Source organism: Pollicipes pollicipes, unplaced genomic scaffold, assembly GCF_011947565.3.
Source record: "Pollicipes pollicipes isolate AB1234 unplaced genomic scaffold, Ppol_2.1 Scaffold_1600;HRSCAF=1878_pilon_pilon_pilon, whole genome shotgun sequence".
Taxonomy (NCBI): Eukaryota; Metazoa; Arthropoda; class Thecostraca; order Pollicipedomorpha; family Pollicipedidae; genus Pollicipes; species Pollicipes pollicipes.
In genome coordinates, this window is record NW_023595962.1 from 10,982,549 (window position 1) to 11,053,479 (window position 70,931).

Below are 70,931 nucleotides of genomic sequence, written 5' to 3' on the forward strand. Positions count from 1 at the left end.
GGACGTCTTTCGGCTTTCAGGCAACCAAGAACAGCGGCAAGAACAGTCGCAGAACAATCGAAAGTGAAGGGCCCACGAGTACAGAGGGTGATGCTTGGGGAATTTTAAGACTCATAACGGTGCTCAGAGGCCTTGCGCTGCTTCCGGGGGCCCTATATGTCCGCTCGCAGGGCCGATCCGACAGGTAATGTGAGGTTTGGTTCGCTTTTCGTTTTTGGGGCCTTGTACTTCGTCCTTGATTTCTTTGCATATGGTCAGAGGGCCCCGTGGTGTTGCTGGGGCCCTTCCTGCTAGCTTGTCGGGCACTCGGTAATCAGGGGCCTTCCATGATTTGTTTTCTTTTGCCCGAGAACTTCATACGCTATAGCCGGAGGCCCCATATGCTAACCTGCCAGGGTATTCTCGGCTGTTCAAGGGCCCCTCATGTTGGTCTCGGTTAACCCGCTGACACTCTCGGTAGGCTCATGGGCCATCTTCGTTGGTCCTGGGCCCTTTCAATTCGCTACCACTTGCTTAGGGCGCTATGTTTTTGTCGGGGTCTCTTCTAATAGCCTGCTTGGATACGCTCGATCGTGTGCGGCTCTGCACACTTCGTCCTGGGTACTTCTTAATTCTTGGGTAATTTCGATTTCGAACCTCGTCCTGGTAGGTCGAGAAAGTCGGGAGCCCCGGGAGGCTGTGGGTTAAGCTTCTGGTGTTTCGGAATTGTCAATGCTAGTGGCACGACAGACCGAATCACAATAAGTGGGCCTCAATATGCCGAAAGAAGCCACCAGGTACATAACAAACAGCAAAATCATTGTATTTAAAAGACGTTTCGATTCCGTGCTGCTATCAAGTGTGAGCAAAAAACAGATGCAACACTCGAATCACAAGCCAAGATAGGTAGCGGAGATAATTCCCCATCCCGCAGACAACGCGACTACCGACAAGGGAACAGGTGGCTTGACCTTTACGCGCTTCGAGCAATGTAAGCGCTGTATTATCATCCCTTCCTGGGGAGCCAGATAGTCAGTTATCGAATTGCTGCCCCAGACCATAAAGGTGAGTACAAAAGGCATCGATGACTCGTACCACACCGAGTTGATGTAGTTGGCTGTGTTGGACTTGGCAGACCTGCTCTCTGCCAGCTTGATTAGCGTGGTGGATGCGCCTTTTTACAAAGAGCGTCTGTTATAATTTGTGGCAGGTGGCTGGTATTGCAGCAGACCCGCGGGTGTGCCCCTCACCGTCACCACGTCACCAGCTGAAAGGAGTAATGCTCGCTGCCATCCGCTCGCACCACCGCCGCCTCCGAGCTCCGCCGTGTTGGCCGTCTGTCTCCTCCGCCCGTCCACGTCCAGCAACAACCAAGCCGCACGCAGAGCGCCACTCATAAAAACGCAGTCAAAATGAGAAGAAAAACCGTCAAAAGACGCATAGCGTAAGCAAATACTGTTTGATAGCTTAATCAGCCCCTCTCCGTGGCGGAAGATTGATCATTGTCGGGGTAGGAACCTCCGACTCAGTGTTCTCCACCGTTTTTAGGGCCCTCCACACGCGAGGCGTCACCATCGCAGCCTTTCAGGGTGTTTATCTAAATTACTGCCTTATCGCCGTGGCCTGTGCGTCACCGTGAAGCCCACTGTCGTTTGAAGCCTTCGACAGTCGTGCCAGCTCGGCAATGGGCGCATGGTTAACCTGAAATGCCACTAATCTCGACGCATTGCCTGCTTGCCGATCGCTTTCCGTGATTCCGTTTCCAATCACGCTTTCCGTGATTGAGATCCGTGAACACATATTGAGAACCATGAACACGCATTGAGATCCGTGAATGCTTATTAAAATCCGTGATCTCAGATAAGATCCATAACGTAGTTATCCATCCAAGTCGTACTCTTTGCTGACATGCTATACACGCAACTAAAAAACATCAAGGCTTCCGCCGGATTTCAACTGGAGCCAGAGGCGCAGCCAGAGCCTTGGCAAGGGTGGGGGGGGGGGCACAGGGTTGACAAAGTGCCCCCCCCCCTGGTAAAATAGCTCCACCAAAACAAGTCGCCAGATGTGCCCATTTGTCATTGAGGACAAGTCGTTTTAAATATGATATATATGTATATATATATATATACATATATATATATATATATATATATATATATATATATACATATGTATACGATGCACTTTTACATCTTATAACTGGAGTATAGGCCAGACCCTAGAGCGAGATCAATTCTATTTTACTTTTATAGTAGATAAACTGAAAAAACATTCATTAAATGATTACTTGAAACACATCCCCGGCGCTGCCCATTTTCAAATGTTTCATGGGCTGTTTTTAAACTAATAGAACTCCTAAACTTTGTCAGAATGTGTATCTGGGCTGTACAGAGACAGCAAGGATTCTGCGAATGTGGATTGGGGGTCAAAACGGGTCAACTATTTGTATTAACATGGCTTGGGTATGTTTCTCTTGATATCGTCAGCATTCAGTTCGAATTAAGTAGTAGAAGAAATAATGTAGCGTAGCTTTGCGCATGCGCACTCGTAAATCTTAGCAACAAAAAAATCGACGCCAGGCGCTGCAGTCTCCGTGGGCCGCGCAGCGTCGGCTCCGCGGTTATTAGTAGGCAACGGCCAACACGTGGACGAAAATGTTTACAAATTTGATAAAAGTACCTTTGAACGCTTTAGGACACCAAATCGTACATTTAGAGACATTCCGGGTGTATATTTCGCCTGTGCGGTTTTTAGATTGATGCCAGTGACGCATTGGTCTTTACAGTATCGCGAAGTGGTGCTGGAATCTAGTGGTGGAACTGTGAGAGTAAAGGCAAAATATGTATTTTCCACGCCGCTATAAGTGTAAATCTGTCCAGAGGACATCCTCAAAGATGTAAAACAGCAAATCGTCCAGTGGAGTCTTTGAGCTGTACGAACTGCTTTTGAAACACATTCAGAAACATTTTACGATAGTCATCGTTGCGCGCTCGGCGCCCGCCCTCCGGCGTTACTTGCACTGGCCAACACCGTTCCGTCTTACGAAATTTGCAACCCAAGCCATCGCTATCCTCGCTCAGCGAGATCACGGTCGTATCATTGAGGCTTTATGACGCACTCAGCTGCTGGGTCTTTATGGTCCACCAGCCTCTCACCCTGACGGGAGGACGCGTACCGCAGGGAATAGAACCCCGTACCTGTGGCTTCCCAGACACGCAGTGGTTAACGCAGGCGCGTGGACCACTAAACTTTCGGCACTCGGCACGCAGGCTCAAACATTTTGATGGCATTTGTTTCACCAGTCGATTCCGCAAAAGTCTGAACGTTCTCATGGAAACACGGGATGGCCTTGTGGGTTTTGAATTCGTTTCGACTCACCCCGTTCAACACTAGTGGTACCACTCATTTTTTCCGGTAAAGGGGCCCCCCTGAGTATAACATTACGGGGCACATCGTTGTTCTCGGTCAAGGGCTGAAGGGCTATTTTGTCCCATCGTGTGTGTTTTCCGTCCGTCATTCTGGCGACACGGAGTGGCACCCCCTGGCCGATCCGGAGGCCGTTAGAGGGATGGTACATCATATCACATTGGTCCGCTCTCTGACACAGGAGGCTTTCTGACCCGCGCAGTTGAACCCGGATCGATGCATGAACTGGCATCAGCGCAACGACATCCCTGCCCGCCGCAGATGGTCCAATAATTGGCACATGAGTCCAGTTGGGCTGACGGGCCATGCTGGAATAGGGATGGAGGGCCAACTGTTCGGTACTGGGGCTCCTGACTGGCACAGGACTCTTATTACCTCAATGTGAGCAGCCATCATTGGCTCTTGTCTTTCCTTTCATTGTCAGAGAGCCACAACCAATGCAAGAGCCCCTATGTCATTCGTGGTCCCGTCCTCATCCCTGTTGAGCAAATCTTCCCCTGACCGAGCCGAGGCCCCTTGTTGACACAGAATGCCCTGTTAGGCACTGTGGGCCTCTGAACGATATAGGAGCCCGACCCATGTAAATCGCAGGCCAGCCTTGCCCCTGTTTGGGAAATGGGTCCCCAAGAGCTCCAACCACCACGGAGCCGACTGTTCGCTGTTCGTGATCTCTGGCTGAACTAGAGGAACGCTCTGGCTTAGCGGTCCCTATCGGCGCAATAGATCATCTCACTGAAATTTGAGATCACAGCGCTATGGGTGGGGACCCTTAAGGTGTCCTGCGGCCAGACCTTTTAACCCTCCAGCCATTCCATTGGGCCCTTAATCTTTGGCCTTGAGAGGCCCTTCGGCCCCTGTTCGGACCCTTTTAAACACGGCTCGGACTCGGAACCCCTTGCCGCCGCAGGAGCCGGCACATTGGCCCCTAACCGACACAGGAGCCCCTCATTGTGTCAGGAACCCCGAACATTACAAATCGCCGGCCCCGGCCTCGTTTCTGCTTGGAAAATGGGTTTCAAGGGCTCAGACGGACGTGGAGCCGACTGTTTGGCGTTCGTGGTCTCTAGCCGACTTAGACGCCCGCATTGTCTCAGGGGTTCTTCAAACGGCTCAAGAGGACCTCTGACTAATATGTCAGGTCACGGCCCTTCAGACCGCGATTCTGTATGTGGCCTACAGCCAGTCCTTCGGGCCATCATGCCCTCCAAACGGGCCATTGATCGTCGGTTCCGCTGGGCCGCCCGGGCCCCTCTTCGGGCCTCATCGAGCGCTTCCCTTGGTTAGCTCACGGCCGTTGCGAGTACAGGGCCCTCTGTTAGGCGCTGTGGACCCCTGACAGATACGAGGTCCCCGACCGGTGTAAATCACTGGCCCCAGCTTTAAAGCTGATTCGAAGCAAGGTCCCCACAGCCATTCCGACACGGACCCGCTATGTGAGACGATGGCACCTGACCAACATATAAGCCCATATCGACTCAGGGGACCTCCGATCGCCGCAAAAGGCTCTCTGACCGGTATTCGCGTGTCCGTCTTCGCAGGTCGGGGGCCTCTGAATAAAATCCGACCGGCCCTTTATGCCCTTAGACCCTCCATTTGGGCCCTTGATCTTAGGACTCGATGGGCCCGCTAAGCTGTTCAGGCCTCCTCAAACACTTCCTCTGGTTGACTTCGGGTCCCTTGACAATATAGGGCCCCTATTAGGTACTGTGGGACCTCCAGCAATGCGAATCGCTGGCTCCGGCTTTGTCCACGCTTCGGAAATGGGCCCTTAGGCTCATGCCGCCACGGAGCCGACTGTGCGTTGCTGGTGGTGTCCTACCGAAATATAGGCCCTTTTCAACTCAGTGGGCCTCTGATTAGCGCGCAGGGCCGCCTGACTGGCATTAGAGTGTCCGGCCCTGCGAGCCGGGGCCCCTGAATGGGTCTCGAGCTGGCCTTTCGGACCCTTCGGTTCCCCAAATCGGGCCCTTCATTGTAGTTTCCGAGGAATCCTTCGGCTCCGAAGGGCCCCGCGGAACCCAAGGAGGGAGGAGCACGTGCCCCTGTGCCCCCCCCCCCCCCCCTCCTGCCTTCGCTACTGATCGGAGTCCACCGAAGCGATCACATTTGCCCTCCGTCACGGCGACAGACGCTGGTAACGCCCCGCAGCTGGGCCGAGTCTGTCCCTCCCTCCCCCCCCCCCCCCTTCTGCCTTCGCTACTGATCGGAGTCCACCGAAACGATCACATTCGCCCTCCGTCATGGCGACAGACGCTAGTAATGTCCTGCAGCTGGGCCGAGTCTGTCCCTCCCCCCCCCCCCCCCCACAGATCGCGTGCCCGCCCTCGGCGCGCCCTGTGGGCTCCTGACACCCGCAGGCGAAAAGTAGATGCCAGCTTTATTCCAGCGGCCATGATGGCGGCTCGTCAGTCGTGTGCGTGGAATTCAAAATGGCTGCCGATGCACCGCAGTGCCCGCTTGTGGCCTGGGCGGAGACTCAGGTTAGCTGTAAGGCGGTCTGATTATTGGTGGCCGCGCCGGCTGGGCGCTGTGAATTGTTGTTTGAGAGCCAAGAGCCGTCTATCTACATACGTCGCAGGTTCTGTTTCCGCATTGTCGTATTGGTTCTCCAAGGGCCTTGATTTCGACTGTTTTTCAGCGACTGATGGTGTATGTGCTTGCGACACGCTTTTTCCTGGAAATATTGCTATCTAGCCTGCTTTATTTATTTTCAAGCATTGGTACTACCATGATTAATCGCCATGCTGGAAGTTCTTTAACTCGCGGTGCATGGTTGTTCAGAAGCCCTGATACCATCGCGTGTCGGGTTGGATTCTGTACCGCGACGTATTTTCTTTTTTAATTTGATCCGAACCCCTTGAATGGATGAATTTCTGGGATCAGCGCTCACACTAAGCAGTGCTTTTTGTGTAAGCCCTTACCACCACCATCCGATCTCGCAATTCCTGGCAACGGCAGAATTTAGTGGCGAAAGCTTAACGTACCGCAATGCTCGGCACGGTTCGTCCTGCCCTCTGACGTCAACTGACCTTTAGCGCGGCCGCTGCCACCGGCCGCAGGCCATGTCCGAGGGAAAATTGTTTCAATTCGAACAACAGGCTGTTAAATCCATATATTCTGGTTACAGGTTGGGCTATGACCAGGCCAGTGGCTGCTAATGCGCAATGTCACACAGGGGTGGGGAACCCCGCTTCGGTAATCACACGTTACGTAAGTACGGCATAAGCGTGCGTCACACGGAAAAGCGTTAATGAAGGCACGTGGGCATTCCAATGGACTTGGTAATCTCGGGTCGGTCCAAATCATGCAAGCGGGGGACAGGTCGGTAACAGAACCTTGGGAGGAAAGCTCTGGTTTGGATTGGACGTCAGCCCTTGTGATCAGCGCTCTGTCCGACCTCCTTCCCCAGCGTAAAGATCAGGCTGCGCAATCACGAGTGCATAGCACATTGCAGTGTCTCAAGCAGGCAACTCTGATATGAGCGCTGGACAGATCTCAGAGAGGCATGCAGTACACCCTTCACTGCAGTGTCAAAATCGAATGGAAGACAATAGATCAGCCATAAAATGTCTATTTTGGCAGACATGCCCGCTTAAAGGGGAATTTTGAAAATAATGGCGCGACGAGTTTTTCTAACTTGATTTACTTATGGTTTATTCTAGTTTGAGACCACAGTCAAGAGTGTACCGCATTACATTGATACAGATGCGCAGTCTCAGAGAGGGTTTGCTATCAATAAATAGAGTTCACACAGGTCCACTAATAAGGCGCCATTTATTGGCGCTGCACCACTCGCAAAGCGCTTTGTTGTTGGGTAGATGCGATCGACCCTGCGATACTGGACTGAGGAGATTGTAGGCTAAATAGGTTCAATATTCATCGAGCCGCGGGGCAGACGTCCCTTGCGGCGTTCCGATCAGTCCGCCAGCACGGCCAGCCGCTGACACTTCCGCCTCAGCTCGTCTGCCGCCGGCGCACGCGCGATCCACCGGAACCTGGCGGTGTCTGATGCCAGCTCCACCGTTTTCCCGTGCCTCCTGTGTGTTCCTTCCGTGTCCCGGGTCAGCTCCACCGTTTTCCCGTGCCTCCCGTGTGTTTCTTCCGTGTTCCGTGCCTCCTGTGTGTTTCTTCCGTGTTCCGTGCCTCCCCTCTCCCGTGCCTCCCGTGTGTTTCTTCCGTGTCCCGGGTCAGCGCCAGCGTTCTCCCGTGCCTCCCGTGTATTTCTTCCGTGTCCCGGGTCAGCTCCACCGTTCTCCGGTACCTCCCGTGTGTTCCTTCCGTGTCCCGGGTCGGTTCCGTCGTTCAGTTGAGAGACGGTTGCGGCCGAGGACCGGAGGTGGCCGGTCCGCCCGTCCCGCCGTGGGGCGCAGGCCCGCCGCCGTCGCTTACCCGGACCAACTGGACTGCCTCCGGTGGTTGGCCTCTTACGGTGAACGCCAAACTGAACTCCACTTCGTCTCCTGCGGAAAGTTGCTGACCGTTCTGAATTTCTGTGAAGTGAAAGAACGTGTCTCCGCTGTACTTCAAGAAGCCAAACCCCCCCGCGTGGCTGAAGAATTTGACGGTGGAGCGAAGCCTTGTACGACAGAGAGTGATGTTAGCCGCTCGCTCTTTGTTCTCCTCCAGCTGGAACGTTACCTCTTCACCCTCTACCAAATTGCCCCATGTGCTGCTGGCAGAAGTCACACCGAATTTGTATACAGTGCCCGTATCGCTGTCCTGCAGGCGTCCGGAAATGTCGGTGTGAGCTTCTTTGCGTACTGCATGGAGAACGACGCCGCGATGAGTGCCGGGCAGCAGGGCCGGGCGTGCGATGGTGCCCTCTGGCAGCTTGGTCACATCCGCCGCCTTGCCGGCCTTCTCCAGCGTGAACGCCACCTCGTCCCCTTTGCACAGTGGGACAGTTTCTCCGCCTCCCGCTACTCTGGTTCGGTCGAAGTCGACGCTGTGGTGATCCATGGTTTCAATGAAGCCGTACGTCGGTTTCACAGTGATCACATAGCCTTGCTGAACTGGGCGCGGTGCCGGGGTCATCTCCTCACTCACCGCACCCTCCGCCCGAGCTGGCTGCTCAGCGCAGCTCCCTTCGGCCATTCCGCTTCTTGGAAACGCAACACTGCCCCCGTCTCCGCTGCCGACTGCCGGTGTTGCGCTGTGATGTTCTGTCACTGGTGAGCTGCGACAACTGACTGTCGAACGGTACCGATCCAACCTATCGCCCGCGGCCGCTGAAGACATGACGTGGCATCGTCCGATCCCGCCGCGCTGATGATCCGAAATACCTGCCCTGCAGACAAGGCCTTGTGAGATATGTGCAGTGCAGGGTGACTCACGTTCTTGTTCGTGAGCTCCTGCAGTCATGTTAGAGGATTTCTTTGTGATGTTTGGTTGCGAAGGAGTTCCATCTTTGGAGGGAATCACATTTGTTTTCTGTGATGAACGTTCTGAACAAAACTTCACAGCACATCACGTTTAAAAATGCGACATCGATCATCGTCGTCATATAAAAATTAAAACCATTGCGGCATTTCTGGCCCTTTTGGTGGCAAATGTATCCTGCTCGGGAAGCCAATGCAGCAAATATATCCTTGTTTCCAGAGGTCAAGTAAGGTTATTTCCGGTGAGCCTAGGGTCATGAGCCATCATAGTGAAACATAACTCCTATCATGCTCTACAACATATCTGAGACCCAAAACTCTATCCCCAAAACTTTTTGAATGGGACCTTTCGAAAAAGGCGCTTTCGTGAAAGGGTATTTCTTATTCAAAAACACTTTCCCGCTAATGAAGGACCCCCAGTTTTTTTACACGATGAATAGCTTCCTTTCTTAGGCCCTAAAATATCTTTTTTTAGTCAAGCCCCCAGAAAAATTTGGGGGGGGGGCCGAAATCGGCAGGTTTGTGCGACCCGATATTCCTGTTCACCCATAACGAGCTCTTGTTTTGACTAATTCGGGGCGTTTACTCATACTAGTACAGTAGTGAAAATACTATTGAACCAATTCGCATGCGGTAAAATTATGATGCCTCACGTCAAGACGCATCTTTTCTTTTGCAAAATTTTGAAATCGGTCAAAATTTGGCCGAGCTTATGCCAAAAATTCAAAATACACGTATCGTTATGGGAAACAGTTTTTAAAATTTCCAAACTTTATAGACGTGTCACGCGAAAATAACACTTCGACAAAAGACAGCATTTTAGCTCAAAAGCAAAATAAAAAAATCAAAAATCGGGCGCTAATTTGGGGAAAATTTGGATTTTAAGCGTCGCCTCATAATCCATTGCGGCAATTCTATCCTCGTTTGAGGGAGTCTTTAAAGGTGAATAGAGCGCATTACACATTGACAGAAAAACGTCTCTCTTGGTACACACACTAAACAGACCGCCAGATTTCATTTTGCACCCAAAAATAGACGAAGAATTGTCAATGTTCAAATTTGTTCAATTCTGCTTTGTCGCATGTTTTAAGACGTGGAATCACGTGGCACATCAGATAGTGCAATGTACAACTTTGTAAATTTGTTAGTACTTTAGTTATTTTTTAAAAAGTCGAAAATTTGCAACGATTGGGACCTTTTTAAAGGTGTCAGATACTTTGAACCTTGTTTACTGTTTACAATGAAACTGTTTACTATGAAACTGTTTACGATGAAACTGTTACGGCAACTGTTTACGATGAAATTGAATCCGCAAGCATATTTGGAGTCGGTTGATAACTTTTCTTTTAACATACAAAAAAAGTTCTATATTTTTCCTGTTGGTTTTTGTGACAGTCTAAAAAACAGTAACGTTTGGATGCAGCTAACAATTCTACATTAAAATGATCTCTTTAAATGTTTTGCTCCGACGCATAGCTTTCCCAGAAAACGCGTTCAAGTAAGTCAATAATTAGGGACAACTTGTATGCAGCATTGTGAATTAAATTTGACGTTTTGATATAGTTTTAAGGTGAATAGGTTACCTACGTAAGGACTAGGATACCTTAATCTCTTTCTAGCACCGTTTTCAGAAAGCAATTTGGTTAAAAAGTCTGTAAATAATAACCGTTTAAGTAAAACAGGTTTCACCCATTTTATCCCCATAGCGTTACACTTAACGCGTGGGAAATGCATCCAGCCGTATCCGCAGGTTTCTTATGTTTAGCATGCAGTAACTTCGTAACCAAGCGAGCCAGAGAGACATTCTGTGACGAGTAAATAGCCCTGAGTCTCTGCTAAGAGGCTTTATTCCAAAGGTTTTCAAATTATCACAAAACAAGCTTTTAAAGTACCATAGACAACTGAACAACAAATATTATGTCGAAAAGCTACTTTTGTCTCGGGTAAAGTTTTACCCCACTGGTGTATTCAAATGATGAATATATATAGATATATTCAAGTGATGAATATATATGGATGTATTCAAATGACGAAGGTATATAGATATATCCAAATGATGAATATATATATATATATATATATATATATATATATTCAAATGATGAATATACATATAGATATATTCAATGTAGATGAATAGGTAGAACAATATATAGCACGAAACAATAGATGAATTCAAAATGCCAATTTTTCACCACTTTCAATCTCAACTTGACAAATGTTTTCGAACATAAAAGATGTGCCTATTGTTTACCTTTGCTATGGTTTTTACAGAACGCAAGTATCTTGAATTCCAAAGATACCACACTTGATTACATGGAGGTAGTTTTTCCCATAGTGGTACGCGTGGCACTTAAAAATTCCGCCAACTTACACCGCAAATAGGTTATGTTTGACGAAGCTTACTTCCGCAACCACAAAAGCTCATTAATACAACTCTCAGTGATCATTTACACTAAAAATTTCTGGTGGTGTAGCAGATTCCAAGTCTGTAAATGAAAAAGTGACATCACCAAAAAGCTCAAACATTACAATTTCCCACGTAATTTAACACAGAAAAAGAACCAAACTTGTTTTGGATTGCTTTGTTAATTTTTTATTTACATAGATTGCCAGTAACCTGTGCTTTATGCCGATACCAAATTTATGGATGTGACTCTAAGAATAGGGCGTCCAGAGGACATGAAGTTGCTGATAACGTTGTGTATGATCACAAACACTTTTGGAAAGTTACTGTGTCACGATAGGAGCAAAAACGCACGTTCAGAAGATTCCCAATATTACTTGAAACGTGGGAACATAGGCTCAGCATCCAAGAAACATTTCTAAGCAAATGGATATCGTAGGAATGAGGGAATGGAAATTTTGAAAACAAACCTTTTTATCAATTGAATTTTTGCAAGATGTTGGAAACAAGTGCAACACAAAAAGACGACAATGACGACAAATTGTGTAACGACAAATTGTTTGGTAAAAAGGATTCAAAGTTGGGATCCTATTTCCTGCGGGTGGTCAAATTGGTTATTTGATCATTTCTTTGGAAAGTAATATATATATATATATATATATATATATATATATATATATATATATATATATATATATATGCAATCAAAAATGTAAGTTAGGTCAAACTTGCGTACACCATTCGATTTGCCCCTGCAATGCATATCGTTAACTAATGTATCTTTATCACGATGTCCTAAAACCAGTTTCGAGTAGCCTAACATGGAAATGAAAATGTCGGAAGAAAACATTTACCACAATGCTTTATGAGCTGAGGATACATTTTCCGCGGTGGATTGTTAGAAAACACGAACACTTCAACGCTTGGAGCCACCAGAAATCACAAAAATCGCCAACTTCATCGTTAAGTTTTTCAAACAAATTTGGACATCCCAAAAATTGGAAAAGCTACTTTGGTCAATTATCATCGAAACGAACTCCTCCGATTTTGTATTTTTCCCCTACGAAGAGCAGACGGGCTCGCGAAAAAGAGGTCGACAAGGATAGAATTGCTGCAATGGATTATTGGGAGGAATACATTTACCGCAATGGATTCTTGAGAGGATAAATTTGCCGCAATGGTTTAGCCTAGCGATATGTTTGCTTTCTATGCCGACGTCTAAAAAGCTGGCTGTCGCGGCAAACATCTCCAGCAGCAGCACTTCCAAAGGGATGTTTCACATTTCTATGGGGTTTTGAACTACACTAGCCATCTTGAAGATCATTTGTTGCAGTTTACAGCCCTGCCCTTCTAAGACCTAAACCTTCTAGTTTCTGACCTAGATGCCCGCCAAAATGGGAAATTATTACGGGGAGACTATTTCAAGGTCACCTTGGCATTGATGACGTCATGGTAAGGTTATTGAAATACTGCCATCCCATTAACTATGTGACGATCAAGGCCAAGAAAAATATACCGGATGGGTCGTTCACATCTGGTGTTTGTGAGCACGATTACCAGATGTAACGGCCGTGAATTGGCCCTCAGTCAATGTTCTGCCAGGTGCCATAACATAATCAAACAATGACGCATGGAGGAGCATATTGCAATTGTGTCGTGAGGAGCCAAAATTCAGATGAAGGGGGACCCACAACCGATAAAGGGTACTAGATCGAGCCAGAAAATCGTTTCGCAACTATAGGCCCGTTTTCTGGCTCATGGGACCACCTTTTTGACTAAGACAGCCCATTTTCTAAACCAGGAGGTCAAACTTATGTTAAGGACTGTTATGTTAACTTGCTGCCTTGAAAGGATCGCGCTATGAGCTAGAGGGTTCTGATCTGGAGAGGGAGACATCCTTGCATATCAGGAGCCCCCTTTCATGCGTCAGCTGTCTGAAGTTCTTAATTACGGTAACCTGTTTGGGATGGCGAAGCCCTTTGCTAAATTTAGATACCTCTTTTGTGATTGGGAAGGATCTTGTTCTGCATCAGGAGGTCCTATATGCATCAGGTGAACTTTTTCTGGAACAAAAGGCCCTTTTCTGGTGCGAAAAGCCCCCTATATCAATTAGAGACCCACATTCTTTTCTTTTTTGTCGATATTTCGTTGTATGGATATGGATACATTTAGCAAGTTGCTAATGCAGCGCGCGCCCCCAGTGCTCCTCCGTTCAATGCGACCCTCCCCAGTAGACGTGAGGGGCCCCATTTGGTCCGGAGTCCCCTGTAGAATGCAGTCCCCCCCCCCGCCCCAGCCCAAAACCCGTGGCGCCGCCCCTGCCTGTGTAAGCCACCATGCATCGCAACACACGCGGCAGCCCGCGTCGGCAGACAGACGATGCAGACAACGGCAGACAGGTGCAACGATGCGTCATACGCAGAGACAGGGACGGCGTTGTGTGTAAGAAGCGACTCGTCGCGATGTACCCAAGAGGCGCATCAGACGAGTGTGCCAGGTACTACAGAGGTACAGAAGGCCAAAAGAACGACTCGCCATCATGTACACGGGGGAGTTCCGTGTCGGGTAAACGGGATTGCAATTTATACTAGAGATAGTAATTTGTGCTACTAAATCGTAATATAGATCGTAATTTATACGGCATCGCTAGGAGGCATTTTTAACATATCGTCCAAACCTTCTGACAGTATCGGTTTCTGAGATCAGCGCCGGCATGAAGCAGATCCTGTTGCGTGACCTCTGACCCCACCACCGAGGGCGCAGTTTCCTCCTACGGTGAGACCAGGTGAAGGTAACTCATGCTGTGAAAGTTCTTCCACAGGTTGTGCGAACTTCAAATGCGCAGTGACGCACAAATGTTGTGCTGCATGGATCAGGGATCGTCTGTGAATGGAGTTACGCAGCTACTACAATCTGTCGACCCCTTTTCCCTGGTCACGCACTGGCTACGCCAGGCGCCCCTACCCCTGTCTGAGTGCGTTAACGTAACGTAGCGTCTATTAATGTAGCGTTAATAGGTAGCGTGTGGTTGGTTCGTAAGTGAGTTACAGGCAGGAACCAAAGGCGAGCGTGCTATTTGCCATCACAGTTAGCCAGCAGTGTCCGGCTTTAACATTTTGAAATATGGAAAAGGCCTTCGGTGAATAAAATTTGGTTGTCGAAATAAGGCCCTCACCCATCCATGCGTAATGAAATATATAGATGATCAGTGACGTATGGTCCGCGGTTTTCGGTTAGAGGCGATGGTAAATGGAGATATTTTCAGGTTTAGGGGTCAAATTATACTGATTTCAACATGGTGCTTGTTACCCAAACTACAGTCAGTATTATTTGTTCCAAACTTGCGGCTGTCTCCGTGACTGTTTATGTCTCGGAGCCCGTTAGTCAAATAGGCCTACCTATATTCAAGGATGATTAGTATGCGCCTTTCCAGTTGCCCATCGTGCAGGTGTGTGTGTGTGTGTGTGTGTGTGTGTGTGTGTGTGTGTGTGTGTGTGTGTGTGTGTGTGTGTGTGTGTGTGTGTGTGTGTGTGTGTGTGTGTGTGTGTGTGTGTGTGTGTGTTACGGCGTCGCCTACCTCTCACTCTGGCAGGAGAGGAGATCAGGACACCGCGGGGAATCGTACCCCGTACCTCTGGTTTCTCAGGCGCGCAACCACAGCACTACTGGTGCCCCCATTTTGGAGGTGCAAGCTGCGCAGCTCGACATGCGCCAGTATCCCCCTTGAGATGCGCCGGTGTCCTTCTCGACATGCGCCAGTGTACTCCTGAACATGCACCAGTGACCTCCTCAGCTGCCGATGTCCGCATAATCGGCGCCCAAAATTGCGGTTTCTGAATTAGGCGTTCTTGGATCCCTTCAGCCAGGGTCCCTCAAACGATTGTGACCGACGACAGACTTAGGCTTTGTTGACGCCATTGTTTCTAGGTGTAGCCCAATGTCCGATGTCAGTGCTTGAATTGTTATGTACTATTGTCATGTACATTACAATGATTGTTTCTTGTATTTTTATATCCATGATTGCAAATTGCATTATTACATGTCATATTGTTGTAATGATAAGTGGGAAGACTTCCCCCTCAGCTATAGGGGAGGTCTCGTCTGCAAAATCAAAGTCTTGCCGTCAACCTCATGTTAACTGAGGGTGGGGCTGACGGCCATGTAGAGGGCATTTCGAGAGCCTATCCGTAATTTTGAGATGCGGCTGGCATGCATGGGTTGCTGCACGCGCTTACTGTATGGCGACCATTCACCGTCTCTCGTGCTCCGGTGCCATTCGTTGAATCGCACGCTACAAAAATACGACGCGGAACTCCAAGGTTATCTTGAAAGTACGAATGCAGTATTCCCGAGGTGCACTGTAAAGCCCAACCACCTAGAGCCATCACTCCCCTGCAGGCCCCGCCCCCGCCCCTCGCGCGCGTGCACTCGCATCCGCTTCCCACCCTGCGGGCGATCTGGGTCAGGTTTAGTTGGTTACGGTGTCAAGGTCAGGGCAGGGGTCACCGTCGCCGCCGGCGGCGATCAGTTCCGCGTGGCTTCCGGAAGGGGGACGACAGGGACCTGCCGCTAAATGTGTCATCGCTAACATGGCCGGCTTTGGCGGTGTGGTGGAATGCGGGGATAGATCTGTATGCCGACATCAGGCAGCTTAGCTACGCAACATCGCATTGTTTTTTTTTATTGTTTGGCCTTGAATCGCCTGCGGCAGTCCGCGTGTCGTTGCGTGCAGCTATGTCGCTCAGCGCTAAGGTATGAGACTGATACAAAATCATGACCAACCGATTTTGGAAACTTGCCAAATTAGGCGGCAGCACAGGCTGAACGTCGCTCTACAAGCTAATGACCTTATCAGACTCCGCCCTGGTGTACCTCGGGTAAGGAGCTGATGACTGCCGTGAGTTTACAACAGCCAGGTGCGCGACTTATTTAGGCATACGGCACAGCTCTGACTTCATCTCTTCATTGATTATTGCCCGATCCGATGTACAGATGTTTATATAATTTCCTGACACATTTTACTTCATCAGCAAACGCATGCAAATCCGTTCGCTACCTCCGACTTTTCTTAGCCCCTCACCGAGATTTCCGCTTGTTCATGTGGAAGATCACAGCTGAGAGTGTTAAAAGTGCCTTCCAGGTAAGCCTGTCTCACACAGGTCGATAGCCCGTGGCCATCTCAAGTCTGATGGGGAGCTGTCGCATTGCACTTCTGGGCCATCAGGTCTTTCCTTTTCGTGTTCTTGGCTTTCAATACTTTTCGTAGGCTTTCTCCAGGCTCAAAAGGCCACAGAACGTGAAGTGAACGATACAACCTTATACAGCCTTACCTTATACAACCAACAACCTTACCTTATAAAACCAACCTTATACAACTATATCATTGACGCCCCGGCATGGGCGGCGGGTTGAGCAGCGTCAGACCAGCCTAGGCTTGAGCAGCGTGGTGAAGTAGAGCGGTTTAAAGTGGTAGAGCGGCAGAGCGGTTTAGTAGACCGGCCGAGCGAGAATTGCGTAAATTATGAGAAAACAGCGTTGAGCTACCTCTGCAAAAACGATGAGAACGAAGGCTATCGCCGCTCTGCTTCCGGGCCAACCTCAACCGATTAAAACCTCCGGAGTGGGCACCCAAACACATCACACCTGTTGTGCCATCGGTGGGTGCAAGCCAAACCCGACGTCCTTTCTCGAGTGGCCCGCACCAAAACCCAGCACGCACACCAGAAATGCAGTGGGTGCCAAGCGGAGGGAACTAGCTGGAGCCGGCTGCAGGACAGCCGGTGCGCTCCGTGCCAGTGCCGGCCTTGCTCGTCTCCGCTGCGCTGCCAACGCCGCCCGGAACCGCTGCATGCCTGCGTTCCGGGTTTTCACCACTACCGACTGGTAATGACCCAGAGAGTGGTGACCTCCCCTCCGCCGGCGGCCCTGGCGTGTCCCGCACCCCTACCGCCCGCCCCCTCTGCGGCCCACAACAAATGGAGCTATAAAACAGTCGGAGGACCACAACACAGCCAGTGCTGCGCTGAGGGTCAGGATCAGCTGCCTAGCAGGTCGACAGGGCACACAGATCACGTGCGCCGCTCTTTTCCCTCTTGATTGTGGAAGTGAAGTTGGAAGTTGTGGTGGTGACGTCACGCCGGTGACCTCGGCGCGAAAATGATGGCGGTACTTGCTGCAGCATTTGGATTCTTCCTGCTCGCAGGTGGGTTTTGCAGTTTTTGAGTTGAACATTTGTTGCAGTCTTGTAGTTTTTTTAGTTATATACACTTAGGCATTTAGTTACTTAGACACTCGAGATCTTCAGCAATGCGTCCAATCAACGAACTTTCATGAACATATGGCATACATACAGACTACAGTCGATTTGCTTAGTTTTGCGGTGAAATTATGTGCAGTCTTTGCGTGCTAGTACTTTCAAGGACGCGTGGAAGGACCAGGACTGGGCATCCAGTTCCACGTGTTGACGAAAACGTTCGCAGAGGATTCCACTGACCGCGTTTTGCCATGGTCACAACTCATTGCTTGAATTAGGTTCAACCCATAGAACCTTACCCAACATGAACTTGATGTATAAACCAAGCTCACCTTGCCTCTCGGAGCGGAGCAAATGGCATATTGCGATCCGTCTGCGCTCAATCAGTGGTATGGCGCTTGATGATAAACAGAGCAGTAAGGAAACATTTCACACGTCTCAGCGAGGGCGTGAGCGAGCTCCAGCCCCTTTGACAGTACTGACGCACTGCAAGCAGACTAACAGACCCAATAAACGCTAATGCGTTAAGTACTCGGCCTAACAATGTGTAATCCATGTTGGTCTGTCCTGGTTCATTGAACAATTGCTGCAGCGGCGTACCGCATATGTTTATTCGGTCGTCCCTGCTGTTATTACTAAATTGTGGCGCTTTCACTTTATATGCCACTGCCCATGCTAGTGTTTATAAGATTTTAAAAACCATACAACGACCAAAGACGTTTTCAAGATCTTTAACTTACGGAATTTTATTCAGTAGTGTTGTGAAAACCTGCGCTCAAACCTGTCCGGGGGGGGGGGGTGAAGCTCTATGAGCCCCCCCCCCCCGGGCTGCTCCGCTGCTGTGACATATTCTGCGTGTTAGTGGGGTTTGTGTTAAAGGCAAAACGTCACTTGCAAGGATATTGCAGCACGAAAGAACGAACAAATACTAAAAATGAAAATATCGCGCCTAACACCATTATTGAATCATACATAGCTAATTAGGAGAATATATCACTCCTTTGTACTGACGTCATTTGAAAAAAAGCAAATTTAGCTAAACGCTAATAAGATCACGCCACTTGCCGCTCGGTGAATACGCACAAACGCTATCCCTGGACTCATTGCATCATGTTCGAACATTGTCTCCAAATGTTCAGAGGCGAGATGCGGCGGGTCATGGCAGCGGTTCTCGCACGTGACCTCTGAGGATGGTCGGGCCGCACGTGACCTCTGAGGATGGCCGCCAGTGAAGCCGTACGTGACCTCTGAGGATGGCCCGCCAGTGGAGCCGTATTGCCTGACTGTTATGTCGTTCGGCAGGGACGGACGGGTCAGAAGGTCAGCCGCCCCAGTACGTGACCTCTGAGAATGGCCCAGCAGTGGAGCTGTGCAAGGATGCTCTCTCTTACATGTGCGGCGAAAGCTTCGGTGACCGGTGAGTTCTAGACAGGATACCGGTGAGTTCTAAACAGGCGACTGATGATTTCCAGACAGGAGACCGGTGAGTTCTAAACAGGCGACTGATGATTTCCAGACAGGAGACCGGTGAGTTCTAGACAGGCGCGTTCGTCGTACCCGCTCTTAGAATGAGCACGCGGCGGTAAGTGTCGTAGAAACGCAGCGGCCGTCGCTTTAGTAGCACAAGACGTGCTTAAATCTTGAATTGAATTTTGATGAGCTTCTTGACGTCAAGATTCCTGAATGTTCGAACGGCGGAGAATGAGACTTCCCTAGGTGACCACCGCTAGCTGACGATTGATAAGCGTGACGTTTACCTCTGGGTAGCATCCGCCAAAGATCGGCGAGAGACGTCGACAAAGTTCGTCCAATACGAGTGATCAGTGCGTTAGGAGAACGATCAGCAGTATCTCAACACGGATTACTGCGGGTTTGCCCTAGTCACACCAAGCGTCATCCAAACACACCTCAGTCTGGGACATGCGACGGTATTTGCTAGCCTTACGGCTGTCTGAGCGCCCGGCTTTATATTCGTAAAATGGGATGCACGCGCCACGCCGCCACCACGTAAATGACGTCACCGATGAGGAACAGGATGTCTCCGCGTCTTCATAAAACGGCGATTTGTTTGGTGGTTCGCAGCACGGGCTGTGGAGAATACAGGCTATCCTGGTCTCTTCCCTAGGTAGCTTTGAAGTGACACCACCTACTAATGAAGTATTAGTGAATAAATAGTGTGTAGTTCGCTCCCACTGACAGCTGTTTCGTTCCGCCTTTCACAGATGCGTTTCGCCCAAGAACTTCTGCGATGGAGTGAGTCGCTGCTCCACAGGCTGGGACGAAACGGACTGCGGTGAGTGCCGACCGCTGTCGCGGGGTGGAGCCAACTGCGATCGCGGGGAGGGGCCGAGTCCTCAGCCCTTTCCCCACACTGGAGGGGGGGGGGAGGAGGAAGGAAGAGACCGCAATCAGCGAAGAGACCGCATGCAGCGAAGAGACCGCAATCTTTGTAGAAATTGGCGTTAGCGTTGCGGGATTGCGTGGCAACAGACGAGGTGAAATCACATGCCCCTCCCCCCCCACACACACACACATCTCCTGAGGGAATCTGAGGTTGTTGACTCAGTCTCTTCCTTCGCGTCCCGTAACGCCAGTGTCTCAGGCAGACACGTGCAGGTTGTAAGCAGGATTAAGAATGCGAGCATTGAGGTAGAGCCGTAACCAAAGGGGGGGGGGGCACGTGGGGCGTACTCCCTTTGAGGAAAGATGTTGGCACTAGATAATGGACGATTTTGTTCGTACTCAGTCCAAATTCCCAGGAGCCTGGAGAAGTTTTTTCTTCTTCGTCATTGCCCCTCCTCTCCCGCCCAAGGAAAGTTCTGATTACGCGCCTACAGCGAGGCCTTAAGGTCGTTCAAGCGGCTAGCGGCGGCCAGTTTCATTACACTCAAAGCTACTAGTACATTCTACAATTTCTAACCTGGCATCATGCATGAGCCTACATACAACCAACTACAAGCGTTGACCAGCTCTGTCCTGTGTTCACCGGCGTCAACAGTACAAGGTTCCGGAAGGCTGGCCCACTTTTGGTTCGTACACTTGCACGGCTCGATTGATAAGTGGCGCAAGCTCGAGTTCCTCGTCATGAAACTTCAAAAGCCTTGAACGCTGCGTCGTCGCAAAATTCATGCACACCTCCAAAAAATTACAAAAAGCCCTTATCTTCCACCGCCCAACTCGGCCGGATAGCTGAAGCTGAACACTGACGAGCCGGGTTCATTGACGTCATGCGCCAGAGCGTCGTTGCTATGGCAATGTTATCAGGCGCCGCACTGGAGCCGCGGATGAGTTATGTGCACCTAATGGAAAGGTCATTCAACCCGGTATATAGGTCGCGCAGGGTTCCGGAGCGATGCAGCGAATGAAATGTGACCTTGACGTCTCATGTCGCTATGACGACAACAGAACGCCACGCCTTGAGAGATGTCGAATGACGGTTATTCATCTAGAAGTCTTTTGCACGGTGACTAGCAGTTTGTGCAAAGCTCGTTGGTGTGTGTCAAGCTGTCGTTGTTGGCTTATGACGTCACGATTTAAGCTCTGCGGCATGGTTGTTCGTGGCTTCGTCTCCAGGTTAATAAGGGATATGCCTAAGCAGTTGTTAGTGCATGAATAAAATCGTACGTCTATGCACTATACTTGGCAGGTATTGGCAGCGCAGTGCGCAGTATTTGTTTACTTATTTAAGTGCATGTTCATGTTCATGTTCATATATTTCGTAACTTGCCACAAGATACAACGGCATTTTAAAAGTTACACGTCATCATTGATGAAAGCGGGCATAAAAGGGACAATGTGAAACCTAATAAAAATGGCCTAACACATCGCACATCGGTTAAGGGATCATCTCGGTGAATCACACTCTTGCACAACTTTTGCAACGAGAATCTTCGCGGAACATACCCGAGAAAAATATTTCCTCAGTATTTTGGGCTATCATGACTCAAGTAAGGCGCAAAAGATAATAAATTAATCCGCGTTCAATAGATTCGAAGCGGCCGCATGTCAACTATTCTTGTATTGCCCATGAACTATTTATAATTTACGTAGCTGCGCTTCTCCCTACCGCTTGGGTGCGATCCGGGGATGTACGGATGGCTCTGAACATCTGTCAAAGTGGGATGTGGTGAACTAATGCCTTTTCGAAGCCTGCATAACCAACTTGGCTGTAGCAATAATAGCTGCACTGGGTCAATGCGCGGATTTTCTCAGCTCAAAACGGCGCAAACCAGCGTCGTTCTTGTAATCCAACCTACTCGGCTCATTTATTATGAAACACTGGTGGATTTGACTTAACGGTATTCACATACAGCACGCTCGTCCGCACTGCCGTCATTTGTCATGCATTAATGACCCTACGATTCTTTCTTTTTGTTTCAGATCCGGCCTTGCCAGCCTATGAAAGATTTCATGGGGCGACGAAAACCAATAAAGTCTACTGGATGTCGTTGTCTGAGCCGGCGGTAAGTGGTGTACCATGCGTTGCATAGCACAAAAGACGCAGTGATGTGTGTTGCGTAACGACTACTGAAACTCAAAGACGAAAAGGCGGCTGCAGGACATGGACAGATGAAGCCGTGTGATGTAAACGCTGCAGGGGGAAGGAGCGAAGTAACTTCCAAGATGATGGGAAGCGGTTTTTATGCAGTTTATATCAAGTAACGCCATACAGGCTATGCCTCGTTTTTAGGCTGTGGATCGGGTCGACTCCTGGGAAGGAGACTGAGTCATGATAAAGCAGCAGCGCTTTTGCTGGACATTTGTTTTCAGCATAGTGTGCGCTGAAATGCAGGGAAAATGCAAATAATAAAAGCAACGCGTGCGCTGAAAGGTTTTAGAGCATGGCAGTCTTTATCAGGGAGCTAAAAACGGATGTAAAGCGGGCTTTTTTAAATCTGCTTTTATTATGAAAAGCTTTAGGGTTTTCAAGCATCCAGAAGTTAAAAGCTACGACAACTTTTTCAAAGTAAGGGAGCAGCTGAGAGCAGCGTCCCCCTCCCTATTTCCTCGATTTTGGTTTATAGGTTCTCGAAATCCATTGAGATGGAAGTGATGCCGCCGCATGCTGCATTCCAGCCTTGACACATCCTGACACATGTGGACACAAGCTGACACTTGCTGACACATGCTGACACATGCTGACAGTTTATGCATGCTCACACGTGTTGACATATGTTGGCGGATGCTGACAGTTTATGCATGCTCACACGTGTTGACATATGTTGGCGGATGCTGACACATGCTGACACATGTCGACACAAGCTGACACTTGCTGACACATGCTGACACATGCTGACAGTTTATACATGCTCACACGTGTTGACATATGTTGGCAGATGCTGACACATGCTGACACATGTCGACACATGTTGACACATGCTGACACATGCTGAAACACGTTGACACATGTTGACACATGTTGACACATGCGTCCTGACACCTGTTGCCCTGCGCGGCAGTGCGCCAAGCTGTGTGGCAACACGCCCGACTGCGAGGGCTTCAGCTTCCACGGCGGCTACCGGCGTTGTCAGCTGCACCCGGCCGGCGGCCAGCTTCGCCAGCTCAGCACCAACTGGACCAGCTACCGGCGCAGCGCCCCGGCGGCTGCACCGAGTGAGTATCGGCCGGGCACCACGTGACGTTACTCAGGGACAGGCCGGGCGCCATGTGACGTCATTCAGGGACCGGGCAGGTAGACAATTACTGGCTGTCTCGATTTGCTCTTCGCATCGTTGTTTTTTTTGCCTCGCTTAAAATTCGTCCAGATTTCTCCCATAAGCCAATTATGTGTAAGGTTTGATCAAGCGTCAATGTTTGAAGCAATTCATCCTGTGCATTGAATGAATTGGAAATTAAATGTTTGAATGCATGAAAGGGTTCAAAGATTACCCGCAAAAACATGCTGAACGTTTTCACGCCGCCGGTTAGTGGGCGGCAGCGGAGTTGTGACGCGTCACACCGTCTGGTTCCTACCAGAATTGTTTAGAGAACATCATCTGCTTATCCGTACCTGTAAACATCTGTGTGGGATAGGGGCTGAAGAGTGAAAAACGACCCAGCCAAACCCACAAAATATACCAGCTAAATGGCTTCTCCCCAGATTTTGGCATATTTTCTTCCCAAAGTTGGAGGGCTGGAGGGAGGGCTAAAACCTAAGCGGGGGGGGGGGGGAGGGGGGCTGAAGCCTTCCCCAACTGAAAAGAAACTACGCTCGTTTCTGCGGCCCTGTAGATGTCTTTATCGAGACTTCACAGGCTCATTGTTATAAGTTTTGCATTAAAGGTTGTAGGTTTGCCTGAGAGAGTCGAGCCTAGTCATGCAGGCAAACCGATCACAAGCTGCAAACAAGGGTCGAGAACATTATAGAGCCCTTTTGGGCCGACTCCTGCCACATCGCCGGCATTCGAGCCCGTTCTCCCCCTACCTCCTGGCCCTGGTCTCTTGGCTGTGTTGATACGGCCCCTGCTGGGTCATGGGGACACTCGGCCAAGTGTTTCACTGCACGATCTCAGAAGGCGCCACGTGCTGACTCAACGCCTCGGTCGTGCCCGTGCCCGCACCGTCCTGGCCCAACGCCCTCTCCTAGACCGGAAAATCAAGCTTCGAGCAAGTACCACTCCTCAGCACCATAGCCAACTGAGCGAAATAAATATAAAACTAAATTCGACCTGATTTGTGGCGAAGGAACGCGGCCAGCGGCGGCCGAAAGCCGCCAGCCGACGAGCGTGATCAGCTGACTGCTGGCCAAACGTAGCGAGCGGCCTTTCGCTGCATGGCGATAGCTCGCGACGCCACGGGCGTACTCAGGCATCGCTGCCGTGGGGCAGGATGCGCTTATGGTAAATGAGCAGCATGTTGTCGGAACACACCCGTTCATGTAGGTAAGATAAGAGCTTAGAGTGTGCCGGCAGAGTCCAGATGAGACGATCGATACTGCGCTACGTCCGCCCCTGTCAGTTGCAGCGTGCTTTGCAGCGTCTGTGATTTTCGTGCGAGCGCTGCGTCCGGGGGCAGTGAGCCAGGTTCCCGACAGGGACGCGCGGTGACGGCAGGTGTGCAATGCTGCGGTTTGAATACTGATTAGCGCCTCTGAATGGCGGCCGTTGGTATGGATGGAGAAAATAGTATGAATCAAATAGAAAATAGGATCAGCCCAAAAATATCCATCGGGATTGACGGTTGTCCTTTAAATGGACTGATCCTGCCGGAAAATCGCATTTGGAGCGTTGTTGGCGTCTTCTAAGCATGCTGTTTTTTTTTTTTAAAAACCGCTGGCCTTGCCTGTACACTGCAGTATTCCTGATAAGTTTTGTTACCAAAGATGACTGCTGTGGAAGGGCAATGCCGCTGTAATTGAATTAGCGTTGCAGGAAAATGTCAGGTCACCGCACTTCTCGGTCGACATCCAAAAAATGTTGCTCCTGTTTTGTGTTTGGTGCGTTAGAAAGGGGCCCGGTGGAATTGCAGCTATCGCCTAGTTATAAACAAAGATTTGCGGATGTTCAGGACGTGGAATTCCTCTCAACATGGTAGTAATGCATTATTCGTGCATCCGAATAGGTGAAAGGGTACCCGAACGGCTTCCATCGCTGACTCATGTACTCTTGGTCACCGGCGATGGTCTTATAGCGGCTGTGTAATGCGGCGAGCAGTGGACTGAGGTGCCCAAAAAAGAATGAATGACAGCATCAGCGTGGTCATATTCGCGTTCAATGTTCACGCTCATCTGCTGATGCACATCTTGTTCCTTGATGCCTATTTCGAGCTGCGAAGAAAGCACGTGTCCTTCGCATTATCATCGGTAAGGCCAGCAGTCCTCATGATTGCAGGCACGTTCAAGAAAACAAACTAAACAAAGCCGACGCGCCATGTGAGTGGTGGCCACTTTTCGAGAAAGGCGTTACAATCAGGGCGATGCTCGCTTGAAAGGTCGTAGGAACGGGCGGAACAGGAGGCGATCGGGGGGGGGGGGGGGGGGGGGCTGAGCCCACCCATTGTTCTGAAAATTTCACGTTGTCTTAATGGACGTTGAATGAAAAAAGCGATCAAAAATGACCAACCATCGTCAGCTCAAACGTTCAAAATCAAACGGCTCATCTCCCTGACTTTCAATAGCTTCGGTCGCCTCTGATCGTTTGCTTTTGCAATCGACTGCCCCTCCCCTTTGCAATCTGGCTCCCCACAGAGTCGCACCCCTGCGCCCATCAGCCGCGCAGCGTGCATGCCGGCACCCCCTCCCCTGCCCCCTCCCCAACACCCGCCCGCCCCGCCCCCTTTGCGTCACCGGCCGCCAGCCAATCCGCGTCGCCGCCCGAACTACGCGAATCTGCAACTTTGCAATTTCGTCCGCGGGCGCAGTAGCTGCACATAACCGGGCGCGCTGTTGCACTGCAGCGGCTGCAACGCCGCCCGAAGGTCAGCGCGTGCGGCGAAGGCCGGGCGCCGCCACCGGCCGCTGGCTCGCAGACGAGAGTCGGTTCGCTTTGGCGATCAATGCCTCACGTTTAAAACTGGGTCACAGGCGGCCACCAGGCTGGTGGCGTGCGTGGCGGGTTGTGACACAGCACAGCCGGCCGGGAGAGGGGGGGGGGAGGGGCTTCAGCACCCTGTACCCATCGCCCGGCCTTAACAGGAGAAGTCGCTGATTCGAGCTGTAGTTTCTCGATCTGATCACCCGGTGCGGCGCTGGTCCGGTGGCATAGACGAACATCCTACAATAATTGATGTGTCGATACGCGTGATAAGTAAGAATTAGACGATTAAAAAGGGCCAGGCACAAAGCAATCTGTGTCAATGCTACATGAATCACTAATCGTAATGCGATGGTGAGTAGTGGAAACGGTGTCTGTTGTCTGCTCCCACTCTATCCTGCGAAACAAAAAATACAGGCTCCAGCGCACGCTTCAAAACACGCAAACTGTAAAACACACAGACCTCAACACAGACCTCAACACATATCTCATGAACATTGTAATGCTGTCATTGAGCGTCACTGTTGGGCTGCGATCGTGATGTAGTTGTGTCGCATGTTAATCCACTGTGTGGCAGTGTGCATCACGTAGTCCCTACCGTTTTCTTTAACACTTTAATGAACGCCTTAAGTTAAGTTCCAAGAAAGCCTGAACTTGAAATAACTTTTTAAAAAGTTATAGATTCACGTACGGCATCATGGCATTACTGCATGTGCTGCTGCTGACCCTGTATGCCTCATCGCATACCAGTTAAGGCAATGAAAGTATTAAATTATTAGTGCAAACTTGCAACTTGATAGTAGTCGCACATAACTCAGTGCCCAATGTCCTTGCAACGAGGCGGCCGCACGCGCCGTCTGCACGCTTGCGCGCGCTGCGTGCACTCAGTGCACTCTGCAAGGCCACAAGGATGAGGCATTGTTGCCGGGCGCGGCGCTGCCGCGGTGCACAACGCCGGCGCACCGCTACAGAGTGCAGCTGATTGGCGCGTAATTGTCAGGGCCTGGCGCGGGCCGCTGCCAAACGCGCGACCCTGTGGCTCGGGCCGATCACAGAGTGCGCGGCGCGTGCCGGGCGGGGTGTGCTGAGCGCGGTGGGTTGTGACTGCGGGCACGCTGGGGCTGCGGTCCTCATGGCGGGCACGCTTGGGCTGCGGTCCTCATTGCGGGCACGCTGGGGCTGCGGTCCTCATTATCGGCACGCTGGGGCTGCGGTCCTCATTATCGGCACGCTGGGCCTGCGGTCCTCATTGTCGGCACGCTGGGGCTGTGGTCCTCATTTCCGGCACGCTGGGGCTGCGGTCCTCATTATCGGCACGCTGGGCCTGCGGTCCTCATTGTCGGCACGCTGGGGTTGCGGTCCTCATTTCCGGCACGCTGGGGCTGCGGTCCTCATTATCGGCACGCTGGGGCTGCGGTCCTCATTGTCGGCACGCTGGGGCTGCGGTCCTCCCGAGGACAAAACTGGGAGCCGCGGCAGACGTCCTCTGAGGTGTGACCGGATCCGGATCGGGATCTGGGTCTGACCGGATCGGGATCTGAACCGCCGCAGTGTCTGGTTGAGATCTTTCGATAGGTATGTTCTCAAGCATCGGCGATGGCTTCTCCCATGCGCATTATCCTCTCTTTACCATCCCGAAAGCCTGCCAAAAAGACTGCTGCACTTAAGTGACGCGCGCTTCGGGCGTTATTTCGCGGAGGCGCTCCACGGGTACAGTCCAGTCATTTGACTTGACTTGATGAGCGTGCTAGCTGGCAGCGCGCGGGTGAATGGTGGGCCTACACGTCCGCGTGAGCCATGCGCAGCAAGCTCTGGAACAGAGTCTCACGCGTGCTGAGCGCCAAGCGCGAGATGCTGGAGGAGGTCCTTGCCAGACCATTCCAGTGGCCAGCTGTGGTCGTGAAATCTTGAATGGCTTGCGGGATGATGAGGCAAGGTCAGGTTTATATCGCCGGACTTCACTACGTGGAAACTGCATGGTTGCATGCGGGCATATTGGTGGCGTGTGCTCGTAGGTGGTTTTTACCGTTTACCGTACCGTTCAACTTAAACTGGATTTCTTGCGTTTTAGCAGCTGACCATATCAGACCCTCCAGCTTTTTGGGAAAAATGTCTGGTTAAAGTCAGACTTAAAACAACGACTACGCATATGAAACGCAGTGGAAGATATTGAACTTAACCTGGATAGAACACATGATGACGCGCGGCCCAGCATCGCAACGCAGCTGCTCCCGCTGGCTGTCAGCTGATTGGTCAGCTGATTGGCCCGGCTCCAGGCCGCACTGGTCCTGACGCGGGGCGAAGGCAAAGGGGAGGGGACTTAGGATGGACCCTCTGGCGGCATCTACACAGCTCAGATGAAATGCCCAGTACTCGATTCTGATGACCAAATCATCATTTGCTGTCAAATATTAGTCACTCGCTGGCCAGGTCTGTTACAAAATAAATCGCGGTAAGGTCTGGCTGACATTTGAACTCAATGTGGTCAACCAAAGCTTGAGTGATGATTGTAAACATCAACATGATAAGGAGTTGGCCGCTGGGGCCGGCTGCCCGGCCGGGGAGGGTGAGTTAGGTTAACGGGGAGGAGATTCCCCAGCTGCCCCCTCCTCCAGCCCCCCCCCCCACATCTCTGTGAGCTGCCGATTGGTGTTTCACTATCGGCCCCTCATCGTGTTGCAGATAACACGCGGGGAGTTCGGTACCTGTTTGGCCTTCCGCCGGCCGTGATTGGCGAGACATCTACCGACGGCGTCGGCAAACTCTTGCCCCGGTGAGCGAGCTCGGCGTAGTGCCTGACAGCGTGTCCGATGTGTTGACCCGCTCATGCGGAAATGAGGTAGGATGCAATATGCTCCGATCTCATGAAACTTCTTTGCAATGAAAGTGATATTCGCCGACATGTGCCGCATAACATAGTATAACACACACACACACACACACACACACACACACACACACACACACACACACACACACACACACACACACACACACACACACACACACATATATATATATATATATATATATATATATATATATATCCGGCTCCCAGCGTCATTATGCTCCCTGGTGTTGGGATTCGCTGACGGCGGTGTCGACAGTGACCATCCGTCGGAGCCAGCGGCCGTCAGTCTGAAGCCGCCCGAACAGCATGCGATGTTTGAAATCTATGGAAAACACCAACAGAAGCAACAAAGCAACTGGTGGCAGAACGAGAGCCAATAGAACGAGAGATATCGTATCGAGCGTTCAGGGGTATCATGCGATGATGATTCGCACCGCTTCCTTGTTACCCTTCGCTGACGGCACTTAACTGTGATGCGATGTAACTGACCCGTCTGATGTGCTCGAGGCCGCGGCTCGATATCCTTCAATGTGATGCGATGTAGCGGCTCAATATCCTTCATGATGATGCGGCTCAATATCCTTCAATGTGATGCGATATCCGTCTGATGAGCCCCGAGCTGCGGCTCAGTAACCTCTCGCAGTCCCTGTGCCCTGCCCGTTGTCCATAGATTGAGGCTTGTAAACGTAGCGGCGGGAGGCCTCCAACGACCAGCCACACGCGTAGCATAGTCCATTGTTTTCGCTCCTAGCATGCCCCTCAGAAACCCCTTGGACGGTGTGCAGTCCACGCAGTTGGAAGAGCTGACACAAACATTTGTGTAGGTGGAGCGGACTAGAGGAACTCAAGGGACCCAGAATACGACCCTTGATTACATCCTCACATTCCTTGTCCATGACGTCCGGTACCTATCGTGCTCGTCAATTCCAAAAAGCAATGTTTCGCCCGACTCACTGTAATTAGTGCATGAGGAACTGCACCAACGAGGTGCACCAACAAACTCGCCGCGATGGAGTTACAGCTACACTTGCCAGTTATCCTCATGTAGTGGTATACTTCTGCTACGACCGGGACTGGATGGCTGGTTGTCGACTCTGGGTGCAGTGCTTGGCTCCTGTTTCTGTGGCCTGCTGAAGCAGACAACTGGCGTAAATATTTGAATGACCTTCGGTGTGTGTGGCTCGTTGGCCTCATGATCCGGTGCACCTCTGGTCCGTCTCATGACCGCGTGCTTCTGGCTTCAAAGCAGTCTAAATAGCCCCCGTTTTACAACCCCGCCATCTAATGTTCAGTCCGCGAACCTGCCGTGTGTTTCCAGAGTCGGCCGCCAGGGTCGCGACGGTCGGTCCGCACGCGTTGCACGCAGCGCCAAGTGTGGCAGCCAGACGGTGTTTTATGTACCGCCGCAGAAGGCCCAGGCCACCACGCGCATCGTGGGCGGCAGTGAGGTGCCTTACGGCGCCTTCCCCTGGCAGGTGGGTCGCAGAGGTCACCGAAGAGGCACCGATTGAGCAGAATGTTGCTAAGTTACACGCAATTTTCTGGAAGCTTCCGCGGAGTTAGGGAGGACGCGCAAAGTTGACGGACCGCCACCCTGCGCGGAGCCTATACAAGTGGCCGGGGCCCCGGACAGTGTGCTGGGCCTAACCAGGCCAATGGCATCGCTGGCACGCCCCCAGTCTCAATGAGCTGCTCACTCAGTTGACTGATGATGGTTAGGGCGATTAGCATGGCGCTGAGTGTGCTAGCTTCTCAACGAAATCACTGACAGAACAGTCGCCAGGCATCGGAGGCTTCTGTACTTATACCTCGGCAGTGGCGCAGCCAGGATTTTGCCCAGGAGGGTGCCGAATCGGGCCATGAGAGCCCTTTCAATGTGGGGGGGGGGGAGGGGGTGTCGTTATAAGAGTCTCGTTATGGTGATGTTGGCGGCCTCTATAGACTCAGGATTTCGTCTGGAGACCTCGCTGACCAATTTTTTTTTTATCTTAAAGAACACTTCCATCCTTCTTAAGCTGACAAATAGCACTTGAGGCTTCGCCTCGCCGCCTGAAAGAAGGGGGGGGGGGAGGCGAAATGGCTACAGAAATTTCGCCCTTGGCCGCGCCACTGCACCTGAATCCGACTTAATCATTGCTTCAGGCCCAGGGCACCTTCCCCATCGTTCATCAAATGCACGTTTTGGTGTCTCTTTTTGCTAGTTCATTGGCTGAAGCATGGAAAACGGCTGACGGTGTGGCCCTCGTACTCGCGTAACTTAGGCACGATATCTTGAGCTGCATACGATCCTGCCGTCTTCCGTCGGCAGGCGGAGATTAAGGTTGTGAAGGACGGCTACAGGGGGCACCACTGCGGCGGTGCCATCGTCTCTCCACTGCACATCGTGACGGCAGCTCACTGCATCGTCACACATAAGTAAATGGGGCTTACAGTTCAAGCCAATGTACCGGGCAGCGAACTGATTCCAGACTCGAAAACAGTAGCATCAGACGCCACCAACTGTGCTGTATGTGTGTGTATGTGTGTGCGTGGGGGAGGGGCACAAGGATGAAGCTCATTCAAAGACGGTGGTGGGTTTCGTTGCATAAAGAGACATAGAGGGGAAGCTATCATAAATGTGGCTACAAATGTTATTATGCGTTGCGTCATTCCCTTTACCTCCACAAACCATGAATACAAATTGTTTGCTGCTGTTCAGATGCTGCTGCTGCGAACTGATGCACGCGACTTCGTTTCAACACTTGCAAACTGCATTGCTATCTTCCTCCAAACTCTGCCGCGCCGGCAGCCCGTTGAGAGGCGTTACATAATGGCTGCGCTTTGTCTGCACCTCTCAGCAAAGACGAGTATGTGGTGGTGCTGGGCGAGCACGACCTGGAGGAGGCAGACGAGATGGAGCGGGCCTTCCCCGTCGACAAGATCATCATACACCCGGCCTACAGCAAAGGTCAGTCATCCGCATCACATCAACTAACGGACATCAACTCATCATCAAATACACATCAGATATCAAGCAAAGTCATCATCAAACACTGAGAAAGTCATCCAAAAATATCCAGATATCCAAAAGTCATCCAAATCCATTCAGTCCTCGAAGAATTTCCCACTCATTGGCCCATTTCCGACATCAAACGGTTGGTTGTATCATGTCATTCGATTGCAAGACTACTTAACTTCACCAGGTAGCTGCTGCCTACTGAAGTCCTGCACATCTTGGTCTGCGTTTTGTGGGCCAAAAACAGTACAATCACAGAACGACAGGAGCCAAATGACACGCCCCACCGCGCTGAGTATGATTGTCGCACACTTTTGTCACCAATAAGCCTTAACGAGCTGGCTATCGAGTCGAGTAACGAGTCATCTCACGAGTTTTTCCCGCCTCGCCTCGAGCCGAACCGGCCCCTGACCTGACCTCTGACCCCGGGGCGGGCAGAGAGCAAGCGGCACGACCTGGCGCTGCTACGCCTGCGCACGCCGCCCGGCAAGAAGTCCGTCTACAGCGAGCGGGCGCGCCCCATCTGCCTGCCGCCGCCGTTCGAGGAGCCCAAGGACGGCCTGGACTGTGTCGTCTCCGGATGGGGCCGCATGAACCGTGAGTGCAACCGGCCGGGTCGGGTCGGGTCGGGTCGGGTCGGGTCGGGTCGGGTCGGGTCGGGTCGGGTCGGGTCGGATCGGATCGGATCGGATCGGATCGGATCGGATCGGATCGGATCGGATCGGATCGGGTCGGGTCGGGTCGGGTCGGGTCGGGTCGGGTCGGGTCGGGCCTGGCGGGGCCGAGCCGGGTCGGGTCGGTTTGGTTCGGCTCAGTTTGGTTCAGTTGGGTTCGGGTCCAGTCGGGTCGGGTTGGGTCAGGTCAGGTCGGGTCGCGCCGGGCCGGGCCGGACCGGACCAGGTCGGGACAAGTTCGGCGCTGGGCGCGGCGATGCTGCCTCTGATTGGTCTGACCCGTCCTGCGTCATCGCTGTCGGCAGCCAATGACGATGCGAGCCTGGCCACCACGCTGCGCGCGGCTCGCGTGGGTGTCATCGGCCCGAAGACGTGTGGCTCGGCCAAGGTGTACGGCAACAAGAAACACTACTTCCCGGACGGTGAGCACGCGCAGGCGCGCGCTGGCTTCAGCTGAGAGGTCGCAGGGGCAGAACAGTGTCATGGGGGCTTGGGTTCTATTCTCAATCCCGCCTTATGTCAGCACTCCTGATGACGGGCCATTTTAGGCGGAATAAAACGCTTTCAGAAGGGAACTGATCAATTCTTCTGATGGATTGAGTCACAGAACTGTGGTTTCATTACGTTCCGTGTGAGTTGGCATGCGGATTCAGATGCTAATGTGGCACATTTGAAAATTTATCACTGTGAAAACGGTATTTATATGTTTTTCGTGTGGTAGCTGCTTTTCGCTCCGTCGACCTTTGTCCGTCGTGTTGTGCGCAATTCTGTTGCCGTCTAGTCCCTGTTATGAATACAAGTGCTGAGACATAACTCTTGCTCTATGCCCATTAACGTCTGCCGGGCTGTTATTTGCGATGCTGTTTACATCTATCGTGGTGTTGTTTTGCACTCGCTGTGTGCACTGCTGCAGGCACGCTGTGCGCCGGCTACCTGGGCGGAGGGGCCGACGCGTGCGGCGGCGACAGCGGAGGCCCGCTCGCCTGCAAGGTCGATGGTGAGAGCGAGGGGACGACACGCATCCGTAGTCAACACTGACTCGTAGTCAACACTGACTCGTAGTCAACCGGTCGTGATGCGGTGTCGGGTGGTCATGACCTCCCGTGACCCAACCGACGCCGTGCGGTTATCCAGCATCGATTCAGGAGTCGGGTCGTTGACCACCGCAGAGCGAGAAGGCTTGATCGGTTTCCTGGAGTCATCCGTACTCATTTCGGACACTAATGACATAATGTCGGGTCACTGTATTCTGGCGATATTTGATAGATAGTGATGGCCGTAGTATGTTTTCTGTTTTTTTATATTTTCGTATCATAATAGCTGGTCGTAACTCAGTTCTGTTTGCGGGAATGACCCTTAACATTGCTGATTGGTCGTTCACGCAGCTGATAGCGACGACTGCCTCTGATGACGCTCATTGACCGGCTGCGCGCCTTTGACGTCACCGACTGGCTTTTTGCGTGCCACCGAAACCCCTGATTGACTGTCTGTGTACCAGTGACGTCACCGACTGGCCGCACACCATCGAAATCACTGGCACGGTCTGCGTGCCACCGGTGCTGCCGATTGGCTTCATGGTGTCGCTGACGCTGCTCCACTGATCGGCTGTCCGTGTGCCCGTGTCATAGCTGATTGGGTGTGTATGTGCCGCTGACGCCGCTGACTGGCTGCCGCAGGTCAGTTCCAGCTGGTGGGCGTGGTCTCGTGGGGGGACTCGTGCGCCGAGGCCAACAAACCGGGAATCTACACTCGCGTCGCTCAGTACACGGAGTGGCTCAACAGCAACATGCAGAAGTAGGCGGCCGGCGATCCGATGACCGCGCTCACCTGGGTCCTTCGCTCGCCGCCGCTTTATTTCTGAGCAACGGCCGCCCTCAGAACGGACTTTCACCGCCTGTCAGGCGGCCCAAGGGACATTCATAACACACGGGTGTTACAACTAGATGTTTGCGAGTGCTCTGTGCATGGCTGTGCTCATTCCCGGCATCAGATTCTGCCCGAGTTCCGCACTAACTCTGGCAAGTCGCCAAGGCTGCAGATAGCATGTTTTCCCACGATCCCCAAGGACAAGGGTAAGGATGCATTTGTGCATAAGGAGGTGTCGAAGAAGTGGAAGGACGTAACACAGGCGCCGAGTGGAAGGGCGTGAAACGAACGTAATTGGACACTGCAGATCCTGTCTGCAGTGTCCGCGGCATTGAACAGTTGCGCTGCATACCACAGGCAACATGGGCAATTGTGACCGAAATGCATCGCAACCGTGCATAGGCGTGCATGACCCCGCATGGAAGAAGACCAGCGACGCTGTACGTCAAAGCACCGTCCATTGCGTCGTCATCACGCAACCTACGAGCTTGTGCAGCCCGTCCGATTTGTCAGCGGACATTGCTCGTTTGCGTTGTGATAAGACCGCGTGGTTTGTAAGAGTCAGCTCGGGTATGCTGCTTTGGCAGTGCGAACGCTCCGACCCCTCCGCGGCGCCAGCGCCGGCGCTGGCGACCGCGAGACGTGGCGAGGTGCGGCATCGTGATACTAGTGTAATGTCTTATGCGTCATGTAGAGAGTGTACCCCCCCCCCCCCCACATACACACTAAAAGTGTCCTCCTTTTATGTGGGGGACGGGCAGAGGGATTTGCCGTCAGCATTCCCCTGGCCCTGCTCCCGAGCGCAGGCCGCTAGGGACTCTTCATTTTTCCCTAGAAAAAGTCAGATCAGTCGTTTAAAATTCGGTCTCCTTCGATCCCTGTGCCCCACGGAATGAGGGTGGACCAGAGGAGGCGGGGGGGGGGGGGGGGGAGGCAAGAAGCCATTGTACCGCCCCTGGTTCCCATAGCCGTACAGGGTGCGGTCAAGGACGTTAGATCGATTTGTGAACTCGAGGCAGGGAGCACGCCGTGATCAACTTGGGTCAAATAGCGCGTGTAATAACACAGCTTTCATAGCCCCGATAGCAAAGTCGACCCAAGCCAGACGGCAGTGCCGTGGCTATGATAAGTCCACTGATGCATTGGATGTATACAGTCCCTTATTTTCTGACAAGCGATGTGTGCGCGGAGTGAGTGAGAAATCCACCAGAACGGTTGTCATAGTGTTAAGACGCTACGTGTTCAAACTACCCGTCACAGGGGTCTGTTCGTTGAAATACAGTGTGCTGTCAATGTGTCTGGTTTGTTTGCCGACAAGCACAGGGTTCTGGCACAAAACTGCTGCGTGACGCGTGGACAAGAACGGCAGAAACATTGCGTTAGCAGATTTTTAAAATTACAACTGCGAGCGCAACGACCTCCAATTGTTTTGTCTGCTGCGTGGATTGTGACAAAATCGGTGCTATCCATTTAACCCGGCGTTGCACAAAAACTACCCACTCAATCGAACTACATGTCTTATCAGTGCGTGTAACATTTCACTTACGGTCACCTCAGGGTGCTCTGCTGTGCTTTGACTGGCATCAAGAACACTTCAACTTCAGGGGTTTAGGTGACTTCGGGCCTACATCCAGTCAGTAAATGAAATCCAGTCCGGTACTTCTTCACTTTTGAAACGCGACGAAATTATTCTGTGGACGAAAACGTGCGATCAATGTGTGGGAATCCTATGCCCTTGCTGGGAGAACATCACCATAAGCGTCCCTCAAATTACAAGTACAGGAGGTGCCTACGAGTCGCTCTGGGTGCGGATCTCGGGCGGCGGACATCGTTCTGTTACTGTGGGCGTCATTTACCGTCCCAGCCGGTGTCCGACAGTCTGGACAACTCATATAACCAACTGCATGCTGCTGTGAGCCTTGGTAAGCTGGCCCTCTGCCTGGGCGACATAAACAGCGGGTTTCTACGCGCGGACGGTGCTGGTGTGGGTCGTTGTAGCTCTGTGTTGAACGACCTCAGTCTACTCCAACTCATCAAGACACCTACGCACCTGGACCCGACCGAGACTCTTTTAGATGACGTCATCACCAACACTCCTGATTTGGGGTCATCTATCCAGGTGTCGACTGAGCCGATCGCCATCTGGTGATTATTGTTCGCGCACCATTCAGTCGCCCCGCTGGCGCCCGGCGCCTTACACCGGGCGTCTATGGTGCAAGGTTAATTGGCATGCACTCCGCCTCGGTCTTCTGCAGACGAACTGGAGTTCAGTTTACCGGTATGAAGAAGCGGAGCAGGAAGCAACCAAGTTCATGCGCGCGTGGTCGAGTGTGTCGGAGTTTGGTGGAGTTTGGTGGAGTTGCATTACGCCCTTAAAACCGCATCTCTCCGTCGTCGTTCCCACTGTCCATGGCTTGAGGACCGCCCTGACCTGCGACGCGTGATGCGGCAGCGCGATGACGCGTACAGAGTATGGTGCGATTCTCGGGCCGACACCGACCTGCCGGCTCAACGATGTTTTCGGGACCGCGTCAAAGGCCAGTTTGCGAGGTCGGGGCGTGGCTTCTTGTGCGATGCCAGGCTCACCGACCGTGCTGGTTTCTGAATTACGTAAGTTGTTCAGTGCATTAGCAAGGAACATTATTCGCATGGATAAGACAGTAGCGTTAGCCTTATTCCTCAGAAAACCGAGGAATAATCCCCTGTATGTTGGTGTCTTGTAAAAACTGTGGCTTGCTGTTTTTAAAAAAAAACCTGAAAATCGAGTAGGAGTATCGACAGGCAATTGGGATTCACTTCTGCTATTGTTTCGAGAAGGGCATGCTGCCGAAGTATCAACCTAGCTATATCTCCATTCTCCCAGTTTTCCGAGGAACAATGCTAACACTACTGTCTTATCTACGCGCTGGCTTCTGGCGAAATGATCAAAACTTCGCTTTCGAGCCAGCAAAGAGACGAAGCGGTGCCACTGAGAACCGCCCGTAGAAAAGGCCGACGAATTTAACCGGCACTTCGCCTCCGTCGGCCAAAGCATCGCTGCCGAACTAGCAGTACGCAGCCTCGGCGGTCCCCTTCTTCCACCAAGGCCGCCGGGTGTAGCCACTGCCATTCTGAGACTGTGCCCTCCGACTTTGCCCGAACGATCGAGGGCTATGAACAAACTGTCGACATCCAGGGTAGTGGGACGGCGTGGGCACGGACCTCTAGCGTGCTGTGCCGACGACACCCAACTGTTCACCCCGCTCATCCAGACCAACTGCCGAGGGCTATGAACGAACAGTCGACATCCAGGGTAGTGGGACGGCATGGGCACGGACCTTTAGCGTGCTGTACCGACGACACCCAACTGCTACACCCCGCTCATCCAGACCAACCATCTGTTTTAAAATACAGACAGGAGGAAGCTAATGAAGTGATTTAATCCTACTTCGCATCGAACTCCCTTAAAATGAAACCCATTAAAGCAGTCCGTCTCCTTGGAACTCCACAATGCCTGAAGAAAATCTTATCTGTTCACCTTGACACTGCGGGACACAAATTAAGGCCTTTGCCTTCCATGAAGATGCTGGAGATATTGTTACAGGCAACCTTTTTTTGGGATACGCGCAGACCCTATGTTGTTGAAAAGTGCAACTCCGTCTTTTACTGCTAGTAAAAATTCATCACCACGCTGCGCCCGGGGTCCGTAAGCTTCTCATCCAGTCCCATGTTTCCCTCATGGTCTGTGCTGTCTCTCAGAAGCAAGCTGAGGCTGCAGCGCGTCACTTCAACAGGGTGCAATGGGTGATAAACTTTGCGACCGGGGTCGTCCCCGATGCTTGCCGGCGCGATTCAATGGCGGCGGCTGCTAAGCGCTGGGCTGGCGCAGTGTTAGTGTCCCTGTCATCCACCGTCACGGCTTCGCCGCATTCAGGGTCCTTAATGACTCGCGGGCTCCGGTGGCGACCCGCTCTCTGTTCGTCCCACGTGCCTCTGTGTGCCAGCGTGCCGCCCGGGCGGCAACGGCGGGCGCCCTTGATCTGCCACCTCTTCGCCTGTCGGTGGTACGCAAGGCTTTTCGTGTCGCGCGGCCTCGTCCTGGAGCCACCTGCCCCCGACCATTACCACCTCTCGCTCCCGCGATGAATTTCGCAACAGGCTAGTGGATTTGGACGCTCCCGTTGTGTAAGCATTGCTTGTTTGCCGTTGTGTAACATGTCTTGACGATTCATATTCTGGTAAATGATTTTGATTTTTATTAAGTTGCGCGAACGACTGGATGGTCGATAACGCGCGAATGAGGTAGCGTTGTTATGATTTGATCTTGCATTCATACTACTACTACTAGTTGGAATGGTTCGTGAATATAATAACTGAGCTGAACTGAACGGATCTCATATGATGATCATGATCTCACTCTTATGCCGTTTGCGTTACCTAGGGGAGGCCCTAATTCACAGCACGCTTGTAACATCAACTGCCATTACTAAGCAGCTTCAAGACCTTTTGCATCATTTCACGAAAGTCCTTTAAAAAGGCGTTGCAGTTGATGTTTCCGTGTATTAACCGGTGTACATCATGAGACAAGGCAGTTCGTCATGGATCGCACATGCGCAGCGCACCCTAGCCGCAGAGTATTTCTCGCGCCAAAACAAACGCGTTTAGATGCCCAATATGGCGCAATGCGCCGCTTTAAAATGCGCAGGAACATAACAGCATTCAGCCCACTTGAGGGGCTGTGCTGGCCAAACGTTCCGTTCTTGCAGCACGCCAATGGAGCGTAGCTCTCCTCGTAGAGCGTAGCTCGTAGCTCGTCTCTCCAAATCATTGTAAATGGAATGTTTTTAAGGCGCTGAGCCGAATGCCTTTTTCGGCGACGGAAAAGCAAGCATGGCGGCGCTCTACACTCCTGCCATCTTGTCTCTAGGAACGGAATCTGAGCTTCGCGCTCATGCCACCTTGGCAAGCGCCTGCTTGAAGAGGTCGCCCAACTCTTTCGCGCCGACGTCGTTGGCTTCGGCGTAGCCAGGCAGACGCTTCTGAGACTCCAGCCAGGAGTGGACGTTGGCGTAGTCAGACACATTCACCACTCCAGTTCCCTGAGGGCGAGCGCCGCGCGGTCATGGCATACGTTCAGGTGGACCGGATCGGGAACTGGAGACGGAGTGTCTGGGCGCCAACATCAAATGCATGGGATATCCAAATTATCATCGAATTTCGATGGCATAATCACAATGTGATTTCTACGTCTGATATGGAAAAAGCCTGCTCATATACTATTTCACGTTAGAAATGACTGCCTCTAAATTCCACAGAACATCACGCATTTTGACTTTTGCCCGATGCTTGCGTTCAAGAGGAATGGAAGCCTTCAAGACTTCAGATTACCATGCTCAAACCATTCCAAACACTTAATCCGGAATGCTGGGGTCCCGGTCCTTCAGAAGCGGCACCATTTACACTGACATCTTGCATTGGGAGCCCGAACTTAACACCATCCTAGCGGCGTACATCCTCACCATCCTTCGGCCGCGGTTTCGGTCACCCCTCGGCACCTAGCCAGACGCCACACTCGCCCAGCCTCACCTCAATAGAGGCGACGGTGGAGGCGATGGCGAAGTCGGCCACGGTCTGCTTATCGCCGGCCACGTGGCCAGCAGTGCCGATGAAGTCGTTGAGCCAGGACAGCGCCTCCTTCAGCTTGGTCACCGCCTCGGGGTCCACGGACTTGCCGCCTTCGAACATCAGCGGGTACTGCCAAAGAACAAGTGCGACGGTGGAATGATGGCGAATGAGCCACCGCCATCGTCTTGTGGGCCGGTAAGTGGTAGGCGCACACCATTTCAGCCAGTTAGTCCTCCGGTCGTTGCCTGGTATTATCAAGACCCAAGAATGGCTGGATGATGCTTGGCAGCCACGTGCAGCAATGGCACACATTGGGACCGGAGCCCGGGTCTTCTGATTGAGACCCCAGCGCTCTGCCTCTGAGTTCGTCGGGAAGGACAGCGGCGGCTCAGTGGTAGACTGATCGTCCCGTAACCCGGAGGCCCCAATTCAAAGTTTGCAAATCCAAGAACATTCCAATTGTCTGCTCGGCTTTGGGTCGCGTGCATGACCCGAAGCCGAGCACCAAGGCAACCAAACAGTTCTTCATGAAGGTCGATAAACTTAAAAACGGTCGGAGAATTAAATGACCGAAGTTCCCCCCCTCCCCCCCCCCACCTTCCCTTAGACCCATGTATCTAAATATTTTTCATTAATTGCTCCTGTCAGGCAGCTGATGAAAAACAGCATGATGCATTTCCCTCGATCCCAAACCAAAATCCTGCCTTAGCCTGTGATGAAATCACATAATTGGGAGAACGTTTTCCACGAAAAAGAGGCGTGCATGTCGAAAAAACCCGTGTGGTGTAAGTCCGCACGCACTTAAACAAGTTACGTTACAGTGCCTCTCGCCCATTCCTGCCACCCAATAGTCCGAAGTAAGCCAAGCTCAACTCGTTTCAACATCCACTCTCCGGAAACTCTGCGCACCCCAAAGCATTACTCGAGGAGACCCCCTGAGCAGTCATCATGAGGGCCTCTGTAAAATACTGCTTCTGCAAATGCCTAAGTGCTGGCGCGAACCACTCATGCAGTTGAGCACTCACCACGGACTTGGCGAAGCGTTCGTACAGCGTGCCCATGTCGAAGTAGAGCCTCTGGTCCACCACTGCCCGCGCCTGCGGGTCCGACGGGTAGAAGTTCTTCCCGGAGTCGTACTTGGTCGCCAGGTACGTGAGGATGGCTCGGCTGCGGCGGCGAGGGGCATGTCAGCATGGCGTGAGGCTTCGTGCGGTGTTCGCCGGACACGAGCTGCACCACAGGCAAGGGCAAGCGCGAGATTCAAGTCAACCAACTCGACCGAGTTTTGCGCCCGTGGTTCCCTAGCTGCTGCATACTCCAATGGCGCAAGAAAGCACGCGCGCAGGAGTTTCTGTCCTTCTGTCCGAGTGGTGCGCTTGGTAATGGGAAGGGCAGGAGGTTAATGAGGTCGCGGCCAGACGAGGCCGATCAGCCATTCAACAATCAGCGAAGCAAGGCGGAACCGTCGTCAACGGGCCTTCGCTTTGCAGCCAGCTGGCGAGTCTGTATGGCGTCTGCCCCTCACTCTGTTAGCTTAATTTCAGCTTGATGCTTCGCTTTCATCTCGGTGAATGCACCACACAAAACTTGCCTCGGATTTTTTTAAAATTGATGTGCTAGTTAAGACAAAACGGGGTGAGCAGGACTCTCTCTAGAACGAGTGTTCCAATATTGCTGTTTTGTGCGCGGTGCAGCGCGTAGCGCCAGGTCGGCACGACGCGTTCCTCTCGTGCGGTGACCCGACCCGACCTAATGAACACCGATTGGATCGTCGCTGATGACGTCAGTGTCGCGGGGCCCCGCCGCTGATGATGCCGCCCCCGCGGGGCCTTACTGGGCGGGGCCGCGTTCCCCGTCGGCAAAGTGCCTACTACGGTTGCTACCTATGACGTCATACACCAATGTATACACTCCTAGCCTCAGGACCGTTGTGACGCACGTACTCGTGACGTCATAGGTTGCAATTTGTGGACAGTGGACAGCGTTCGGCAGTGGGGAAAGCGCCTCTGGCCGCGACCTGCCGGCCGCGCGGACGGCAGGTCGGAGCGAAAACTCCTCCCTCCCCCCCCCCCTCCGTCGCTCTCGACGCACACCAGACGTCGTCGATGCTTTTGCAGCTGGTTGTGAAACCGACGCCGCTGTCCAGAGCTGACCGCTGCGCTGCTCAACAGCCAATAAACAAACAAGCGGACTGGCGACGAGACAGCGCAGCGACGCGGCCGGCCGGCCAGGCGACGCCGACCATTCGGTCTGCAAGACCATCGATACGACAGCCTCGGGGGGAAAAGCGTCCTTAAGGTCGGATGTCAAGCAAGCTTTCGCGGCGCGCTAGTAAACGCGTGGTGACAACGGTTGCGCGCCTCCCTCTTATTTGTGCCTTTTTACTATTTGTGCCACCGCAAGCTAGAAATCGCTCCCGAAACGAAACTATCGCCAGCATCAGAAAATCGCCTAAAATAATGTTTAAGAGGTGTTCCACATTTCTTGTGAGGTTTTGAACTGAAATAGCCACATTGAAGACCATTCAGAACAGTCCACAGCCCTGTCCTTCGTAAAACCTAAAGCCCTCTAGTTTTCGAGCTACATGCCCGCGATGATGTGCGGACTATTTTGTCGATTCGTTCATATCTGGCGTTCGTGAGCACGATTTACAGATATACCGGCCGTCACTTGGGCCTCACCTCATTCAATATTGCGCCAGGTGCGATGACGCAATCAAACGATGTTGTTTCGATGAGCATACTTACTGAATAGAAAATCGTGCTGCCTTGAGCAGTCTTTTCCACTTAGGAAGCAGACCAAATGCTATCAGTGAGCTTGTTTCGTCATATCTGATGCTTGCGTCAATGTCCTCACATGTGGCAAAGATTCAAAATTTCCTTACCAGGAGCCGCGTAAGAAACCTTCCGTATTAGCGTTCATGATCAGGTGAAATTAAAAAAAAACTTTTGGCGACATACGATCCGGGAGCCGCCAATTCATTACACATGTGTAAATCAATGGGTTGAAAATTCACCTCCCTTAATTTCGAGACCCAAAAAAATGAAGTGATATTTTATGCCAGCAAGTGGTGCATGCGTTGCATGACACAGAGCCGGTTTAGGAGGATTCAGGTACGACAGTCCTCTTAAAATTGCAAAAAATATATATACAAAAGTTATTGGTTGTCTGCTATACTGGTTGTTGTAGGACTAGCAGCTGCGTTGGTCCTGATGTCTGCCTGCCGTTTTGCCATGACTGGTGGAACCGGTCGCTATTTGATAGCCCCACGAGATATCCGAATATTTTGCCTCCTTTGATGGGCTCGACTGCTGCACCGTATCCGGGTAGCCTAGCCTTTTTGCATTTCGTGTGGATCTGATGCGATTTCGCCTGACCTGTCGTTACCCCCGCTATGTTCCGGATCTTGTGACGTCAGAAGTGTCCGCCTCACCGGGACGCAAACCACGCCGCGGAGCATCAAGATCGGGGTAGCTGTTGGCTCGCAACGCAGCCGACCATTTGTTTCAGGAAATATGACTCCCTTTGCCGCACGCACGCCGTTTGTGCTATTTAGCTTTTTGACGGCTGCAATAACATGTTGTTTCAGTTGTGCGACGCACTTCGCATCGCAGCTCATTTAGCATAAACACAAATGTCAACTGTTGCGTAGGGTGACCAAACTCTTGGCCGCCAATCAGACCCCACCAGAATTGCTCGCTTCCCCATCAATCCTCTATCTCCCCCCGGGCGCGTAATCTGACCGCCGCGTCAGCATCAACTGGGAAGCCCAGAATTCACCACCCAGTGTCGATTCCACTGCACCATCAACCTGAGCGCAGGGGGCGTGGTTTCGCAAACAATTATTTGGAGAGGCTGAGCAACGGCAAATGACAGAATCTACGCCCTCCCCCCCCCCCCCCACCCCGCACAAAAAGTACGCCAACAAACGTGTTCCCCCACGGATTTGTCCCGCTTTCTTCTGAAAATTGGCGGGGGGGGGGGGGAGGGACTAGAGCCCATTGCACTGGAATCCGGTAGTTACACTCCGGCCTCAGCAAACCACGGGCAGGCGTTGCTGAACCAGCATTCCCGCTCAGTTGCCGGGTGCGGCCGCCAGGGATTGTAGCGCGAGCCGCATGTTTCAAGGTCAACGCGTTGCTGCGCTGCAAGGACCCGCTGGCGGGTGGCAACGTGCATTGCTGTGTCTGCAACGTGGCAACGTGGCAACGTGCATCTGCTGTGTCATTTGACGGCGTGCTGATGCAATATAAGCGATGAACATTCAGACAGTGGCTGGCGGAATTTGGTAGCCATAGACGACACCAGGACGGCGGCGGGCGGGGGGGGGGGGGGGGGCCCTCAGAGGGCAAAGTCATAAATTAAGGAAATTAAGGAAGTACCCCACCCGTCTTGCATTTTTCGCTTATTGTTACAAGAGGCGTGTACGACTTGATCAATAATACCAGTTTCCTCGAAATCGTTCCGAATAGATCAGAATTTAGCTTTTGAAGTAACCGACACAGCGGGAGAAATCTCTGAATCCCTGCTCACCACTGACAGAAATACCTTTCATATGTCCAGCTTTTTTCCAACGTGTGCTTTCTGTATTGTTTGCAACACACTAATGTGTCAAAACGTTTGTGTAATGAATGCTATGAAAGCTTGAAACACTTTAGGAAAAAAGGCATATGGCATATTAAAAGGCAAAGTATGCTATTATTTCGCCAATTCAGCGAAAAGTTATGCGATGACTTTTATTTATTACCACATGGCGTTTACCACAGTGGTTCATTTCAAAGCGCACTTTTACTTTGGGAATGGAAATGTGAATCCATGTGACGCGCTGGTTCAAACTTGAACCAAACAGCTTCTCAGCAGCAGGCTCCTGCCCGCCAGGCCAATCAAAAAGTTTTTATTCGCACCAGTAGAGGCGCGCACAGTCGTTGTCATGGCGACGGTGGTTGCAACTGCAGGGAAAAAGCGTAGTGCTGTTACATAGCGTTGACAGTGTGATGTGGACCTGGAAATAATTAAAATTGATATCCTGGTTATGTCTTGACGGTGCAGCAGTGGCACTACCCAGTAGACGTAACTAGTAACTAAGGTAACACCCGAGTGTGCTTGAGAACTATGCCGCAAAGGCGAGACACTTCCTTTAATGTAACATAAATGATCTCCATGGGTGGGAACATGAAGGAGTCCGTAACTGGAGCACTTCTCTATCACTGGACCATCAAGCCGCAGCCGATCTAGGGATGTCAAGTCGACACTCATGCGAGTCGTGCAGATATGCATTACCTGAAGCAGCTTGGCGCCCAGTACAAAAGCTATCTGTGGGGTTCAGCGGTTCGTCAAATAACACGCGCCGGGGTGGCCGGTTGAATGCCACCCCCCCCCGCTCAAGTGCTGGGGGGCGGGGGGCAATCTAAACCCTGAGATCTCAAAAGCTGAGAAATCTGGAGACACCAAATCCACTGGGTGGGATGGACTGTGTGTGAAATCACTTGTGATAAAATTTGAGGTTCATGGGTGAGCCTTGGGCTACGGCAAGGTCAAACAAGACTGAACTCCAGATTGGTGTCCGAAGTGCCCCCAGACCTCATGTAACCGCCCTGAACATAGACACCTGTTGTAAGCGAAAAGACGCTGGGTTCGCTTGAGGTCAGTGACCTTTTTCCTTTAGAGGGTCAAGGTCACCAAAAACCTAGTGGATCGTTTCTATTTCGCCATTTGAATAAGCGTCAGGGATTATGCTGGGCGGTATGATCCTAAAATCAAAATGTTGAAGTGGGTCATTTTAGGTTAATCAGCTACTTTCACTTCTAAGAAGTCCATGGAACATGTCTGCTGCAGTTCCTGCAATTAATAAACTCGAAATGAGCATCAGAAACTACTTCACAAGGCAAGCTTACGAGTAAAAAAGCAGGTTAGTTCCAACTTTGGTACGGTCTTTACGCCCCACGCTAGGCCCATGCAATTTGTTGTGATTCTAAATTTAAATGTTGTATTGCCTCAGAACCTATCTAGAGGGCATAGACGGATCCTGGGGCGGGGGGGGGGCACGGGCCATAGCCCCCCAAAAAACTCTGCATGTATGTTTTGGCCTCCCAAAACATTTCCGGAGCTTCATAAAAGTTTCGTCTACTTACCGTCTGTTATCACCATTTACAATAAACTCCATCTGACCAGTTGACTTGAAAATAATAGATTATGTTACGAGCATTATAAACATGCATACTGTATGTAGAAGATTCAAAAGCATTTCGGTACTTCAATGGTGTCCCTACTAGGTACTCGCGAGAGGCACTATGCACTGGACCTCGGATCCCACACCAGCCAACTGGCGACGAACGGTTGCCCCCCCCCCCCCAAACTCCAGGCTAGATCCGCCCCTGCTAGAGGGTACTAGAGCTGTGTGGCTTGTATGGAATTCGTTGCCATTCTAAATTCAAATGTTGTATTGCCCCAAAAACTTTTTAAAGAGAACTCGAGGTGTACGGCTTCCTCCAACGCTCCTTTGTCGCATTACCTTGAACGGTTCCTAAATAATGACCTTCGCTTAAGGCCATGGCATGACTTGGACATGCAACAGGTCTGCGATCTTGCAAGGTACATCAAATTTGTATGCCAAAAGACCTGCTAGGTAATTGCCTGCAGCTATGAGAAGTTTTGCGCGGTTACGCCGTGCCGTTCGGAAGTCATTCTGGGAAAACCTTCGGGGTTCAAATTCATTCGTTTATTATAAATACATTTATGTATTATTATAGATGAATGTATTGTATACATGATAATCATTTATCATTATAAATACATTCATTCATTCATTCAAAAACATCCACCCGAGCGCGTGTTACACGAAATACAAGGAGGGTATCCAGCAGGTTCTGAGCGGAAGATTTGCTAACTGTACACGCAAGTTATAAGCCACGTGTCCGTTAATTTTAACTGACGGTTGCTCTCTAGACGCGCCCCTGCGACCCCAGCGCGACAACCGCAAAAACTGGGTCAAAAAACTGCCGCCCAATCCGTAACACAATGGCCTTTCATCTCCCAGGCAGCGGGCGGCGGACAGAGCGGCTGGCCCGGTTCCCTCCCATGGGTCCGGCCGCCCGCCATGCTCTCATCTAACCCCTCAAGGTTGCAGTGAAGGTCACATTCTACGCCGGACGTCCCGGCTGGCGTGCTGCGCTGTCAGTGGTGGGAGAGGGGTGGGGGGCTGGGAGAATGACTAGCAGCTTTCGTCTGCGGAGGCGCGGGGCGCGGCGCGCGGCGCGCGGCGGCGGCGGCGGCGGCGTGTGAGTCATGGCACGCTGCGGTAGCGAAGCCCGGCGGCGGCGGCGGCGGCGTGTGAGTCATGGCACGCTGCGGCAGCGAAGCCCGCCCTGCGGTATGGCGGGGATCGCACGCGGCGTGCAACGGAGGTTTGAGGTCATGCAACAGAGGTCCGAGGTCATGCGATGGTGGTCTGAGGTCATGCGATGGAAAACGGAGACTGAGGACTTTTTGATGGTGCAGGCGGCCATTGGCATAGCTACACTTGCCCTCGACTAAAGCAGGGGGTATGGGCGACCCAGCAGGGGGGGGGGGGGGGCCGGGGGGGTTGGTGCCCCTCCCCTGCTGACAGGCCCAGGGGGCCAGGGAATGTTCTTACCCCATGGGGATTTCAGAACGCGACTTATACGCAGGCTGAAGGTTGTGTAGCTACACATATGCTACAGATATGTTACCAAAGTGTACATCAAGGATGCTTTATGACTGAGCTGGGTACAACATATGCTACCATACATTCGGATCAAGGAAATAGGTATTTCGAATGGCCAGCACATCACCAATGTGTGCCTTAAGAAAGTTTGTTCCAGACTCGTGACGAACTCCAAAACGCGGTTGGGGAGCGAAATAACGGACCTTAGTTTCACTCAGCTCCCAGTTTCTTACGCTACATCACCAACGATCCATCTTCGCAATTTGTCAAGGCGGGCAGAAGATCGGAGCATCGTTTCGCTCCTGGACCTTATATCAAAAACGTTTCAAACTACGAAATATACGATATCCTTTGAAAACGAGCCCGGTGTACTTTTTTATCCCATTGGACAGCCGAAAGGGAAGGCGCATAACAAGTGCATCAGAACGCTTATGTTACGTTTTTCACTGGACCTCTCCACTGCCTCGAGGCAACACGCTGTCCATGAAGAGACCGGCGTCGCCGCGACCCGCGCTCGAAGAGACCAGTGTCACCGCGACCCGCGCTCGAAGAGACCAGCGTCACAGACCAGCGTCGCCGCGACCCGCGCTCGAAGAGACTGGCGTCGCCACGGCCCGCGCTCGAAGAGACCAGCGTCGCAGACCAGCGTCGCCGCGACCCGCGCTCGAAGAGACCGGCGTCGCCACGGCCCGCGCCTGAAGAGACCGCCGTCGCCGCGACCCGCGTCGCCGCGACCCCCGCTCGAAGAGACCAGCATCGCCGCGACCCGCGCTCGGAAGCCCTGCAGGACTCTGCCGGGCGCCGAGCCGCCCACAGGGCACTCGGCGTGGCAGTTCTGTTCACAGACAGACTTCCGTTGCCGAGCCCCCAGCCACGGGACAAAACCTCGATATTTATGGTTGTATGAGATTCATGATTTTGCTGCTGAGAGAGTTCAACTATCGCACAACGAAAGACGGCGGAAATGTGAACCAGCCAGCAGTTCAGAATTCTCGGATTACTACTCGAATGCCATTAAAAAACGCCGTTTTCTCACGAGTATCTGTTAAAATGTAATTGCACCAACGAATACCGGACGCATGCTCATCACGCACGCAAATGACGTCATTTTCTGTGGTATTATCACTTAATCAACAGACCTACAACGCAATAGGGTTCGCTGAACCGCATCGCATCGCATCGCATCGCGCATCCGCGCATCGCCACGCGCGCATTGGGCGCCGCCGCCGCTTCAGCGGCGACCCTAAGCCCGGGCGCGGGTCCGTGCCGAGTGCTCACCTCTCCCACAGATAGAAGCCGTTGTCGTCCAGGGTCGGCACAATGTGCTGAGGGTTCATCTGTAACAGGAGCACGTGAGGTAACGCCTCTGGTCAACACAGGTCGGTTTCGATCAACCAGCCATTAGAAGAGGCCGCTCAGCTCAATATAACTCGGTCCCGATAAACCACCTATCAGAAGGGACCGCTCGGGTCAATACAAGTCGGTCTCGATAAACCAGCCATTAGAAGAGGCCACCCAGCTCAATACAAGTCGGTCTCGATAAACCGAACATCAGAAGACCGAAACTAAACCCAGCCAACACCGACAGTGTGCGCCGTCCAAGCCATCTGACACCGTCCAACACTCATCGTGTGCACCGTCTGAGCCATCCAACCCGTGCACAGTCTGAGCCACCCGACCCGTGCACCGTCCGAGGCACCCGACCCGTGCACCGTCCGAGGCATCTGACCCGTGCACCGTCCGAGCCATTTGACCCGTGCACCGTCTGAGGCATCCGACCCGTGCACCGTCTGAGACATCTGACCCGTGCACCGTCTGGAACATCTGACCCGTGCACCGTCTGGAACATCTGACCCGTGCACCGTCTGAGCCATCTGACCCGTGCACCGTTCGAGGCATCTGACCCGTGCACCGTCTGGCATTCAGGTCGTGCACCGTACGCATATTCGACATGATTCTCCCCGACACACGGTGACAATGTCTCATCAACAGCCGATGCAGCTCACCTTGATGAACTCGGGCGTCATGTTTTCGCCCTTCATCAAGTCAGTGACCTTGAGGTTCATGTCGATACCCAAGGATTTGGCCAGCAGGTACACGCTCCGGCAGGGGGCGCTCAGATCCATGTAATACAGGTCCATACCCATGTCTGGAAAGGCGGACAGGTCAGCAACCGGGTAGCAAACACTGCAGTCTAAGGTCACCGGACACACCATGCAAACATTGTTGGGGATAATCTCCGCAGACTTTGCTCGTATGCTTGTCGTCCAATCATGGCCTTGTACACTGACGCTGGGCAAAGAGCCAGTGTTCTCTCAGTTTCCCTCCCCCCCCCCTTCTCCCAGCGCAGTGACACAGGCATTTCAGCCCCGTGCTCATCCCTCATCATACGCGCGCGCACCGACACATCCCGCGGGTACACCAGTGGCCAAGTTTCTCCCCATGCTCACATCTCGCCAGACACGCGCGCACCGACACATCCCGCGGGTACACCAGTGGCCAAGTTTCTCCCCATGCTCACATCTCGCCAGACACGCGCGCACCGACACATCCAGTGGGTACGCCATTGTCCAAGTTTCTCCCCATGCTCACATCTCGCCAGACACGCGCGCACCGACACCTCCCGCGGGTACACCAGTGGCCAAGTTTCTCCCCATGCTCATATCTCCCCAGACGCGCGCGCACCAGACACATCCCGCGGGTACACCATTGGCCAAGTTTCTCCCCATGCTCATATCCCGCCAGACACGCGCGCACCGACACATCCAGTGGGTACACCAGTGGCCAAGTTTCTCCCCATGCTCATATTCCGCCAGACACGCGCGCACAGACACACCCAGTGGGTACACCAGTGGCAAAGTTTCTCCCCATGCTCATATCTCCCCAGACACGCGCGCACCGACACATCCAGTGGGTACACCAGTGGCCAAGTTTCTCCCCATGCTCATATTCCGCCAGACACGCGCGCACAGACACACCCAGTGGGTACACCAGTGGCAAAGTTTCTCCCCATGCTCATATCTCCCCAGACACGCGCGCACAGACACATCCCGTGGGTACACCAGTGGCCAAGTTTCTCCCCATGCTCATATCCCGCCAGACACGCGCGCACAGACACATCCCGTGGGTACACCAGTGGCCAAGTTTCTCCCCATGCTCATATCTCACCAGACACGCGCGTACAGACACATCCCGTGGGTACACCAGTGGCCAAGTTTCTCCCCATGCTCATATCTCACCAGACACGCGCGCACAGACACATCCCGTGGGTACACCAGTGGCCAAGTTTCTTCCCATGCTCATATCTCACCAGACGCGCGCACCAGACACATCCGAGGGCACAGCAGTGGCCAAGTTTCGCATACCTGCAGACGTTCCCTGATCACGTCCCGCAGCCTCGGTCTGCCGGCTCGAACAGAACGGACCTGGCAACGGCCGGCGCGGCGGCACTTCCCCTCCCCTCCCCCCACCCCGCCTCCGGTCAGACTCCGCGGCAATGGCGGCGTCAGAATCCCCGACAGGGGGGGGGGGGGGGCGGGGGCAATGCAATCAAAGGCAGCTCCGCGTGCAGGGGATGTGGCGGGAGTATGATATCCTACGTATCATCATTGAGATAGACCCGTATTTTGGGGACAGGCCGCGTAAACGAACGGTGGCTGCGGTCTGGTGCGTGGTTTTGACGGGTGCGTGCCTCCCTCTCTCGCGCCGCTGAATCACCGCTACACAGCCGCCGCCGCCGCCGGCGGCTGTCGGGTTTTGCACGTGGCGGCGGGTCGGGTGACGGACGGTCGGCATGTTGCGGTTGCGACTTGCAGGCAGAGCTGCTTGCAGCTGCAACAGCGACGTGACGCTGCTCGGATTCAGACGGCCCCTTGTTTGGACCTTTTTGTTTTTTACTCATAGTGATATGCGTACAGAGGTTTTGATTTGATCATTGAATCCTTGGGCCTTGGTGAGGCACTCAGCTGCTGAGGCTATATGGCGTCGCCCGCCTCTCACCCAGGCGAGAAGGGGGGGGGGGGGGGACCGCGGTGCAGTTATATTTTGGGAATGGTGACTAGAGACTTGATTTGTGTTCGACTCCAGCTGGACCCTGAATCGGCGCACGAGTCAATCACATTGGGGTGAGTCATCAGATGAATGGGCTCACTAGGGAAAAATGCCGCTGAGTCATGAGCTTAATCACATTCCTCGTTAACAGCATGAGCTGAATCTGAGCCGATCATTTCTTGCAGTGTTATGTCGGTGAATCATTCGGCTTGAATAAAAATGTGAACACGAGGAAACGCAACATGTTCCAGACAACTCAACGGACCATCTCAGTTTTAAGATGGACAGCACGCCGCATTAGTTATAAAGTTTTCTGCCAGACCAGCACAACAATTTATAAGCAACAAACACAATATTGTTAATCTTGAACAAAAGTTTGCCAAATCTCAGCCTGGAACCAGGGGATAATGCATGGCTCAAACATCCTACATTCCTATCTCCTACGCTAAAATAATTGAAAAAAACTGTCTATAAAATTCGAGCGCCGGCCATATCTTCAAGGTCAGTTGTCGCGACCTTGAACAAATCCAAACCTGCCCCCTCATGCACTGCCACTTGAAGGGAATGTTCCACAATTGAAGATTTGAAGTAGGCATCAGATATGATGGGGAAAAGCTTACTTGTAAATATTGGTAAGCTTTCAAGGTTAAAAAACAACGTAAAGTAGGAAAATTTCCAAGTTTGTAAAAATACACCCCATTACGTCATTGTTTGATGGCGTCATGGAATGGTTTTGTGAGGACAGCAATACATGGCAGCATCTGGCAGCCAGACCCAAAGAATACCTCGAAACACGAAAGCTGACGCCAACCGGCCATCCTCGTCGCGGGGGCTGTGTCGGATGGCGGGTTAATGGGTGGTTTGTTTGTGAATATTTTTGTCTAGGTGCTGGCCGTAAGAAAAGCTTTGGTGGACTGTTTGACGTAATCAACGTAGCGATCGCCAGTCTTTATGGCAGATTGTTAAAATCAAAGCACGATATGCTGTGCTGCTGCTGTTGCTGCTATGCTGTTGGATGATCTTATCAATACTTTATTGTTGACCCATCGTTGCCTGCAGTGCGGTAGTCAATTGATATCATGTGGTGTGCACAGTAGTTGCTTTTTTATTGTTTGTAACTGGAAATGGGGTATCTTGCGAAAATTAATTAAGTTGTAAAGTTCCCATGAATTGATTGGCAAAACATCGCTATTGCTATGGTAAAGATGGTGAGGTTGGGCTACCAAAAATTTTATTTGCTTAGGATTATTTAAGCAATTTAAAGTTAACCCTGGAATAACCACAGTGGTGCAATGGCAGTCTTGCTGTTGATAGTCCTTTGGTATTGTTAAATCAGTCGTTACCAGTCAATCATAAATTGCAAGCTTCTGTCTTATAGGCTTGACATAGAATAGTCAATCAATGTGGTACATTTTGTATTCGCATAGGCCAACAGCTTCATTGTGGCACTATCCCGGTGCTGTATTGTGGTATGACATAATGAACAACAATATGGTTTTTGTACTGCAATCCATGCACTGTTTTGCTGCACTGCATTTGCTACGTTCAAACTACAAACTTGCTAGAAGACTATACGTACCTATTTTCCGCATCATGGTATATATATATATATATATATATATATATATATATATATATATATATATGAATGAGTAATACGGCTCATGAACCACAAGGCAGCGAGCCAGAACTGAACAGTATGCTTGATTTTGCAAGCTGCATAAGTGATGAGTCACATAATTTGATGCAAGCAATGAGTCTAAACCGAGCTAAATCAAAATATTTAGAACGGCTATGAGTTTTTAGCTGAATCGGATTGCAAAATATGTGAGTCGATACTGAGCCTTCTCAAAGAATTTGAGTCAAACACAAGTCTGCTGGAGCCCAACCCATCGATGGTCCAATAAAAAGTGACAAAAGCGGCATCAGGGTTCTGGTAAAGGGCCGACGCAGTGTATAGTTCCTGAAAGGGGCGCGCTGCTGCGTCATATACTGTTCCACGGCGAAACATACGGCTTAGCGGAAGGTTTACGGCAGATCTCACCCTTTTTGGGAATTGAGTGATGTCTGTGAGTCTAAACCGAGCTAAATAAAAATATTTAGAACGGCTATGAGTTTTAAGCTGAATCGGATTGCAAAATATGTGAGTCGGTACTGAGCCTTCTCAAAGAATTTGAGTCAAACACAAGTCTGCTGGAGCCCAACCCATCGATGGTCCAATAAAAAGTGACAAAAGCGGCATCAGGGTTCTGGTAAAGGGCCGACGCAGTGTATAGTTCCTGAAAGGGGCGCGCTGCTGCGTCATATACTGTTCCACGGCGAAACATACGGCTTAGCGGAAGGTTTACGGCAGATCTCGCCCTTTTTGGGAATTTATGAGTTACGTTTCCTTGTGCTCCCCAAAAAGCCAGCTGTTCACATCCTCCGGACTTGCCTCGATGCGGTGTCGTTGAGGTCACTTATAAGTTCGCTTCAGTCCGCTTAAGTCCACTTCCGTGCGGTCCCCGGCGGCACGCTCTGCACCCGCCTGCCGCCGCCGCTGGACCCCCCGCTCAGTGACCCGATCGGCGGGGAGGGAGAGGGCGTGACGGCCCACGGTCACGTCCGTCACGCGGCCGCCGTCACGCTGGCGGCGCGGCGTGTCACGGTCGTGCCTCCGGTCGGGTGACGCAGCAGACGACGGATCAGGGCGGACACCGCCGCCAGCTGTCCGCCTGCTGCCCGTCATCCGCTTGCCGTCCGCTGTCCGGAGGGCGATCATCTCCGTGACGTGATCTCTGGCGATCATTTCCGTGACGTGATCTCTGGCGATCATCTCCGTTACGTGACCTCTGGCGATCATCTCCGTTACGTGATCTGTAACGATCGTCCTCGTTGACGTGATTTCTGACGGCCATCCCTTGCGACATGACCTCTGACCATTACCTTCCTGACGCGATCTTTGGTGATCATCTCCGTGACGTGATCTCTGACGGTCATTTTCGTGACGCGATCTCTGCCGATCATCTCCGTGGCGTGATCTCTGACGACGATCTCCGTAACGTGATATCTGATGATCATCTCAGTGACATGATCTCTGGCGATCATCTCCGTGACGTGATCTCTCAGGTCATCCCCGTGACGTGATCTCTGACGACGATTTCCGTGATCCTGCGATGGGGCCCTCGGAGGGGGGGGGGGGGGCGTCATTAGAGCCTACTATCCTTAGCAATGTGCGGTGGAAGCCCGGGTATCTTGTGGTTTAGAGCAATTTAAGAAATTGAGCACGTTGGAGCGTAGGTTACCTTGGATACCCAAGGCAAGACGTCTTTTAGCGAAAACACCCAAACTGCCTGTCATTTGACTACCAGTTGTCAAACAATTCACAGTTGTACCCCTGTGTGAACAGTAAAACCTGTTTGTTTTTCCAGTGTCTCAGCTCAGCGTCGTGATGAGATGGCGCTTCTACCGCACATTCCTTGCATACTAACGCACCCGCGCCCACATTTGCTTTAATCTTCTTAACAGACTTTCCATCTTGGGTGGCCCATCTTCCCCACTAGAGAATCCATCTATGTTGCTGCGCTGTCTTGTTCGGGAAGACTGAACACAGTTTTTGAATATATTTCGCATGCTCCTTTCGGGCTAAGCGTCATGGAAGGTGCAAATCACGACCCGCTTTAGCCCGCCGACACGTGTCTTGGCAACACTTCCGTAGGCTGTGACCGAAACCCGTCTGTGTCCAAACTCGGCGAACATTTCATGGAGTGCATCGCTGTTTATGGCTCTTCGGCAGTAAACTGACACCCACAAAGCGCTGCATCAGTTGTCCCCTAGCCTTGGGTGGTGGATGAGAAGCCGGCTGTCAAGTCTAAAACCTAGTCACCTGCATACATATTTTTTGGAAGTATGTGTAGGTGGCTGAAAGGAGGCTGCGTGGACACTTAACTCCTGAAACTAGGCGAGGCTCGCATTTCGACGTTACCATGGCAACAATTTGCCTCTTCGTCCCTCTTCCTGCTCAATAAAAACAGCTAGCTTCGTACAGCCATTTATTGCCTGAGGTGCAGTAACAGCTCACTGTTACAGTGCAGTAACAGTTTACTGAGGAGCAGTAACATCGCCAGAGCTGTTTCGCTGGCTCTGGCGATGTCCCGTCCTCCAGCAGCCGTGGCACATCATGAGCCGCCACTTAAACACAGCTCCAGAGGCGCCTCTGGGTGATGGATGGGTCTCCAGCTACGACGTCGCATGCCAACTTCACTCGACAAGCTTCTCAGTTTCAGAACGCCAACTTTGGTGGTGCGGCACATACCTAGGCACCACACGCTGGGGTGTGGTACCTAGGTACTGATAGGACAAACTACGCATGATGGTGATATGAATTGTCAATCCTCTTATTCATTCATCGAATCCCGAGAAATTACCGCTCAGGGACAGGCACAAATTCGAACAGGTCATAACTGACAGTCCTGTTATTGATAGAGCTGAAGTGTTGCTTGTCTGCGAAGAAAATCTCACAATGTTTCGCGACACGAAAAGAGCAAAGTATTGATCGCGAGTTGTATATTTTCCTCTTGTTATGTCTCAGAATGCACACTGATCAGCATTGGACGCTTATCAATATCTAGCTTGCCCTGTTGGCAAGTATAACCAGGGTTAAGTGTCAGCCCATACCTTTATTCTTCAAGTAAAGTCAGGTCCTATGGGCTTGCAGCGAGATCCAGATTCCCTCAAAAAGGCAATCATGCAACCCTAGGCACCTCGGCGCTATCCTTCCAACAGCACGTGAACGCTTGCCGACGGCGAGCGACGCGAGGCACTGATAGCATGGTAGAACATGGCAGAGCAGCACGGTAGAGTCGCCGAACGGTAGATCTTCGTAGAGGCTTCGTATGACGCAGCCTGCGCCCGGCCCCTGCGCGCAACAAGCACGGCGAAACAGCTCGCTCCAGCGGGGAAGGTCCGCTCGCAGTGAAGCCTGGCACAAAGGCTTGCTGTGACCGCACACCATGAAACCTTGCTGTGACCGCACACCATGAAAGCGTGCTGTGGCCGCACACCATGAAAGCTTGCTGTGACCGCACGCTATGAAAGCTTGTGACCGCACACCATGAAAGCTTGCTGTGACCGCACACCATGAGAGCTTGCTGTGACCTCACACCATGAGAGCTTCCTGTGACCGCACGCTATGAAAGCTTGTGACCGCACACCATGAAAGCTTTCTGTGACCGCACACCATGAGAGCTTGCTGTGGCCTCACACCATGAAAGCTTGCTGTGACCGCACACCATGAAAGCTTGCTGTGAACGCACACCATGAAAGCTTGCTGTGACCGCACACCATGAGAGCTTGCTTTGACCTCACACCATGAAAGCGTGCTGTGACCGCACACCATGAAAGCGTGCTGTGACCGCACACCATGAGAGCTTCCTGTGACCGCACACCATGAAAGCGTGCTGTGACCGCACACCATGAGAGCTTCCTGTGACCGCACACCATGAAAGCGTGCTGTGACCGCACACCATGCAAGCTTGCTGTGACCGCACACCATGAGAGCTTGCTGTAACCGCACACTATGAAAGCTTGCTGTGACCGCACCCACACCGCCAACAAAATGTACGGGGATGCCACGCTACGCTTCAACTGTGAACCAATACCACGGGAGCTTGCTGTGACTCCATAACGCCAAACGCAATATAAAAAAACAGCATGCCACAGAAATGATTGCACATAATAACTTAAAGGGGATGTTCTACATTTGAAGATATTGAGGTCAGCATCACATATGAAAAAGCTCTCTATTTACACAGCAAGCTCCTCAATACGTCGTTGCTTGATTGCGTCACCGTTCCTTGCACAACATTGCCAATTGACGGCCGTCACATTTGGAAATCGAGCTCACGAACGCCAGATATGGATGACTTGACGATTATATCTGCGTTGGTGACACTGCACTGCACTACACACTGCACTCCAGGTAAGAATTTGACGGCACTGCCTTCAAAGTCAGAACTCCATGATGCTGCACGCAAAGTCAGATAACGATGCTGCACACAGAGTTAACAGACGAAAACTTGAAGACAACGACACAGCACTTAAGCTAGAAACGACAACACTGCACTCGAAGTGAGATGATGGTGACACTGTTCTCGAAGTTTGTGATGGGAGACTGCCCTAGCCCGCCCATTCTTGCAGGCCTTGTGATGACGTCACTAGCCAGTCTTAGGCGTCACCATCCCTGACATCTGTTTGTTTGCAATTATTCTGATGGCTGTCCCCCAGGCCTGATCTCTGTCCCTCATCCCTGATGTCTATCCCTCAGCCCTGATGCGTCTATCAGCTCCCATTTCTGTCCCCTAGCTCCGGCACCTGTCTCCTTTCTGATCTTTTCTCCGGGTCCCTAGGTGCCGTTTTCGTCTCACGTTTCGTCTCACTTCGGCCCAGACCGGTCCAGTGAGGCGTATGTGAGACGACTACCCTGTGTTTATCACTACAAATATCATGCTTTTCAGCGGCAGCACCTCCGTTTCGGGCAGACCCACCAGACCAGCTGCGCATTTTCGATGTTACTCTGGGCTTGTTGGAATTATGGTTTGGTAACCCGTCTGTGGTCTTCCGCACTTAGTGTCGGCTAGTGGTCCGAGCGTGTATGGCCATCTGGTCCTTGTATGTGTGCCCACGTGGTCCTCATATTGGGGAGCGATGTGTCATGCACCTTTTCCAGTGGAAGAGCGTGGGAAACGACAGGGTGCTGTGGTTCGCCCTGTTCATTTTTTTAACTACATGTGTACTTACTACTGCGTAGAAGTTATTTTCCGAGCGTAGATGGCACGGACAGTGCAGCAACACATTGGGGAATTAGAAGACGTCGTAACCTACGGAACACGCTACAGGAATGACAGTCTACTTCGAATCAGAGAGTCCTGTCCTCTTTTCTGCTCCGTGCTTCCTCATGCCTTCGATTGTGTATCTGTCGTGAAAGGTTGTGCCGTTCTCAGGGGGACACGCTCTGCTAGCACATGTCCAGCTGGTAGATCCTGTCGTTCTCATCGCAGCGCCATCTACCGAGAGAATAGCTGTGCTCTCCTCACGGACACGTGCTATCGTAGCACATGTCCACCTGGCAGTATGGGTAATACTCTTCTGTACACCACCTGTCTTGCCAGCCACCTTCAGCTTGCGCCAGTCCCACGCAAAATCCCTCTCCCCCTCCATCTGGCTCGTTCTCTCCCCACCAGGAAGCCCGCTGAACGTGTCACAGCCATCATCTCCCGCATACAGCCCCTCCGTGTCGGTCTCTGTGACACCCAGCCACGCCAGATCTCAACAGGCAGGTCCAGGGCGCACTGGTCTCGGCTTCAGTGCGAGGCACGGCCAGGCGACCGCCGTACTGAAGGCAGACGGCCGCCGCCTCCTCTCGGGGCACCTGGGTGTCGAACACCACCACACAGCGGCCAGCGCACCGCCAGAAGCCGTCCGGGCAAGCGCACCGGTCGACGGCCAGCTGCAAACCAGCTGGTCACCAGCTGACGTCACGGCTGGCGCGGGGGTGTCACGGGGCGGACTCACTGGCGCGGGGTCACGGGGCGGACACCACTGGCGCGGGGGCACGGGGCGGACAACTGGCGCGGGGGTCACGCGGCGGACTCACTGGCGCAGGGGTCACAAGGCGGACTCACTGGCGCAGGGGTCACGGGGCGGACACACTGCCGGGGGGGGTCACGGGGCGGACACACTGGCGCGGGGGTGAGGGCGGACTCACTGGCGCAGGGGTGTGACAGGGGGACTCACTGGTGCAGGGGCGACTCGCCGGTGCAGGGGTCACAGGGCGGGCTCACTGGCGCAGGGGTGACAGGGCGGACTCACTGGTGCAGGGCGGACTCGCCTGGTGCAGGGGTACAGGGCGGGCTCACTGGCGCTGGGGTGACGGGGGGACTCATGGTGCAGGGGCGGACTCGCCTGGTGCAGGGGTCACAGGGTGGCTTACTGGCACAGGGGTGACAGGGCGGACCCACGAGCGCAGGAGTCACAGGGCGGACTCACTGGCGATATCGGAATGTGAGATGGTTTGTTCTTGAACATAAGAGGCTGGGGCTCAAACACTATTGCAGGAACCTGTATTGGCTCCGTCTACTGCGGTGTATGAGGCGGCTTTTCTGATAATATTGCGATATATCTTCGACTGGCAAAGCAACTGTGGCCAAAGCGACATCATAATCTTCGCACAAGTTAATTGTAAAGCTACCACACCGACCCTAACCCGGCTGTATCCAACAGTACTGAGGTTTGGGAGATTTGCCCCAGCACATTAGCGAACTAGTGCGGATGCGCGCCATGCAAATGCGGTGCCACGCCAGTTGCGGATGCGCGCCAACGGGCCACGCCATGGCGCGTTGGCATGAGGCAGGTGCGCGGCTGCATATGCCCGAGTCTCCGGGATAGCTCGAGAACCATTCAGCCAGTTACGCCCAGATGACGCCCGGCAGCGACCCGGTAGTGAATTTGGCACAGCCTGGCGGAGCGCGGGCAAAATGGCGCAGGAGGGAGGGGCTACTATAATTTGCGACGTCGGGCTTAAGTTGTTTACGAAGAAATCCTAGCCTCATCGACAGAACGTACGCAAACCGCGAGCAGGCTAACAGACCCCGCACCCGCTGGTAGGCAGAGCACCTAGCGTATTAATGAAGCTAACCATGCTGTTTGCCCAGGTGCCTTAAATATCGGTTCAGCCGCGTACCGCACTAATTCACTTGGCTATCTCCCCAGTTTTGTTACTAATTTACGGCTGTTGGGCTCTGCACGTTCCTGCCCACGACAGTATCTATGAGATTGAAAACTGACAGCTTTCCTGATCCCCAGATTCCGGAATTAGGTTCAGTAACGTCCCGGATGAAAAACAGAGCTCAAACGTGACGGGGAACGAAGTCCCTACGAGGCACCTTCCCCCGGCTACACCACTGCTGCTTGGTGAACTTGTCTGCACTGTTGCAGCAGGTCACGGAGGTGTAACGTCATGACTGAAGGTTTTACAAATGGCTGTGCCTTTAGACGAAGTCGCTCGAAGTTTTCTGTCTTGTTTTCTTTTTTCGGTATGATGCACCAGCTGATTCGATTACCTTCGGTCAAGCTCATTCAACGATAAATAGTATCACATCACCAAGAAGTCATGTCAAGTGAAATTACAAATTGCCGAGCGAAAAAAAACGGAGCACCTTATCAGGCGTAGTGCAAACTGTTTACTGAAGGTTGGCTCAAATTCATGACAAAACACCCAGCATACTCATTTCGGTTATACGGAATGATGGAGACAATGTACTAATAGCACGGAAAGATGATTGATCTATGGCCCTCGTGTGATGCATTAATTTGTACACCACGTGTCAGCCCGCTACCTCTCTGGCCGTCGTCAGTCATTATGGATTCCTGAGTTAGTTAGTGATTGAATTTTAAGGGCGCGTTAACCGCATTAGCTATTCGCGCCTTACAAAGTCTTGAGGAATAGGCGATGCTTGACCATCGGCCACGCGTGTGTCACAACCCGGACTCGGTAGAACGCTGGACTCGCGATCAAGGAATCCTGGTTCGAATGCCAGCAATGCCGAGGAGAGTATCATTTGTGACGCATGCATGGCTGATATCCGAGCAGTAATCAGTCCTTCCCAGGACTCCATAACACCCGATGGCGTCTGCGGGGTTGAGTGGCCGAAACGCTGCGTGCAAACTCTCGCGCCCGACGAGAGCTGTGGTCCGGACTGACGTGTCATCCGTAATGTGCAATGCGCACCCGGAAGGGCTAGGAAAAGACCGATGCGCCTTGCAAGCCTTCGAAAGTGACCTCACATCTCCGTGACTTGACATCACACAAAGTGGTGACTGGTCTCAACATGTGATGGATCGCATTTTACCCACAAATCTAAGCTAACCGTACGCTACCGCGTGCAGTTTATCCCGCTATACCCCGTTACTTACCGTGTTGTACTCCATTATTTACCCGTTATATTAGAAACATCTGGAGGATGATTTGTTAATTTCTTTTCGCTCAATTGTTTGATATTGGTGTTCATTTCAGACCCCCGCTTAATGTGAGGGTTATTTATGGGAGTTATGAAACAAGTGCATTTACGATGATTGCAAATAAGCTCATCTACGGTGATTGCAAGACATTTACGAGGCAAACAGCTCCATAGCAGTAGTTTTGTACCTGCTTTACGCCAGTGTATGTTGCCTTAACTCTGACGGCAGCTTTCGCACTACACGGATCCAAAGCGAGCTGCCTAATACCGCGTCAGGGATTCTGACCTGGACACCTGGAGAGGATCCAGCGCTCGCCGTCTGCCGCGGGGGGATCCGAGGGTGCGCCTGGCAAGCGGCAGTCCTCCCAGCTGCTGAACAGCTGGCACGTGCCACTGGACGAACGTGAAGCCCGCGCAGAGCTCCGGCCTCGCCGTCAGGCAGGTGAACGCACAGCTGAGAGGAGTAGTGACCGAGACGGTCAGGTACGGAGCGAAGGAGAACGTGCCGCCGGTGCGACGGAATCGAGCGCGCTCGTCGTCGGACGCGCTGCCGACGCCTGCTGTCGCCTGCAGGAGAAACGAGAGCAGCAGCGTCTTCATGGCTCCGACGTCTGCTCTGCTGAGTGAGCTGCCGGTACTGGCTGAGGCTTGTGACGCTGAAGGATGGTCAGGTTCACTCGTTCAGGTTTCTTGTTGAGGCGTGTGGCGTGACGCACTTGAAGCTCCTCTCAAAAGCTCTTCTTAAAGCTCTTCAAGGTATTCTTCATATGGCGTGACACACTTTAAGTACGAATTCGCCGGAACAGACGCTTTTAGTAAGTCTGTTTTGGCAGAAGCGCGACTTCCAAAGACTCGACGGAGAGGCTTCTCCCCTGGGTTGAATGTGTGGATGCGGCTACGATGGCACCTGCAAACAGTCAGTCGGCTATGAGCCAGCTCAAAACGCCTGAACGTGTGTTGTGGAAGATAGATAGAGAGAGAGAAGAGAAAGAAGAGAGAGAGAGAGGGAGAGAGAGAGAGAGAGAGAGAGAGAGAGAGAGAGAGAGAGAGAGAGAGGAGAGAGAGAGAGAGAGAGAGAGAGAGAGAGAGAGAGAGAGAGAGAGAGGAGAGAGAGAGAGAAAAGAGAGAGAGAGAGAGAGAGAGAGAGAGCGAGAGAGAGAGAGAGAGAGAGAGAGAGAGAGAGAGAGAAGAGGAGAGAGAGGGAGAGAGAGAGAGAGAGAAAGGGGGGACGAGTGTAGGTGTGTAGAGAGGGGTAAGGGGTAACGCGCGGCGGGTCTCAGCGACAGTGGAGCTACACCCAGCGGTGAACACTGCGCGAACAAAGCACAGTAGCGTCCACTCACCAACTACCCGGCCCAGCGTCCACTGACCAGCTGCCGGCTCAGCGTCCACTGACCAGCTGCCGGCCCAGCGTCCACTGACCAGCTGCCGGCCCAGCGCCCACTGACCGTGAAACTGAAATGGCGCTCGGACGTAGGCCCTGGCAGTTTTGTGGACCGCAAAGCGTTTATAGGAGGATTTTCATTACTGTCTCATTACGGCACGGCTAAGGCGCAGGCAGAAGCACGTAAGCTTCCGAGCGCATTCATAAATTGCTGGCTGATGGTAGCGTGCTAGACTGGAAATTGCTGAACTGAAAATTGTTGGCGGACCGCCCCACAATGACAAACATACATGTGTCACTTACATGCAAAGCGGGATTGCTGCTTAGGCGGAACGAGTCGTGTCATATGTTTTGCGCGGCGCGCAGTTTATGGCAGGAGCTGTGCGTGGGGCGGTCTGGTGCACAGTGCTTTACAGAGCTAAACACTGGCCAAAATCGTGCGATGATTGGCGCGGTGCTCAAGGCAAAACAGCAGAAATCGATTTTGAGGCCAGGCACATTACACCAGTCCGGCAGTTTAACACGATGTGAAGCACCACTTCATTAGGTGTCTTGTGATGCAGCGATGTGAAACCGCTACATCATCAGTCATCTTGTGACGTCACGATGTGGAGCGCTAACGTCTTCAGACATCCTGTGACGTCACAGCATGTGGGCGGCTGAACACTTACCCCTCATCTTCGCCGCTGGTCTTGTCATCAGACCACGTGCGTCTCATCAGATGGTCAAGGATAAATCGCCGCTTTCCCCAACCTTTCGATCTTTTTTAATTGATTACTACGCATGGGACTACGCTCAGCCACCCATTCAGGTCACCTCTTCAGCGGAGCGAAGCCCCCACCCCAGGCGCCATTGTCTGGCGTTGCGTTCGCAAAGCACGACGCTGTGCCCTTCGCTTCTCGGATTTTCAAGGTTGAACCCCGGGTCATTAAATTCCCTCATAAATACCGTCGCGTGCTTTGACCGTGCTGGTTTCAGTCTTTACCAAAACGCTAAGCGACCATTGATTTATCATCAGGTAGAGAATTGCTGAGAAGTCATAAGCCTGGCTCGCAATTACTGGCCTGACTCCAGTTTCACAACCCTGCGATTGCTTAAGAATCTAAGCTTGACAACCATGCAATTGGGCGCGTGGGTGAATGGGTATTAAACTTCCAAAAACATAATCTACTGCGGCATGTTATGAGGGAACTAATCGCCGTCATGCGTGTGACATTCGATCACAGGTCGGCCACACTGCTCGTCGAGCAAACGAAAATCGGTCAACGGATCCAGGAACAGAATACCAAACGGGTAAAAGAAAAATGGTTTGTCGACGTTATAGCTGCGAACGTACATGTCAGATTCCCCATTCATGAATGAGTCGAATCGATGTCAGTGTATTCCAAGCTCTAAGTAGCGTCTGAATGAGTCCGCCCCGTGGCTCGCGGTTGTCTTGGGTTGGAGCGTGCGCTACAATGGAGCACAAAGTCCTTATAGACCAAGTTTAAGACGCATAGATGAGACAGTATTAATAGGCGTATTGGTCGTGGAATAAACATGGTGTGCATCACACACAACAATGAACATCATCTCTCCATTGTTATGTGTAGTCTACGAGGAATGAGGCTATCAATACTGCCTGATCTTTATGCATCATGTTCCTCGCAAATGCAGTTAGCAGCCTATGCTTAACACCAGTAAGGGAATTGCTCCAATTCTAAAGATATTAAAAAAACGTATCACGTATGATTATATAATTTTTCTCATAACTATTGGTATGCCTAAAGTGGAAAAGACTGCTCGGGGTAACACAGTTCCTCTGTTAAGTACATATACTCCTTAATACACCACTGTTTGATCTTATCATTTCATATCGTACCTCTATGCAGTAATGATCAGAACAGTACGTACGCAATGCGTGTTTCCCGTCTCCATTGCAAGGAAGCGGAAACCATTTGTGTTTGTTTGGGAACGCAGGCAACGAGCTCGGAGCAACATCTCGGCAGCGCTGGACTTCTTCCACGCCTGCCGCACTTTGCAATCTTGCAAGACAAAGGTGTTTCTCTTTTATTTAGGGCTATCTCGCAGATCCGGGGTCTCTTACTTTAGGTGTATAGTCACTGACGACGCTGCGGACTTCTGCTTCCCCGAGGTAGCATGGAAGGCTTGAAAACAACTTTTAGTGTTGTACACTAATGGTACATTTGTCCGGGACACCCTCCGACTAAGGTTGATGAAGCGCTCTGATAAATCAGTATACACGTAAACATGACCCCCAGGCACGTGAATGGCTCAAAATTGCAGGAAACAAAAGCAAATTGTGCTGTTGGTTTGCAGCCATAAACAAATTACCATGAAGCTGAACACTTGTATTTTGGTAGCGCCTTTCAAATATTCTTCATATGGTACAGTCCATGGCTATCGGAGAGAGGAATTTTGTCCAGTCTCAACCGTTGCCAGGACTGAACTCATGTTGGTCAACTACAGAGTGACCATGTCAACATTCTAGCAAGCAGCTAATGGAAACATGTCTGATTTCTTCAACAAAACTTAAGAATATCAACGACGCGGAACAGTTTGCACATGGCCCCTCATCCTCCGACACATGTGGCATAGCCTTGGCGCCTGCAGCAAAAGCAGTGCACACGCTTCCAGCCAGCCCTGCCACGCGGCTGGTCTAGTGGTAGCCGCCGCCGTAGCCGCCGCCGTACTTGCTGCCGTGGTGGTCGCCATTCTTGTACTTGTCGTGGTGGTACTTGCCGTGGTGGCCCTTGTACCCGTCGTGGCTGTCATGGCCGTACTTCCCTTTGTGGCCGCCGTACTTGTCATAGTCGTGGCCGTTCTTGTAGTAGCCGTCATGGCCCTTCTTCTGGTCGTAGTGTCCCTTCTACGAAAGACAAAAGAGAAGGTGTCAGCACACGGTGGTCGGGCACATGATTGCGGCGATTAACGCAGGCCACAGCCATGGCGATATTAAGCAGCAGTTTCTGGCCCTGATATGGGATAGCTATAGCTATAGCTATGGGATAGCATTTCGAATGATGGCAGATGGATAATGAATTCTAGGTTGAAGGGGCTCATTGCTGCCACGAAGCAAGTTGTCATGTCATAACCAATTATCTACAAGACGGTGCCGTCTTACCGCAAAGCGTAAGTGAGGATCGATTCATTGTGTGCCAGCGGTGGCCACTGCTGATGAAGCAGTGCATTCGGCCTGTCTAGGAAGTGATTCTACCGACCTTGTAGTGTCCGCCGTGGTACTTCTTGCCGTCGTGCCCTCCATAGTAGCCGTGGTGGTCGTTGTACTTGTTGTGGTAGCCGTCGTCGTGGTAGTTATCGTAGAACTTCTTCTTGGCATGATACTCCTCCTTGTGGTGGATGTTCTTGTAGCCCTGAGTGGGCAGCAGGTCGTATGTTACACGGCTGAAAGGCACGCTAGTGTGGACACGAATAGGCTTAAAAGTATTGCGCAATAAATTAACTGCGTTCTATGATGAAATTACATCATCGGTGGCAACAAATGAGCGTCGCGCTTTTCCGACTGGGCTGTTTAAGCTATTTCCTGCCCTGGCGCGAACATGGGAGAGCGGACAACGATCCAGACATCGCGTAACAGCGTCTTCAGTATCGAAATCTGTTGCCGGAGGTATGCTGTCAACACCATGTTGGAAGTTATTGGGGCTTCAGAGTACAAACATATCACATCAAAACTAAACAAAGCGCTCTGCTTCTTAGGTGCCGAAGTCCTTGTTCGAAGGATTAGTGTCATGGGTAATTTGAGTCATAGCATGAGGCCACATGCCCATGGTGAGCTTACACCTACAACACAGGAGGCACCACGCATATGAATGCCATGGTCCCTGGTATAGGGGTCCCTCAATGTTCCACAGTTCTAGGCCCTTCGATGGTTCAAAGTCCTGCACATTGATGTCCCGTCATCATTCCACATGGGAGCAGCTTGAGTGCGTGCCACACACTCACAACCCGAGCCCAAGCGGCGCCAGGTCAATCCCAGCCTCACAACCCGAGCCCAAGCGGCACCAGGTCAATCCCAGCCTCACAAAACGGGCCCAAACGGCACCGGACCAACCCCTGCCTCACAGCCCGAGCCCGAGCGGCACCAGGTCAACCCCAGCCTCACAACCCGAGCCCGAGCGGCATCAGGTCAACCCCAGCCTCACAACCGAGCCCGAGCGGCATCAGGTCAACCCCAGCCTCACAACCCGAGCCCAAGCGGCACCAGGTCAACCCCAGCCTCACAACCCGAGCCCGAGCGGCACCAGGTCAACCCCCAGCCTCACAAACCCGAGCCCGAGCGGCACCAGGTCAACCCCAGCCTCACAAACCCGAGCCCGAGCGGCACCAGGTCAACCCCAGCCTCACAACCCGAGCCCGAGCGGCATCAGGTCAACCCCAGCCTCACAACCCGAGCCCGAGCGGCACCAGGTCAACCCCAGCCTCACAACCCGAGCCCGAGCGGCACCAGGTCAACCCCAGCCTCACAACCCGAGCCCGAGCGGCACCAGGTCAACCCAAGCCTAACAGCCCGATCCCGAGCGGCAGCATGCCAGCGCTGCTGCGCCATTGGCTCACGTTATTCTTGTGTCCCTTGTCGTAGTAGCCCTTGTTGCCGTATTTGTGGCCCTTGTTGCCGTGGTACTTATCGTGATTGTCTCCGTAGTATTTGCTGCCACCCTTGTATCCATGGTGGCTGTTTCCGTGGTCTCCATAATATCCCTGCAATGCGTGGTATGACGTTAACCGCTCTGCTTGATGATGGGTGAAGACTTTGATGCTGCTAAGAACACGACGAACTTACAAGTCACACAAGCCGTCAGAGCCCTTGTTGAACGAGTGGGCACATATCTGTTCGCGGTGAAAAGAAAACAAACGATGCCCTCTTTCTCTCTGAACGGCTTTGTTTTGAAGCCAACGGTTGCAGTGTCGCAGGCTTATGACTACTGGCTGGCAAGCATACAGAGTGGTACAATGGCAAAACAAGATATTGCTTTGGAGCTGTGGGTTACGCTAATGGCAATGTTAAAGTCAGATGGCGCCAATCATTTTTATCTTGCAGTTCTACAGCATACAGACGCATTCGAAATCAATGGCACGTAACATACTCAACTGCGCAAGGAACCGCCATTATCTAAACACTCGTCAATGAAAACCAACACTGGTGTACTGATTGACTGTTGGTCTCTTGACCTCACAGGCTAGTACTCAGTCAGAGATGACTCATCGGTAGTCAAAGACCCATGTCATACCCCTCAGTGGGACGCCATCTTACCTTTTTGTTGCCGTGTCCATGGCCGCCATACTTTTTACCGTAGTGGCCGTGGCCCGAGTCATAGTACTTGCCGCCCTTGTAGCCCTTCTTGCCGTGGTGACTGCCACCGTAGCCGTGGTCATCGTAGTACTTGCCGCCATACTTGTCGTGATACTTTTTGGCGTCGTATCCTGTCACGCACGGGAGTGTGCTGTTGTAAGCAGGTGGCGGAGAAGGGGGTGGGGGAGGTGCCTATGCGCGAATTGCCAGGGTCTAGATGCGTCAACATCCAACCACGTGTGTATTATGTACTCTGGTGCGGTGTTGCGAAGCAAGTGTGTGTGGTAAGTGGGATTCTGTCGGCATTCGGGGTGTAGAAGGCTGCACCCTGGCTCCTCAAAGGTCAGGATGCTGTTGTTTGCCTTTGAGGACCAAAAACGCAGCCGTTTGTAGGATTTTGGTGACTCGGCACAAGCTGGTGTCCATGTTAGAGCGCGCAGGTAGTCTGCTGTGAATTGTCCGTCATCTGACGAGTCTGTATCATGTCTTCGGTCGGGTGTTTTGACATGAACACATCTCCAATTGATCCCAGCTCGGCTTTTCCGTCTCCAGCCGCCGCTACGTCCTGCTACGTTAAAGGCACGGAACCTTTGGACATTTGCCAGAGCCACAGATCACCAGATCACCAGACAGATGTCACCAAGCCAGAAGTGGCTTGATGATCTGTGTCATTGCTAAGGATCTCCAAAGACGACAAAACTCTGACGCCGCTACCTAAAGACGAGCGAACGTTGGCGGTTGGTGCCCACTATCGTCCGTATCTTTCCTAAAAGCAGTGACTTTTCTGCTCCTACCTGCAGGCCCTCGTAGATGCAGAAAGGTGGAAACGTTCAGCTGTTACCACCACCTCCCATTTGCGGAGTCACACTTTGTGCAACGCTGGTCATCTTTTGCCTTTTGCCAGCCCGTTGAGACAAACTGTATGGACGTGGTCCAAGAAGAATCTGAATATGAAGAAATTTCTAATGATTTTTTAAAGGAATAAAATATTCTGAAATCAAGAATAAAATAGGTTCATATGGCTGAACCATCTGAAATTGTTGCTGAGCTTCAGTCCGGGTTCCATCAAGCTCCATGGATTCGTTTCTTGGATTTTTCATTTTCAAATTCCGACCGGAGATTAACGGCCGGTTCGAATGGCTCAGGTTTACTTGCTGCAGCAACACGACATCGTCCCATTTGACGGCCTCCATGCATAGCTACAGAAGATGGATGGCTTTGCGCAAGAACGTGGCTGTGTCTTGCTGGCGGCGATAAAAGCTCAACGAAAGTTAAATAATTGCGATGTTACTGCGGCTGCTACGACGAGCTGCAAGTACGCGCAGAAGGCCGATATTCAGAACCGTTGCAGCCGCAATGACGTCTTTATGTGCTGTTTGTGTATCAAACACCATTTTTGGAACGCAGTGTTTTACGTTTGAGTTGTCTGGCATCACAACACGGAACGATTTGGGAAGGTTGAAAACGACAAATAAAACGAAATGAAAGCTTGTCAGGAATTAAAACTGTGTATCTCAGGTAGCATACATGGCTGTCAATATTGGCTACTGAGATGTCAGTGCGGTTATGCAACCGGTTATTGCATTTATTCATATTATATCTATCGTCTCTTGTGGAGTTAAGCTGCTGTCCTACTTAATGAGCACGTTGCAATTTTTAGGACAAGTTAGCTGCTGTTGCACTTTTATTGGCTCTCAATCCGCCAATCCGCCAATCCGCCAAAGAGCGTGGACTGGAAAGTGCCAAAATCCGGTCGGTCCTAGTACCCGTGTTGTTTAAAATGACCAAATCAGTTTAGTCCGACCCCTAGATAAGTCCGCAATCCGCTGTCTTATGGAATCTGTGAAGTGCGCTACAACGCCGGACGAAATCAGTAGACCAACCAACCGACGCTAAATTCTAGTGACATCTTACCTCGTTATTACCTTTACTAAACCTGTCATGCTTAAATCACAGCGGCCTTCCCCCCCCCCCCATTAGGTGTTTCCGACTCGATAACCGTTTTCTTTTTGTTGTTGTATACTTTGACCCACTGACAAGCTTGTCCTAAATAAAATTTTTACCGCACTTTAGTCATGTTGGTACTCCGCCTGGCCGCAGCGTGCGCGTCGGTCGGCCAATGGCGTCGGTCGGCCAGTGACGTCGGTCGGCCAGCGACCTCGGTTGGCCAGCAGCGTCGGTCGGCCAGCAGCGTCGGTCGACCAGTGGCGCCGGTTGGCCAGCGGCGTCGGTCGGCCAGGGGCGTCGGTCGGCCAGGGGCGTCGGTCGGCCAGCGGCGTCGGTCGGTGGCGTCGGTCGGTTGCGGCCGAGCCGGGTCGGGTCACATCATGTCGCGACGTAGGACAGTCGGAGCTGATTCGTGGCGAGCTTAGGAGAGACGCGCATGGTGAAATATCTCGTGACATTTTTTTTTCCGGGCGGGCGCCAGCCAGAGGAAGGTGGTGCAGATCCCCAACGATTTTATAATTCAATATCACGTCTGTGGCATTACATGGGAGACCGGGTCTTCGGTCTCAACTTCCCTCTGTACCCTCCAACACCCCTACCCTCCCCCCCCCCCCACACACACTACCACAATGTGCAACCCGCGTAACCGCCCC

General features: G+C 52.1%; 3 protein-coding genes across 3 annotated transcripts; 1 reads left to right on the forward strand and 2 right to left on the reverse strand.

Annotated features, from left to right (window-relative positions):
• The first annotated feature begins 17,349 nt into the window (after positions 1–17,349).
• On the forward strand, positions 17,350–34,630 carry LOC119093816 (serine protease 33). The gene is made up of 12 exons (XM_037216828.1): positions 17,350–17,395; positions 18,749–18,863; positions 19,669–19,699; positions 22,906–23,059; positions 28,600–28,690; positions 30,135–30,243; positions 31,077–31,183; positions 31,606–31,715; positions 32,202–32,360; positions 32,743–32,859; positions 33,351–33,434; positions 34,114–34,630. The coding sequence occupies exons 1-12, from the start codon at positions 17,350–17,352 to the stop codon at positions 34,233–34,235; spliced, it is 1,245 nt and encodes a 414-aa protein (XP_037072723.1). The 3' UTR covers positions 34,236–34,630.
• Positions 34,631–38,822: 4,192 nt separating this feature from the next.
• On the reverse strand, positions 38,823–51,022 carry LOC119091470 (glutathione S-transferase 1). Its single transcript, XM_037214274.1, has 6 exons — positions 50,957–51,022; positions 49,598–49,740; positions 48,870–48,928; positions 40,933–41,074; positions 39,869–40,036; positions 38,823–39,381 (listed from the first exon to the last, which is right to left on the reverse strand). Exons 2-6 carry the CDS (start codon positions 49,736–49,738, stop codon positions 39,232–39,234), a joined length of 660 nt encoding a protein of 219 aa, XP_037070169.1. The 5' UTR covers positions 49,739–49,740; positions 50,957–51,022; the 3' UTR covers positions 38,823–39,231.
• Positions 51,023–65,679: 14,657 nt separating this feature from the next.
• Positions 65,680–68,815, reverse strand: LOC119093826 (putative eggshell protein). Its single transcript, XM_037216839.1, has 5 exons — positions 68,803–68,815; positions 68,293–68,462; positions 67,596–67,739; positions 66,242–66,394; positions 65,680–65,889 (listed from the first exon to the last, which is right to left on the reverse strand). The coding sequence occupies exons 1-5, from the start codon at positions 68,813–68,815 to the stop codon at positions 65,680–65,682; spliced, it is 690 nt and encodes a 229-aa protein (XP_037072734.1).
• Positions 68,816–70,931: the final 2,116 nt, after the last annotated feature.

Excerpts from the sequence above, each read along its gene's own strand:
- LOC119093826 (XM_037216839.1), bottom strand. Across the intron at positions 67,740-68,292 it reads ATGGACACGGCAACAAAAAG|GGATATTATGGAGACCACGG; the intron begins GTAAGATGGCGT and ends CACGCATTGCAG. Across the intron at positions 66,395-67,595 it reads ACAAGGGACACAAGAATAAC|GGCTACAAGAACATCCACCA; the intron begins GTGAGCCAATGG and ends CTGCCCACTCAG.
- LOC119093816 (XM_037216828.1), top strand. The coding sequence starts at position 17,350 with ATGATGGCGGTACTTGCTGCAGCATTTGGATTCTTCCTGCTCGCAG. Across the intron at positions 32,860-33,350 it reads GAAACACTACTTCCCGGACG|GCACGCTGTGCGCCGGCTAC; the intron begins GTGAGCACGCGC and ends GCACTGCTGCAG. Across the intron at positions 33,435-34,113 it reads GCTCGCCTGCAAGGTCGATG|GTCAGTTCCAGCTGGTGGGC; the intron begins GTGAGAGCGAGG and ends TGGCTGCCGCAG.
- LOC119091470 (XM_037214274.1), bottom strand. The coding sequence starts at position 49,738 with ATGGGTATGGACCTGTATTACATGGATCTGAGCGCCCCCTGCCGGAGC. Across the intron at positions 48,929-49,597 it reads TGACGCCCGAGTTCATCAAG|ATGAACCCTCAGCACATTGT; the intron begins GTGAGCTGCATC and ends CTCCTGTTACAG. Across the intron at positions 39,382-39,868 it reads CCACCGTCGCCTCTATTGAG|GGAACTGGAGTGGTGAATGT; the intron begins GTGAGGCTGGGC and ends GCTCGCCCTCAG.